General features: G+C 41.9%; 11 protein-coding genes across 11 annotated transcripts; 6 read left to right on the top strand and 5 right to left on the bottom strand.

Moving 5' to 3' along the window:
* Positions 1-31,630: 31,630 nt before the first annotated feature.
* ACET3X_004708 (uncharacterized protein) lies at positions 31,631-33,963 on the bottom strand. The gene is made up of 3 exons (XM_069451062.1): positions 33,728-33,963; positions 32,824-33,668; positions 31,631-32,772 (listed from the first exon to the last, which is right to left on the bottom strand). Exons 1-3 carry the CDS (start codon positions 33,870-33,872, stop codon positions 32,335-32,337), a joined length of 1,428 nt encoding a protein of 475 aa, XP_069306752.1. The 5' UTR covers positions 33,873-33,963; the 3' UTR covers positions 31,631-32,334.
* A 997-nt stretch (positions 33,964-34,960) lies between these two features.
* On the top strand, positions 34,961-36,900 carry ACET3X_004707 (uncharacterized protein; the record flags this gene model as incomplete). Its single annotated transcript, XM_069451051.1, has 3 exons — positions 34,961-35,612; positions 35,670-36,317; positions 36,869-36,900. 3 exons carry the CDS (start codon positions 34,961-34,963, stop codon positions 36,898-36,900), a joined length of 1,332 nt encoding a protein of 443 aa, XP_069306751.1.
* A 2,127-nt stretch (positions 36,901-39,027) lies between these two features.
* ACET3X_004706 (uncharacterized protein) lies at positions 39,028-39,754 on the top strand (the record flags this gene model as incomplete). The annotated part of the gene is made up of 2 exons (XM_069451040.1): positions 39,028-39,647; positions 39,700-39,754. 2 exons carry the CDS (start codon positions 39,028-39,030, stop codon positions 39,752-39,754), a joined length of 675 nt encoding a protein of 224 aa, XP_069306750.1.
* A 234-nt stretch (positions 39,755-39,988) lies between these two features.
* On the top strand, positions 39,989-40,714 carry ACET3X_004705 (uncharacterized protein; the record flags this gene model as incomplete). Its single annotated transcript, XM_069451029.1, has 1 exon — positions 39,989-40,714. One exon carries the CDS (start codon positions 39,989-39,991, stop codon positions 40,712-40,714), a length of 726 nt encoding a protein of 241 aa, XP_069306749.1.
* A 2,202-nt stretch (positions 40,715-42,916) lies between these two features.
* ACET3X_004704 (uncharacterized protein) lies at positions 42,917-48,257 on the bottom strand (the record flags this gene model as incomplete). The annotated part of the gene is made up of 6 exons (XM_069451017.1): positions 42,917-42,923; positions 42,977-43,022; positions 43,540-47,314; positions 47,381-47,769; positions 47,822-48,092; positions 48,150-48,257. The coding sequence occupies 6 exons, from the start codon at positions 48,255-48,257 to the stop codon at positions 42,917-42,919; spliced, it is 4,596 nt and encodes a 1,531-aa protein (XP_069306748.1).
* A 4,234-nt stretch (positions 48,258-52,491) lies between these two features.
* On the top strand, positions 52,492-54,016 carry ACET3X_004703 (uncharacterized protein). Its single transcript, XM_069451006.1, has 3 exons — positions 52,492-52,790; positions 52,941-53,583; positions 53,722-54,016. Exons 1-3 carry the CDS (start codon positions 52,634-52,636, stop codon positions 53,885-53,887), a joined length of 966 nt encoding a protein of 321 aa, XP_069306747.1. The 5' UTR covers positions 52,492-52,633; the 3' UTR covers positions 53,888-54,016.
* A 179-nt stretch (positions 54,017-54,195) lies between these two features.
* On the top strand, positions 54,196-55,335 carry ACET3X_004702 (uncharacterized protein; the record flags this gene model as incomplete). The annotated part of the gene is made up of 2 exons (XM_069450995.1): positions 54,196-54,220; positions 54,287-55,335. The coding sequence occupies 2 exons, from the start codon at positions 54,196-54,198 to the stop codon at positions 55,333-55,335; spliced, it is 1,074 nt and encodes a 357-aa protein (XP_069306746.1).
* A 138-nt stretch (positions 55,336-55,473) lies between these two features.
* On the bottom strand, positions 55,474-57,661 carry ACET3X_004701 (uncharacterized protein). The gene is made up of 2 exons (XM_069450984.1): positions 55,682-57,661; positions 55,474-55,623 (listed from the first exon to the last, which is right to left on the bottom strand). Exons 1-2 carry the CDS (start codon positions 57,102-57,104, stop codon positions 55,502-55,504), a joined length of 1,545 nt encoding a protein of 514 aa, XP_069306745.1. The 5' UTR covers positions 57,105-57,661; the 3' UTR covers positions 55,474-55,501.
* A 302-nt stretch (positions 57,662-57,963) lies between these two features.
* ACET3X_004700 (uncharacterized protein) lies at positions 57,964-58,482 on the bottom strand (the record flags this gene model as incomplete). The annotated part of the gene is made up of 1 exon (XM_069450973.1): positions 57,964-58,482. One exon carries the CDS (start codon positions 58,480-58,482, stop codon positions 57,964-57,966), a length of 519 nt encoding a protein of 172 aa, XP_069306744.1.
* A 492-nt stretch (positions 58,483-58,974) lies between these two features.
* Positions 58,975-60,297, bottom strand: ACET3X_004699 (uncharacterized protein; the record flags this gene model as incomplete). Its single annotated transcript, XM_069450962.1, has 3 exons — positions 58,975-59,313; positions 59,372-59,846; positions 59,906-60,297. 3 exons carry the CDS (start codon positions 60,295-60,297, stop codon positions 58,975-58,977), a joined length of 1,206 nt encoding a protein of 401 aa, XP_069306743.1.
* Positions 60,298-62,122: 1,825 nt separating this feature from the next.
* On the top strand, positions 62,123-63,675 carry ACET3X_004698 (uncharacterized protein; the record flags this gene model as incomplete). Its single annotated transcript, XM_069450951.1, has 2 exons — positions 62,123-62,545; positions 62,596-63,675. 2 exons carry the CDS (start codon positions 62,123-62,125, stop codon positions 63,673-63,675), a joined length of 1,503 nt encoding a protein of 500 aa, XP_069306742.1.
* Positions 63,676-70,972: the final 7,297 nt, after the last annotated feature.

Raw genomic sequence — 70,972 nt, 5'->3', positions numbered from 1 at the left:
ATTAAGAATAACCCTAAGTTCTTTTTCTTAACTAGATTCTACTTATACACTATACGTACGCTTTATACCTAGTAAGATATTAATTAGTAACTACCTTACTAATCCTAGATTTTTAAGGAGGCTTACCCTTTTCCTACCTAGTTAATATTAATAAGTACTTAGTTTAGGTTTTTACTTTAGTACTTATTAGTATAGTACCCCTTCTTCTAGCACTTAAAGTATATAATTAAGCTATTATTTTTTAGCTTCTTTAGTAGGTTACGCTATAGGGTTAGAGAAAGAGCCTCTTTACACTTTCCCTTATAAGCGCTTTAGGCCTATTATTTATACGTAGGGGCCGCTCTGCGTAAGTTTCTCTTAAGTATAGATACTAGTATAATAAAGTCCTCTCTAGTAGCTAGAACTTAGTAATAGTTAGTAATAGCTTACTATAACTTAAGCTATAGTTTTATAAATAAGTATTATACTCTTTACTCCTTAATATAAATAGGGAGTTAGTCTTTTAAAACTTTTAGGTAAGTAGTAAAAGAGTAAACTATTTAGTCTTTTTACTATATAGTATTATTATACGCTATAGCTACGTTAAGGCTATAGTTAATAGGATTAAAAAGTAAGTTAAGTAAGTACTACTTAAAGTATTCTTAGGTAGGATCCTCCCCTTATACTTTAAATATACACTTATAGTATATATACTAAAGCTCCCTAGGTTCTCTTCCTCTATACTATATAGATAATAAAACTTTATTATAGTTAATAGAAATCTCTTATAGTAGTAGTTAAAAAGCTATCTTATAAGAATAGATAAATTTATAATATTCTTTAATTATTTTTCTTTAGTACTCTATAGGGTCCTTAGGTTTTAAAGTATATTTTAGGTGCGTAGCGCCTATAGGTTTAGGTGCGCGTTAGGTGCGCGTAATAGGATCCTTAGTACTAAGGGTAATATAGCTTACTTCTTCTTAGGGTATATCTTATCCTATTTCCTCTAGCTATATAACTTCGTCTTCTAGCTCGCGTAGCTATTAGAGGGTAAGTAGTTTATCCTATTATTTCTTAATAGCTATAATACGCTCCTCTAGCGTTATAAGTACGTTTTCTACTAGTAGCGTATATTTACTACGTAGTATTTATATTAGGCTTAAAAGGCTAGAACTTTAGCTCCCTACCTTAGCTTAGGTAGTAGATCGCGTTAAGGGAGCTATCCCTAGACTATTTACCCTATAGGAGAGAAGAATTATTATATAAGGGGTAGTTATAGGTAATAGTATTTACTTTATACTATAAGAGAATAGTAGGGGATAGCTTTATATTCTAATAGTATACTAGGGGAAGTAATAATAATAATTCTTACTAGTCTTCTTACGCGTAAAGCGTAGGTTAAGAGTAAGTTCCTCCTCTATAGAGATAATAAGAGAAGTAATTATATTAGGACCTTAGTGCCCTTCTAGCTAAGCTGTGTCCTATACGTTATATCCTTACTACTATTTACTTATAGTAGTAGTAGCTAGTAGTTATCTTATACTTAGCTTAGTAGTAAGTTTATATTAATAAAGTAAAGATAGTTAATATAGAAGATAAGATAGTAGTTTAGTAAAGTATTTAACTTAACTAAATAGCTATTAACTACTTTAATTACTATATACTTAGTATTTTTCTAGTTAAGCTTATTTAACTTATAGCTAGTACTATATTACTTATTAAGCCTAAGCTAAACCTTATTACTAACCTTATAGTTCTTAGCCTCTTTATAGTATTTATTTACTTATTTTTTTTATTTAACTTAGGCTTTAGCTATACTAGTTTAAACTAAATTAAATACGTCCTTAAACTTAGCTATAATAATCTTAGCCTTTTTATATTCTAAATACTCTTTAGTATTATACTTCTTTTAGTTAGCACCTTAAGGAGTCTTAAGCTATAGTAGATTAATATAATAGTTATATTATAAGAAGAATAAAAATACTTTTATTAATATTATATCTCTTTTATTAATTACTATCTAAGCTATAAGGTAGAAAGGCGCCTAATTATCTTATACTTAGCTAATAAATACTTAGATATATACTTCTTATATATTATTTTTCTACTCTATTAACCTATTAGTCTATAGATAAAAGGCTATTAATAGTTATTATTTAATTTTTAAAATCTTATAAAGACATTCCTATAGTAAGCTTATAAACTAGCTACTTTAGTTAGATATAATTATATCTAATAGCTAGTAGTATATAACTACTTATCTAATAAATACTTAGACTACTATTTTTATTTTTATATTAAGTAGTAAGATAAAGATAAAACCTTTTCTTAGTTAATTAGTTACTACTATAAGGTACTTTATACCTTTACTAATTAGTAGTCCTTTAATAAAGTCTATTAAGATCTCTTTCTAGAGGTAATCTAAGATAGGTAGTAGTTTTAATAATCCTTAGGCTCTTTCTCTCTAAGGCTTTATTCTTCTATATATATTATAGTTCTATATATAATACCTAATACTATCTATTATACCTAGCTAGAAGAAGTCTTACGTAAGTATCTAATAGGTAATCTCCTTACCTAAGTAGCTAGCTAAAAGAGAATTATATATCTTACTAATAATTTAAGTATATAAGTTCTTACTATTAAGTACCTATTTTCTACTTTAGTATAATAATATTCTTTAGTTATTTACTAAATACTCTAAGATTAAGTACTTTACGCCTAAACTAGGGGGGAACCTTTATTCCTAACCTAGTACTACTTATATAGCCTTTTTATACTACTAATTATCCTTTAGAGCTTCTACTTATAACTTTTTAAGTTTATTAGTCTAGGCTAACTCCTCTCTTTATATTATTAGGTTTTCTAACCTAACTTAGTCTATACTACTCTTAGTAGTAGTAGTATCTTATCTTTCTAATTACCTTTTAGTTAGGTTAGGGTAGACTTCTATCTATCCTATATATATCTTTACTAATATTACTTAAGTAGCTAGTAGATTATCCTATTCCTTACTAACTTCTTTATAGTACTAAGATATTAGTTTTAAGACTTATATTATATACTTCTAAAGATACTTATCTAATTTTATTTAAATAATAAACGTACTAGTAAAAGACGTAAGTATAATACTATTAAAAGACACTATAATAAATCGCGGTAAAGGTATATTTCCTAAACACCTAGTTTTACTATATATAGCTATATATATTTAATAATAGATAGGTTAAAGCTAAAGCCCTAAACTTTAGGTAGTTCTAGAAAGTCGCGGCGACGTTAGGGAGAAGAGGAGTTTTTAAACTATAGTCTATAGCTTGCATCTAGGCTCGTAACTATAGTACTTAAGAATAAAGAAATATTTAAGTAACTTAAATTTTCTTCTCTTAACTCCTATACTTTAATATATCTAATATATTTAGTAACTCTAGTAACTCTAGTATCTCTAATATAAAGATACTTATCTAATATATCTTTAGGTAAGTTTTATTCTTTTTATAAAAGTATATTAGCTCTTATATTTTATTTCTTTAGCTAATATAGAATCTCTATATTAAATTAGCTTAGTAGTATTACCTAGTATACTTAGTACTTACTTAATATCTTAGGCTTTATAAAGTACTTAAGGTTCTTATAGTTAGTAATTACCTTAAAGCTCTTTACTAAATATAGTTTAGTATCCTATTCTTTAAAGTAATAGATAATAGGTAATAGTTCTTTATTATAGATCTTATATTTATATTTATAAGTATTATCCTTTTATTATTATATTAATATAATACTCCTCTTACTATATAACTAGATTAGTTATATTTAAGAACTATATTATATTTAGAGTTAAAAGTTACTAGGTTTAGCTTAGTAGTAAAGACTTCCTTTAGTTTATTAAAGGCTAACTACTCTTTAGTCCCTTAAGTAAAGCTTATATTACTAGTTAAGTAAGTTAAAAAAAGTAGCTACTTTAGTAAAGTCTCTAATAAACCTTTAGTAGAAGTTTATAAACCTAAGGAATAATTATACTCCTTTTACTATCTTAGGTACCTCCTAATCCTTAATTACCTTAACCTTATCTAGGTCTATTTAAATACCTTTCCTTACTTTAATAATAAAACTAAGGTACTTTATAGTCTTTACTTTAAATTTATACTTCTTAATATCTATATATAAACCTATATCTTAGAGTTTACTAAGGACTTTTTAGATATAATCCTAATATTATTTTAAACTACTATCTATATAGATTAGTACGTTATTAAGGTATACTAAATAAAACTTATCTAAGTACTCTCTTAGGGTTTAGTTAATATACTATTAAAAGGTACTTAGAGAGTTAGCTATACTAAGTAAAGTTACTAACTACTTAAAGAGTCTAAAGTATATTTAGAATACTATCTTCTATTTATTACCTTTAGCTACCCTAATCTTATAGAAGGCTATAATTATATTTAGTTTAATAAACTACTTTACTTTACTTAGGTTATTAAGAGTTTCTTATATTAGTAATAATAAGTATTAATCCTTCTTAGTAATTACGTTTAGTACTTAGTAATCTATATATAAGTATAATCCTCCTCTAGGCTTCTTAGTAAAAAGAACTAGTAATAAAGCTAGTAAGCTACTTATATAGATAAACCTCTTCTCTAGTAGTAAGGTAAGCTCCCTTTAGAGTACTAAAAGTTCCCCCTTTAATATACTATATAATAGACTCTAAAGTAACTAGAGTTACTAACTATCTTTTAACTTTAGGTTAATCTTATAGTCTACTCTTAGTCCTTAGTATAGGGGAAGCTTCTCTATTTCTTTAGAGTTAAAGAGATTATAGTAGGTCTAATAGTACTTTAGTAGTATTAACCTTATATCTACTATCTTCTTTAGTACTAAAGCTTTATTAATATCTATAATTAAGGTAGTAAATACTTAGATTCTCTTTTTTAGGTCTTTTAATCTCTTTATAAGATTTATAAATATAGTAGTACTAACTTAGCTAGCTACTCTCTTATTTATAATACTTTTATTATACTTTACCTAAAGGCCTATTAAGTAGATAAATAAGCTCTTCTTTACTAAAGCTATTATAATATCTTAGTAGTCTATCTACCCCTTCCTTAGGACGACGTCCTTATCTATATAGTTAATAATATATATATAGGTAACCTCTTAGTAGCTATATATATTAAACTTAAATTAAGATACCTCCTTAATTCTAGATAACTTTCTATTAATCCTTTTAATTATCTAAGGAGTAACTATAAAGCGCTTAAGAAAGCTTTAGTAAGTAAACTTCTTACTAATTAATACGTAATATAAATACTTACTATTAATTAATATAGTAGTGTTATAGACTATATTTATAATTAAGTATATAGTAAGGGGTTATATTTTTATATATTAATATTAAAACTAGTTCTATTTACTATATATCTACTAATCTATCTTTAGAGGCTCTAAACTAAGACTTTAGTTTAAAGCTACTCTTTTCCTAAGTCCTCTATATTACTACTATCTAGTATCTTTATATAATAGCTATAAGCGTATAAAGGCTTATACTAAATTACTTTATTTACCTTAGTAGTCTTAGGCTTATTTCCTTTCTTATAGTTCCTTATAAAGTACTTAGCCTTACTATAGCTATAGTACTTTCCTTAATTACTATTTAGTCTCTTATTCTTTATACTTACTTTATTAGCTTTTATAGGTTCTTAGTCTATATCCTCTAGTAGTAAAGGCGTTCTTATACTATTTTATTATTAAGAGTTATAACTATACTATTAACTAAACTCCTTTTAGCTATATATTACTATATTTACCTAGTAGAGGCTATTTAATACTTAGGTTACTTCGCGTATAAACTACTTAAATAAGAGATTCTTATTTACTAGGACTAAGGCCTTCTATATCTTAATATTAAGTCCTTTTAAGAATATACTTTTCTTCTAAGTATTATTAATTTATACCCCTAATTAAAGTTCTAACCTATTAAACTCTATATAGTAGTCTTAGATTAAGTATCTTCTTTACTATAAGTTTAATAGCTAGTCTAAGGCTTTTACCTTTAGGTGTAAGTTATTATATTATTAGTTAAGGAAGTACTATAGGTCTTCTATTAAACTATACTCTTAGTATTACTCTACCTAAGGGAGGATAATATCTAAGGCTTATTTAGAGTAATAACTTACTATATAAGTAATCTTTATTCTATTTAGTATATCCTAGTAGTTATTATATAGCTTAGCTCTTATCTTATATCTAAAGGAAGAGTATTTAGTCTAGTCTCTATTAAATAGCTCTAGGTAAGAGTACTTTATCTTTATATATACTTCTAGGAGTATAGGTAAAAGGGTTAAGTCTAAATAGCTTTTAGGTATATAGATAGGCTTTAATAGTTAGCGCTCTTATTATTCTAGTACTTCTAACTAAGAGGTTATAAGTACTATTATCTACGTAAGCTAGGTTAGAGCTACTAGTATTACTATTATTATATTCTAAGAAACCTTTAGTAAGCCCTTAAGTAACTCCTTAGCCTCCTTAGTATATCTAGTAATCTTATTAATTATTAGAGCTATTATTATATCCTTCTAACTATTACTTCTTAGTATCTAGATAATATCTTCTTATATCTCTTTATTAGATACTCTTATAAGGTATTTAGCTAACGCGTATACTAATAGCTTATTAATATTAAGGTTAGGTATATTATCTATCTTCTAATTCTCTATTAGAAAGCTTATTTCCTTATATATCTATACTTACGTCTATTATAGGGCTTCTTAATTAGTATTTACTTATTAATTATTCTTATACTAATAGCTAGTTTCTTATAAACTACTAGGTAGTAGCCTACTCCTCTATAGTAAGGACTAGTAGGGCTTTAGTAGCCTATTACTATATAAGGCTTCTATAGCTTATTCTCTATAATAAAGCCCTTCTAAATAACCTTTAGTAGTTATTAAGTAGTTATAGCTTTTAGTAACTTAGTTACCTTACGCTTATAATTCTTATACTAGTTAGTATTTTAACTTAGTATTATAGCTTATACCTTATTTAATAGAGGACTAATAGGACTTATATAGTAGGCGCTTATATAACTATCTTCCTAATAACTCTAAGTAGTCTTTAGATAGTTCTAGTACTATAGCTAACTAGACCTACCTCTTTAGCCTTTAAAGAGCTTAATAGGCTTTTTCCTACTACTATTATATAAAGTAAGCTTGCGAGCGAAGCAATATATATATAGTTTAAAAATTAAAACTATAAATAGGGGTCCTTTATTTTATCTAGTATATATTTCCCCTTTTAGTGTCCTAATATTCTACTAAAAATTAATCTTTTTTTAGCTTATATACTAGGTTAATACTAACTAATACCTACTTACCCCCTTTCTAGCCTAGTTACTATATTACCTTCTTACTCTAAACTATAACTATTTATATACCTATTTTACTTATTATACCTCTTATAATACTACTACCTAAGTACTATAAGTATAGTAAAGTACTAAGCGCTATAATAGATACGTTTTAGTTTAGGAAATAGAAGTAAAACTATACTACTTACCTTCTACCTATATATATATACTAATATAATAATATATATATAACTTTAAAGCGTTAAAGCCTTATAATATATACCTTAGCCTCTACCTCTATTCTACCCCTACCCTTAATAGTAAATCTAGAAATTATATTACCTACGCCTATCTACTTAAACCCTCTATTATTAATACTTTATACCTAAACACCTCTACCTATACCTCCTCTACTTTTATTTACTATAACTATATCTATATCTTATCTTAATTTAATACTATAGCTTAATAGTATATTTAGAAATATAATATCTTTACTATTAGTTAACTCTATAGTAACTAGTATAGGTAGTATAAGATATACGCCTATACTATCTACGCCTATAAGGTTTATACTTAGTAATATAAGCTTATCTTATAGTACTACTTCTATCTTTATATCTTAGCTAGATTTAGAAATATAAGAGTATAATAATAAGAGTAGTATTAGTAAAGGTATTAGCTAAGGTATTAGTCTTACTAAATTTAAATTAGTAGAACGCCTTATATATAATATACCTTAAATACTACTACCTATAAACCTAGAAGACCTAGTATTCCTAGAAACTAATACTCTAATAGACTCTAAGAAGGTCTTAGTTACTAAGTTTTATTATAAAATTATAAAGATTTATCTTAAGATATATAATACTTATAACTATATATAGTTTAGGATAGATATTTTTAACTATAAATATTTAGCTTATTTAGAAGATTATATAAAGTACTCTAGTATAAATAGGCTTATACTACTTTTTAGTTAACTTAATAATATTAATCCTAGGCCTATACTACCTAAGTTACCTACTCTAACTTATATTAAGGAGATACTTCTTATATATATCTATATCTTTATAAAGGTCTACTAGTATTATAGTCTTTAATATAAGTACTATAGCTATATATATAACTTTATAGTTAATACTATAAAGGTCTTTAATTAATTACTTCTTCTTCTATCTTATCTTAATATTATTATTCTAAAACCTCTACCTTTAGTAGAGGATAATCCTAACGTAGTTAATTAGTAATTCTAGAAGGACTATAAAGTCTAAAGAGTAGTTATTATATAGTAGATATACTTTCTAAAGGATAACTACCCTAGTTACTCTAATATTATTATTAATAAGTCTACGCTTAATACTCTCCCTATTAATAATTATATTAGTAACTAGCTTATAACTATTATCTAAGATCCTACTACCTAAGTTAACTAGACTACGTAATCTTCTTCTACGTCGCTAATAAGTAACTAATATAATATAATAGAAAGGTATATATATAAATATAATTCTAGTCCTATAAGTAGCTATAGGGCCTTTATATAAGATAAGGTTAATAAGGATAGGGATCTTCTACCTAAGGTTATAGTAATTCCTAATATTATAGCTAATATTAGTAAGTTTAAAGTGCTATAAGAGTAAATATAGTCTAATACTTAGGATATATTTTTATTTATAGGATCTATCTAATATACGCTAATATTAGAGTTTAATACTAAGGAAAAGTATCTATCTCTTACCTTCCTATCCTTATACCTAACTAGGTAAGTAGACTTTATATAGCCTTAACTATAGGAGATTAGCTATACCTTATATATTAAGCTTATAATCTACTATTAGGATAGAAGGTTTACTTACTACTTATATTTCTAGTATACTATATTTAATACTTTAATATACTACTAGTTAAGGGATAAGATAGGCTTTTTTATAAAGTAGTAAGCTAGTAATAACTAAATATTATTAAAGGATATCTAGGCGGCCTTTAATAGTAATAATAGAGGCTAGCGCCTTATAGACTTTATTATCTACTAGTTAATAATAGTTTATAGGACTAGAGCCTTCTAGAATACTAAAGGAAATAAATTAGAAGTAATAGTAAGTAACTAATACTAACTAATACTAACCTAATACTATTACTAATATATACTAATAGTATATAGGTCTACTAATTAAAGGCTCTATATCTCTTTATTATACTCTCTACTATAGACTACTACTAGAAAAACCTATTACGCTTTATACCCTAATATAAGGAGTAGAAGATAGTAATATCTATAAGGTAAGCCTATCTAGCGTCGGACTATATATAAGATAATCCTTATATTATTACTTATTACTTCTATTAGTAGTTTAAGTTATTTAAGAAGTATATTATTATTCTTAAGTTTAAGGTTACTAACTCTTAGGATTACTATAAGTAGTAGGCCTATAGTAGTACTTATAGTTATAGCCTCTACTATTATAATAGTATTCCTAACCTAGATAAAGAACTTAGTCTTAATAGTTCTACGTTTAGTATTACTTATTATATAAGGTTCTAAGGGTACTATATTTTAGCTATATACCTAGACCCTAATCTATAGTCTTTACTTAATAAAGGGTTAGTCCTTACACTACTATTTAAGGAAATAAAGTAGATATTTAGAGAGTTATTATCTATCCTTACCTACTACTATAAGTACTTTTACCTTATATTATACTATCTCTATAAAGATAAAACTACTAGTATAGAGGTTTACTACTTTAATATACCTTAGTTTATCTACTTAAAACCTACCTTTAAATAACTACTAACTAAATTATTTTTATACTTCTATACTATATATAATTATCCTTACCTTAATACCTATATATAACTATTACTCTTAGCTTAGTAAGCTAATACTAATATCTAAGTTTATATAAGTATAGCTAAGGTTATATAGTATATAAGTATTTATACTATAAAAGGTAAAGTCTAGTCTTAATCCTTTAAAGATATTACCCTCTAAGTCTTACCTTATATTAAGCTAAATTATTCTCTACTTTCTTTTATATTACGTATTATAAATAAGTTAATTAGTAAGTAGGATTATAGCGCTTAGGAGGTTATATATATACTATTTAGTTTACTATTAGTATATTACTCTTATACTATTATTAATATTAACTATTTGTTACAAGGTAACAAGGAATTGCTTCCCTTTCATGCAGGTCGTATGAAGGAAGACCATCGGGCGGACACGATGGACGAAAGTGGATCTAGGGCGGGGCCCAGATCACGTGAAAGGAATGGCATCCCGCCAAGACCTGGCCTCTGGGAGGCCAGTGAGGATTGGGAGGTCACGGCCCTCCTAGGCCTCCCTCTTGGAAGGGAGGGTAAGGAGGACAGGACCTATGGCAATGGGTATAAGAATGTGTTGGATCTCATTATTACACTCGTTGTGGTTAACTCAAATAGTTCATCTCTTACACAGATTGTCAACTAGTTATTCTATCGTTTATAGAATTGGTATTGTTTATCCTTTGGTTACAACGATAACTCTTTTCCACCTGATCATTCCATACGATACCTCACGGACTACCGCTTTAGTCTACCTCGCCTTAGTACGGACCGAGCCTAGAGAAGTATAGCCTAACCCCGTGTAACACTTTGACCACCTTGGATATCAGTGGACGTTTAACCAACAGGACAGCCCGATTAAGATTCAACAATGGCTCATCAGGGAAACGCGCAGAACAACAGGGCTCAGGGTCAGGGACCCTCGACGCCAGCACGCCCTACCCCAGAAAATGATGAGATGCTGGAAGCATCCGATGACGAGGGAGAGAACCCTAACGTCACCGAGCTCAGGAATCTTAGGCAACACACAACCACGCAGGCTCAGCAGATTGCTGAGATGCAGGCAATGATCAATCAGCTTGCAGGGCAACTGATGATGACCCCTAACGAACGACCCGTTGCTACAAAGAAACCCAAGATAGCGTCACCAGAGAAATACGGTGGAGAACGAGAAAAGCTACGAGTATTTCTCACCAACATCGACCTGTACTGCGAGTACAACGAGGTACCCAACGACCAGGAAAAGATCCTCATGGCCAGTACATACATGAAGGATAAGGCTTCCAATTGGATGCAACCCTATGTGGACGATTATCTGCTGGATGCAGAACACATGGGCACCAAAGAAGGAACCCGTACCTTATTCGCAAGTTGGACAGAGTTTAAGCAAGAGATGGGACGCATCTTCGGAGAAGTAGACGCTCAGAACCAGGCAGAGAAGAAGATCACTCGCCTGAGGCAGACCTCGTCAGTATCGGCATACACGGCGGAATTTAAGCAACTACAAGCACGGATCGATTGGGATGATGCGGCACTTCGAACGGTATTCGAAGCAGGCCTCAAAGAGAATGTCAAGGACGGCCTTGTACACCACGATAAGCCCGGGACGCTACACGCTCTGATCGAGCTAGCCACGCGTATCGACAACAGGTTGTGGGAACGAAACGATCAGAAGAAATACTTCCGACCCAACCTGCCCAACATGAAGAAACAGCGTGGTAGATTCGACAGGGATGGCGACGCCATCATGACCGGCAAGGTACAAGAAAAGGCCAAAGACAAGAAAACCCGAGGAGGTAAAAGACACGACGGTCTCTCCAAGGAAGAACGCCAGCGGCGTTACGACAACAAAGCATGTCTCCGATGCGGGAAGACAGGACACTTCGCTAGGGATTGCGAAGAAGAACAAGTCAAACAGGCAGCTGTCAAGATCCGGATGATCAGACAAGGCACGCCTTACCCGGCCGGGATAGAGCCGGATGACAACCTAAGCGACTTAGACCTATACGAAGAGGCACGCTTGGAGGATAAGGAAGGCTACGAAATCGTCCCAAGAGTTAAACCGGACAACGAAGTTCTCACCATGGGCCAGCCAAAGAAGACTGACTGGAAGGTCAAAGGCACCATCGTGATGGAACGATTAGCCAACAACCAGTGTTGGGTATGTGGTAACAAGACACACTACGCCGACGAATGCACGGTTCGCGAACGAATCATGATTACCGGCCCGAATGCCGAAGAAATTGGGTATCAGGCGATACACCAACAACCCTACTTCGATGATCCAATGGTTGAGGTCGAGGACCAAGAAGCCCACGAAGTAGAAGATACCAAGGATCACAAGGATTTGTGTTGGTATGACTGTAAGATAAATTGCGAGTTCCATAAGCAAGATAAGGAGGATTGCAGGACAGACCAGGACCGGTGCTGCCACCTGAACCTCTGGGCAGACGAATGTCTAGCAGACATCTGCCATCTACACGAACCAGAGAAAGTGGAGATCCACTACAGACTTCTATGGACGCAATGCAGGAACGGGTGTGACTTCCATCGCAAGCAGCTCAAGGAAGCACACAAGGTGGATGACTATTACCATCGCACCCTATCATCAAACATCTGCGAGGTAGCAGATTGTGAGATTCACGAGGCCAAGAAGGCTCAACCAAGGAAGAGGATCACCAGGGAGGAGATACCTCACCAGAACATTCATTGGAGCTTCTGTTACGACGACAGGTGCTTGACGCACTACAGCTCAAAGAATGACACAGGCTACTTTCCTAAGTACAGGAAAGGTAAGCAGTCAAAAAACTAGGATGCCGCCAGGGACAGGGTCACGCTGGTGAAGGCAGTCCTAAAACGACCCTTAGGAAGGTGCAGGATACCGATGGTCGGGTGAAGCAGCTGCTCACGACCGTATCTGTACAGGGACGAAACATCGAGGCGCTCGTAGATAGCGGGGCCGCACGAACGATGATCTCACCCAGAGTGGTGGAGAAACACGAACTACCCTACCGGGTTAAGAAGAACCCAGTATCGGTACTGTTAGCCGACGAGAAACCCATGGAATATGGAAACGGCATGATACGGATGGAAACCGAATCAACAAAGCTACGGATAGCTGGCATAGAGTGCCAAATGAATATCGACATAATGGAACTAGGAGGACTAGACATGTTGATTGGTTATGACTGGCTAGATGCCCATAACCCCGCCATCGACTGGCGAATGAAGACGATACTCAGAAGAGAACCTGTGCACAAGGTTGCTAGAGTACGCCAAAGAGTGAGCCCGAAGGACCAGAGCTCAACCCAGGACGGGAGGTTCGGCAAGATCTCGCCTCATAAGATCATGAGAATCTATGAGAAGGACCCTCAAAGAGTAGGAGTCATATGGATAAGACGAGTCGCGACCACGAAGGAAGGACCCTTACCACTAGAGATACCAAGAGAGTATCAGACCGACGAGTTTAGAGAACTCTTCGAGGAAAACGAAGCCACGGACTTGGCAGACCATCAGGATTGGGATCACGAGATCATCCTAGATGAAGGGGCAAAGTTAAGCCCAGGACCTATGTATCCCATATCGCCCGAGCACGATGCTGAGCTAAGGGAGTACATCCAGAAGAATCTGAAGAAGGGATTTATCCGACCGGGATCAGGCCCAATGGCCTCACCCATCTTGTTCGTAAAGAAGCCTAACGGGAAGTGGCGACTATGTGTCGACTTCCGAAGGTTGAACAGCGTTACTCGGAAGAACCGATATCCCTTACCACTAATAACCGAGCTCATGGATCGACTCCAGGGAGCCAAGTGGTTTACGAAGTTCGACGTTCGGGAAGGATTTCACCGAATCAGGATCAAGGAAGGACACGAATGGATGACAGCGTTCAAAACGAAATATGGACTGTTCGAGTACACAGTAATGCCTTTTGGGTTAACGAATGCCCCGGCAACGTTTCAGTCAGTCATCAACAACGCTCTTCACGAGTACCTTGGAATCTTCGTCACAGCGTACATCGACGATGTGCTGGTATACTCTAGCGGGACGCTAGAAGAACATGTGGAACATGTCAAGAAAGTGCTCAGGAAGCTTAAGGAATACAAGCTGTACCTGCAGCCGGGGAAGTGCGAATTTCACACGAAGGAAACGGAATACCTAGGCTTCATAATATCCACAGAGGGGGTGAAGATGAACCCAAAGAAGACAGCGGCTGTACAGGAATGGCCAACGCCCAAAACAGTCAAGGACGTGCAATCCTTCCTAGGATTTGCCAACTACTACCGGAAGTTCATCAAGGATTACTCAAAGATCACAACACCTCTCTCCGAGATCACGAAGAAGGAAGTTGGTTTCAAATGGAACGAGGAACATCAGGAGGCTTTTGATCGAATCAAGCAGATATTCCTCGAGGCACCAGTACTAGAGATGTACGACCCAAAGCGAGAGACGCGAGTCGAGACCGACGCGTCAGATTATGCACTCGGAGCTGTATTGTCGCAGCAGTGCCCAGACAAAAAGTGGAGACCAGTGTTCTACCACTCAAGAAAGTTCTCTGGAGCAGAACTAAACTACGACGTTCACGATAAGGAGCTACTAGGAGTAGTCGATGCCTTTGAACAGTGGGAAGTCTATTTGCTAGGACTACCACACCAGATCGAGGTTTTTACCGATCACCAGAACTTGGCAGGTTTCATGACAACGAAGAAACTCAACCGACGACAAGTCCGATGGGCTGAGATGCTAGCTCAGTTCGACTTCAAGATAACTCACCGCGCTGGAACGCTCAACGGAGCTGCGGATGCTTTAAGCAGGAGATCCGACTTACGCGAGGAAAATCATAAGGAACCACATGACGCCATGTTCAAGAAGATGCCTGATGGCACACTACGTTACAACCAGCCGGAACTAGCTAAGATAGCTAAGGTGGCCGAGCGGGTAGAAACACTTCAGCAGCAGTGGCAGCAGAGAGCGGCCAGCTGGCAGTTCGAGCCTGACGAGAACGGCTCCGACGAACTGTTACAAGACGAGCGAGAGTACCGAGATATGATTCGAAGCGATCGAACATATGTACCCCCACACATGAGATCGAGTCTCATCAAGGAACTGCATGAGTCCCCAGAGTATGGACATGCATCGCTAGAAGAAATGGTCAGGCGACTATCAAAGGTGTTTGCGATACCACGCTTGCGAGCGAAGGTGCAGGACGTCCTAGGCAACTGTTTGGCTTGTCATCAGAACAAACCCAAGAGACATAAGCCCTATGGCCTGTTACAACCCTTACCGCCACCAACGAGACCATGGAGCAGCGTAACAATGGACTTCATAGTGAAGCTCCCGAAGTCGTTAGAACCAGGATCCGGAAGATTATGCGACACAGTCCTAGTCATCGTGTGTCGTCACACGAAAGGAGCAAAGTTTGTGCCCACGGAAGAAACCATTACGGCAGAAGAATGCGCGTATGAGGTCAGCAAGGCACTTATGTCAGAACATGGGATACCTGAAGAATTCATCACCGATCGTGATAAACTGTTCACTTCCAAGTATTGGAACACATTCCTGGCAAAGCTGGGTGTGAAGAAGAAACTATCGACTAGCTTCCACCCCGAAACAGATGGCCAGACGGAACGAACGAACCAGACACTGGAACAGTATCTGAGGATGTACGCCAACAAGCTGCAAGACAATTGGGTTGAACTCTTGCCGACAGCACAATTGGCCTACAATAGTACTAGGTCTGCGACGACTAAGTACTCACCACACTACGCGAATTACGGATATGAGCCGGTTGCTCATCGAGATCCAAAAGATATAGAGAGTATCGCAGTAGGTGCAGACGACAAAGCCCGCTTGATGCGAGGACTGCACGAAGAATTGAGCAAGAACATAGCTCATAGGAACCTCACGACAGCCAAGGCGGCTAATAAGCAAAGGATTGAGGGACCAACCTTTAAGAAGGGGGACAAAGTTTTCCTGTCACGTCAGAACTTGAAAACTAAGCGACCAAGCAAGAAACTGGACAACCTCCGAATAGGACCATTCGAGGTTCTAGAGGAAATGGGTAACGTAAACTACAAACTCCAACTCCCACCAGGCATGCGCATCCACCCTGTCTTTCACAAGAAACTCCTGGAAAGAGCACCTCCAGATGCCGAGCTAGCTACCGACATAGAGCTCGAAGACGATGAGTACGAGGTCGAAGAAATCAGGGACCTGCGGAAAATCGGTCGTCAGTGGAAATACTTGGTCAAGTGGCTAGGATGGCCAGAGAGCCAGAACACTTGGGAACCAAAAGAAAATTTGACGAACTGCAAGTCACAGGTACGTGAGTACCATCGGAAACACCCAGAGAAGGGAGGACCGGGTCCTCAAGGGAAGAAAAGAATTCAGAAAAAGGATCGAAAGAAGCGTCATCCTGCAACCAGCCCAAGTCAGTCGACAGTCCGGGTAGCGATGGTTCAGTTGGTTGAAAGTCCGTACCAGGGGCAGAGTTCCCCTCGGCTTGCTCTTTCGCGCGATCCTGAAGACTCAAAATGGCGTGATCTCGATCAGCGAATGCTCGCTCTCGCGCCTCAGTCTCTGCCACTTCCAGCCGAAGTTGAGCGACCTCGGCCTCAGCTCGAAGAAGCGCCAAGCGCTTCTCGCGCTTTTCAGCCTCAACCTTCTCCCACTCTTCCTCAGTCACAAATAAGCTACACTCAGCTTTCACCGAAATACAGCCCGCACACTGCCCAGAGGCAGTGTCCACGAAACAACGAAGATTCTTCTCCTCACACCGCTTGCAACGAAAGGTCATCTCGTTCCCTTGTTGGCGGATACGGTCAGCACGAGCCTGGCGCTGTTGAGTCGAGTTCTGGGTACGGACGCGTCGAGAAGTCTGAACCTTGGGCATGGTCAGGGAAAGTGAGGAAAAGAGGAAAGAGAGGATACGACACCACCGGAGTAGCTATACCTCCACCACCGCCGCCGGACTAGGCGCGGGAAAACGATAATCCAGGGTATCGAGACGATACGCCTAAGAGGGGGGGTAATGTTACAAGGTAACAAGGAATTGCTTCCCTTTCATGCAGGTCGCATGAAGGAAGACCATCGGGCGGACACGATGGACGAAAGTGGATCTAGGGCGGGGCCCAGATCACGTGAAAGGAATGGCATCCCGCCAAGACCTGGCCTCTGGGAGGCCAGTGAGGATTGGGAGGTCACGGCCCTCCTAGGCCTCCCTCTTGGAAGGGAGGGTAAGGAGGACAGGACCTATGGCAATGGGTATAAGAATGTGTTGGATCTCATTATTACACTCGTTGTGGTTAACTCAAATAGTTCATCTCTTACACAGATTGTCAACTAGTTATTCTATTGTTATAGAATTGGTAGCGTTATTCTTTGGTTACAACGATAACTCTTTTCCACCTGATCATTCCATATCCTACCTCACGGACTACCGCTTTAGTCTACCTCGCCTTAGTACGGACCGAGCCTAGAGAAGTATAGCCTAACCCCGTGTAACAAGCTATTTAACACCTATAACGCGATTATATATTATAAGGCGTATAGTATTAAAGAAGGTATTTCTCTTTAGTAGTAAGCTTTAGGATAGAGTGTTAAAGTAGAAGTTAAGAAATAGAAATTTAAAGAGCTAGTAGTTACTTAAATATTTCTATAGCCTTAAGTACTATAGTTATAAGCCTAGAGGTAAGCTATAAACTATAGTTATTAACTAAAAAACTCCTTTTCTACTTTAACTCTTCTTCTCCCTAACGTTGCTATAACTATCTAGAACTACTTAAAGTTTAGGGCTTTAGTTTTAACCTATCTATTATTAAACTATATATAGCTATATATAGTAAAAATAGGTATTTAGGAAATATACCTTTACTATAATTTATTATAGTATCTTTTAATAGTATTATACTTACGTCTTTTACTAGTATATTTATTATTTAAATAGTTAACTATACGTATTAGCTAGTATTAGTTAATATTAGTCTATATCTTATACTTACTTAAGGTTTAGTATTACTTATCCTTTACTTAATATAACTAACCCTAAGGGTACTTAAGGTTATCCTACTATTACTTATAAAGCTTTTTACTTTATTATCTTAATAATAAGTATATATATTCCTAACTACTACTTCTTACCTATTAATCTTAGTACTTTACTTAATTTACCTACTCTAAGTTCCTTAATAGTATAACTACTTAGTATTACTTTAGATACTCTACTTACTACTACTCTTACTAGTAGCGCTAATAGTAGTAGTTAAGATTTAACTTATATAGCTATTAATAGTTATATTTATAAGAGTACTAGTAAGACTTTATATATATAGCCTAGAGTTAAGATTTAATATAACTATAAAGTAGAATAGGTTCTAGTCTTCTATAGTAATATAATAGGACTTAAGAAAATTACTTAATAAGGTTAGTCTAATACTACCTAATACTAACTAATACCTTACTTTACTAATAGTATTATATAGCCTATATAGTAGAGGAGATCTAGTACTACTAGTAATATTAGGGTTAAGTACTACTAAAGCTTATTATCCTATACTATATTAAAGAGTTTATAGCTATAGAGCTTAAAGCTCTATTCTATTACTACCTAAATCTACTTAGTAAGATAAGTATATCTACCTTTACTATTATTTATAAAGCTACTAAAGAAATATACTTTTAGCTCTAAGTTAGTATATATATAGTTATAGTATTAGTTTAGTATTAGACTAACCTTCTTAGCTATAAAGGTTATAGTTAATTATTAAAGTACTATTATTACTACTCTTAAGGATATAGCTAATACCTTTAAAGTAGCTAAGTTACTAAGCGCCTACCTAAAGCTCTTAGAAAACTATATCCTCTAATATACTTAGGTTATTATAGGGCGTTATAGGTCTTTAGGTTTATAATATATAGTTCTTATAGGTATCTATACTATCTACTTTTAGTCTTATAGTCTAGCTCTTAGTTAGTAATAAGAATAAAAAAGATATTTTACAGCTTTAAATAATCTAGCTTACTTTATATTACTGTTTTATTTTTTATAATATAGAAGGTTTATATACGTTCTTATAAAGGGTCTTATAAGTAGTAGGACTTATACCTTAGTACTACTAAGGTATTATATAGGGCTTTTCTCTAGATAGTATCTTACTTATAGACTAGAGTCTACTAGCTACCTAATATATATTTAGTACTAGTGTTACGTAAGGCTAGTTACGCGTTAACTAAGCGTCCTATAAAGCTATAGTCTTAGGCTAGTAATCTTATAATAGCTTATACCTAGTTATTATCTAAAAACCTTTTAGGTAATAGAGTAATACTAATCTTATATAAAGGGTTAACCTACTTACACGTAATAGAAGAGGTGGTTAAGGAGCTTTATGTGCGTCGCATTAATAGAGTCTTAGAGTAAGGCTCTACTAATTAGGATTAAATATAAAATATAAGGGGCTACGCTTAGGGAGCTATTATATAGGTATACTATTATTATATTTAATAGGGAAAGAAGCTAAGGAAAGCTATAGTCTAAAGGCTATTTAGGAGGTAGTAGCTTAGAGTATTATTTAACTAGCGCGCTAGTATAGAATCTAGGTAAACTACTTACTACTTAGATTCTATAAGTAGTACACTCTACGTACGTAACTAAGATCCTATTAAGGAATAAGCTAATTAAGCTTTAGCCTATTATAATACCTATTACTATTATATACTTAAATCTTATTATATTATATCCTAAGCCTTTTATATTATTAAATTAATTATTTACTACTTATACTTATCTTAGCTCCTTAATAATATTTATAATATATAGTAACTAGTCCTTAAAGTCCTTATTATAAATCTCCTCTAAGTACCTATACTACTTATTAGTTATTATAGTACTAGTAACTTATATATTATATATATACTAGATTTATATATCTTAAAAAAGAGTAAATAACTTATTAGCTTTATTTATACCTTTACTAGCTAGTATAATAGTAGTACTTATAAAGAGGACCTTCGTAATAAATACTAAGTCCCTAAGTATATAGTTAAATTCTTTTTTAGTAAACTTATATAATAGGCTAAGAGATTAAATATAAGTCTAAAACTTATACTTAAGGTTACTTTTAAAGAGGTTAATCTTAATAATAATTTATACTTACTTTACTACTTAATAGTAACTACTATAGTTACTAAGAAGGTTACTAAGCCTTCTAAAACTAGGCGCTTTATACTTATAATAATATTATATATAATAACTTTTATATTAAAGATACTAGAGTTACTAGAGTTACTAGATATATAAGATATACTAGATATATTAATATATAGGAGTTAAGAGAAGAAAATTTAAGTTACTTAAATATTTCTTTATTCTGAAGTACTATAGTTATAAGCCTAGATATAAGCTATAGACTATAGTTTAAAAACTCCTCTTCTCCCTAATATTACTATAACTTTCTAGAACTACCTAAAGTTTAGGGCTTTAGCTTTAACCTATCTATTATTAAATATATATAGCTATATATAGTAAAACTAAGTATTTAGGAAATACACCTTTACTATAATTTATTATAGTATCTTTTAATAGTATTATACTTACGTCTTTTACTAGTATATTTATTATTTAAATAAATAATATATTTTATTATCTACACTAGTCTCTCTTTAATAATATATCTAATATCCTTATACGTAATAGGCCTAAAACTTTAAATCTAGATCTCTTACCCTTTATAGGCTATATAATTATAACTAAAATAGCTTCTTAGATTACTCTTACTAAAATTATATTCCTTATATACAACTTAGCTATTTACTACTCTAAGTTTCCTAATTATGCGGCACTAGAAAATTTACGTATTAGTAGGGTAGAAAGCGGTATTGTCACTATTAAGGACGTAGTTGAGTAACTCTATATCTATTTCTAAATAAACTTATTAATAATTAAGCTAGCTTAATTACTATTAAGCTAGTATATTAAGCTAGCTATTTAATTAAGCTAAGCTAGCGTAGAGGTATAAATTAATTAAGCTAGGCTAGCTTATAGTAACTTAATTAATTAGCTAAATTAGCTTAATTATAATATATAAGATATTTAAATAATAAATATACTAGTAAAAGATATAAGTATAATACTATTAAAAGATACTATAATAAATTATAGTAAAGGTATATTTCCTAAATACTTATTTTTACTATATATAGCTATATATAGTTTAATAATAGATAGGTTAAAACTAAAGCCCTAAACTTTAGGTAGTTCTAGATAGTTATAGTAGTATTAGGGAGAAGAGGAGTTAAAGTAGAAAAGGAGTTTTTTAGTTAATAACTATAGTTTATAGCTTACTTCTAAGCTTATAACTATAGTACTTAAGGCTATAAAAATATATAAGTTACTAATAGCTCTTTAAATTTCTATTTCTTAACTTCTAATTTAATACTCTATCCTAAAGCTTACTACTAAAGAGAAATACCTTCTTTAATACTATACGCCTTATAATATATAACTACGTTAAGGGTGTTAAGTAGCTATTCTTAGAGTTATAGATTATACTTAATATTAATATAGATATAAAGTACTAGTATACTAAGGATTAAATTAGCTTAATCTATAATAATCTTAAGCCTTATAGTATCTTAAGCCCCTTCTTAGACGCCTACCTCTCCTTTCTAAACTTATTAGATAATACTACTAAGGATTAATATAAAATTCTCTTTTATATAGATAGCTTATTTACTATAACTCTTATCTACCTAGGTAGCGTTACTTTACTAGCTAGTACTAGGATAAATATAGAAGTAAGGTTATCTATTACTATAAAGTAGAATATTTATATTAAGAAGCTAAGTAATATAATAGTAGCTAGGGGTATACTTATAATAGAGTAAGAGGCGTATATTAAGATAGTTATAAGTAAGGACTATAATAGATAGCTATAGTAGGTCCTTAGCTAGCTTATCCTTATCTTATAATTATACTAAGTAGGTATAGCTAATAATTAATTTAATAATAATAATAATAATAATATAAGAGGCTTAGGATATAGCTATTATAAGGTAATAAGGAATTACCTTCCTTTTATATAGGTTATATAAAGGAAGACTATTAGGCGGACACGTTAGACGAAAGTAGATCTAGGGTGGGGCCTAGATTACGTAAAAGGAATAGTATCCTACTAAGACCTAGCCTCTAGGAGGCTAGTAAGGATTAGGAGGTTACGGCCCTCCTAGGCCTCCTTCTTAGAAGGGAGGGTAAGGAGGATAGGACCTATAGTAATAGGTATAAGAATATATTAGATCTTATTATTACACTTATTATAGTTAACTTAAATAGTTTATCTCTTATATAGATTGTTAACTAGTTATTCTATTATTTATAGAATTAGTATCGTTATACTCTTAGTTAATAATAATAACTCTTTTCTACCTAATTATTCTATACGCTACCTTACAGACTATTACCTAAACCTATCTTACCTTAGAAAGGATTAAGCTTAGAGAAGTATAGTAAACCCCTATATAACACTTTAACTACCTTAGATATTAGTAGACGTTTTAACTAACAGTATTACCTAATTAAGATTTAGTAATAGTATCCTATAGAACTACTTAGAATAATATAGCCTAGGGTCTAGGACCCTTAACGCAGGTGCTATATAATAATAAGATACTTAATATATCTAACTCTAAGATAGAGGATAGCCTAAGTGTTAGAGAACTTAGGAATCTTAGGCAGCTAGCCTATATCTAGGCTTAGTAGATAGCTAGAATATAAGATATAATTAATTAGCTTATAAGTTAGCTAATAGCTACACCTAATAAAAGATTACCTACTATTAAGAAACCTAAGATAGCGGCGCCTAAGAAATATAATAGAGGATAAGAGGAGTTACGTATATTCCTTACTTAAGTTAATCTCTATTATAAATTTAATAAAGTACTAAGTAACTAGGATAAGATCCTTATAGTAAGTATATATATAAAGGGATAAGCCTTAAACTAGATATAACCCTATATAGATAACTATCTACTAGACGTAGAATACTAAGGAACTAGAGAGGAAACTAAAGCTATATTTACTAGTTAGAGTAAATTTAAGTAAGAGATAGGATATATCTTTAGAGAAGTAGACGCTAAGAACTAGGTAGAGAAGAAAATTACTCTCCTAAGGTAAACTAAGTCTATATCTATATATATAGCGGAATTTAAGTAACTATAGGTATAGATTAATTAGGACGACGTAGTACTTTAAATAGTGTTTAAAGTAGGCCTAAAAGAAAATATTAAGGATAGCCTTATACACTATAATAAGCCTAGAACACTATAAGCTCTAATTAAGCTAGCTATACGTATAGATAACTACTTATAGGAATAGTCTTAGTAGAAAGGATAATTTTAGCTAATAATAGCTAACACTAGGAAGTAGCGTAATAGGTATAATAAGGATAGCGACGCTATTATAACTAGTAAGGTATAAGAGAAACCTAAGGATAAGAAGAATAAAAGTTAGAGATAAGATACTCTCTCTAAGGAAGAACGCTAGAAGCGTTATAATAATAAAGCATGTCTCTAATATAGTAAGATAGGACACTTTACCTAAGACTATAAGGAAGAATAGGTTAAGTAGGTAGCTATTAAGATCTAAATAATTAGATAGGGTACGCCTTACCTAACTCTAGTAGAATTAGATAATAACCTAAGTAACTTAGACCTCTACAACGAGGCGCGCTAGGTAACCTAGGAGAAATTTATAATAATTTAGTAGCCTAAGGCTTTAGCTAAAGATAAATTAAAGAATAATAACTAGAAAATTAAGGGCTAAGACGTGTTAAACTGACTAGCTAACAACTAATACTAGATTTGTAGTAGTAACATATACTACGCTAATAACTGCGACATTTAGGGACGAGTTATTATCACTAGTAAGAATGCTAAGGACATTAGTTACTAAGCGGTATACTAACAACCCTACTTTGAAGACCTGTTAGCTGAGGTTAGGGACTAAGAAGCTTCTGAAGTAGAGGATACTAAGGATTATAAGGATTTATGTTAGTATAACTGTAAGATTAATTATAAGTTCTATAAATAGGATAAGAAGGAATATAAGATAGACTAGGAATAGTACTATTACCTAAACCTCTAGGTAGATAAATATCTAGTAGATAACTACTACTTATATAAACTAGAGAAAGTAGAGATCTACTATAGACTCCTCTAGACGTAATATAGGAATAGATATATATTCTATTAAGAATAACTTAATAAGGTATAATAGGTAGATAATTACTACTATACTATATTATTATTAAATATCTATAAGGTTATAGATTATCTAATATATAAGGCTAAGAAGGCCTAACTAAGAGAAAGGATTACTAAGGAGGAGATCCTATATTAGAATATCTATTAGAGCTTCTATTATAATAATAAGTGTTTAATATACTATAGCTTAAAAAATAATACTAGCTACTTTCCTAAGTATAGGAAAGGTAAGTAGTTAAAAAACTAAGATACTACTAGGGATAGGGTTACACTAGTAAAGGTAGTCCTAAAATAACCCTTAGGAAGGTATAAGATACTAATAGTTAGGTAAAGTAGTTACTTATAACTATATCTATATAGGGATAGAATATTAAGGCGCTTATAGATAGTAGGGCTATATAAATAATAATCTTACCCTAAGTAGTAGAGAAGTATAGAGTTCCCTACTAGATTAAGAAGAATCTAGTACTAGTAGTACTAGCTAATAAAAAGCCTATAGAATATAGAGATAGTATAATATAGATAGAAACTAAATTAATAAAGCTATAGATAGCTAGTATAGAGTGCTAAATAAACATTAATATTATAGATCTAGGTAGACTAGATATATTAATAGGTTATAATTAGCTAGATACCTATAACCCCGCTATTAACTAGTAAAAATAAATAATACTTAGAAGAGAACCTATATATAAGGTTACTAGAGTACGTGGAAGAGTAAGCCTAAAGGACTAGAGCTTAACCTAAGATAGGAGGTTTAGTAAGATCTTACCTTATAAGATTAGGAGAATCTATAAGAAGGACCCTTAGAGAGTAGGAGTTATCTAGATAAGACGAGTTATAACTATAAAGGAAGGACCCTTACTATTAGAGATACTAAAAGAGTATTAAACTAATAAGTTTAGAGAACTCTTTAAGGAAAACGAAGCTATAGACTTAGTAGACTATTAGGATTAGGATTATAAGATTATCCTTAATAAAGGGGTAAAGCTAAGCCTAGGACCTATATACCCTATATCGCCTAAGTATAATACTAAGCTAAGGGATTACATCTAGAAGAATCTAAAGAAGGGATTTATCTAACTAGGATTAGGCCTAATAGCCTTACCTATCTTATTTATAAAGAAGCCTAATAGGAAGTAGTAACTGTGTATTAACTTTTATAGGTTAAATAGCGTTACTTAGAAGAACTTATATCCCTTACTACTAATAACTAAGCTTATAGATTAACTCTAGGGAGCTAAGTAGTTTATAAAGTTTGACGTTTAGGAAGGATTTTACTAAATTAGGATTAAGGAAGGACATAAATAGATAATAGCGTTTAAGACGAAATATAGACTATTTAAGTATATAGTAATGCCTTTTAGGTTAATAAATACCCTAGTAATATTTTAATTAGTTATTAATAATGCGCTCTATAAATACCTTAGGATCTTTATTATAGTATATATTAATAATATACTAGTTTACACTAGCAGGATACTAAAAGAATATATAGAGTATATTAAGAAAGTGCTAAGGAAGCTTAAGGAATATAAGCTATACCTATAGCTAAGGAAGTACAAATTCTATATAAAGGAGATAGAATACCTAGGCTTTATAATATCTATAGAGGGAGTAAAGATAAACCTAAAGAAAATAGCAGCTATATAGGAGTAGCTAACGCCTAAAATAGTTAAGGATATATAATCCTTCCTAGGATTTACTAACTACTACTAGAAGTTTATTAAGGATTACTTAAAGATTATAATACCCCTCTCTAAGATTACGAAGAAGGAAATTAGTTTTAAATAGAATAAGGAATATTAGGAAGCTTTTAATTAAATTAAGTAGATATTCCTTAAGGCACCTATACTAGAGATATATAACTTAAAATAAGAGACGTAAGTTAAGACTAACGCGTTAGATTATATACTTAGAGCTATATTATTATAATAGTACCTAGATAAGAAGTAAAGACTAGTATTCTACTACTTAAGGAAGTTCTCTAAAGTAGAACTTAACTATAATATTTATAATAAGGAGCTACTAAGAGTAGTTAATTCCTTTAAATTATAGGAAGTCTATTTACTAGGACTACTATACTAGATTAAGGTTTTTACTAATTACTAGAACTTAGTAAGTTTTATAATAATAAAGAAACTTAACTAATAATAAGTTTAATAGGCTAAGATACTAGCTTAGTTTAACTTTAAGATAACTTACTATATAGGAACGCTTAATAGAGCTGCGGATACTCTAAGTAAGAGATCTAACTTACGTAAAGATAGTTATAAAGAACTATATAACGCTATATTTAAGAAGATACCTAATAGTACCCTATATTATAACTAGCTAGAACTAGCTAAGATAGCTAAGGTAGCTAAGTAGGTAGAAATACTTTAGTAGTAATAGTAGTAGAGAGTAGCTAGCTAGTAGTTTAAGCTAGATAAGAATAGCTCTAATAAACTATTATAAGATAAGTAAGAGTACTAAGATATAATTTAAAGTAATTAAATATATATACCTTTATATATAAGAGTAAATCTTATTAAAGAACTATATAAGTCCCTAGAATATAGATATATATTACTAGAAGAGATAGTTAGACGTTTAGTAAAGGTGTTTATAATACTACGCTTATAAGTAAAGGTGTAGGACGTCCTAGGTAACTATTTAGCTTATTACTAAAATAAGCCTAAGAGATATAAGCCCTATAGCCTATTATAACCCTTACTACTACTAATAAGACTATAGAGTAGCGTAATAATAGACTTTATAGTAAAGCTCCTAAAATCGTTAGAACTAAGATCTAGAAGATTATATAATATAATCTTAGTTATTATATGCTAATATATAAAAGGAGTAAAGTTTATACCTACTAAAGAAACTATTATAGTAGAAGAATGCGCGTATAAGGTTAGTAAGGCACTAATATTAGAATATAGGATACCTAAAGAGTTTATTACTAACTATAATAAACTATTTACTTCTAAGTATTAGAATATATTCCTAGTAAAGTTAGGTGTAAAGAAGAAGCTATTAACTAGCTTCTACCCTAAAACAGATAGACAGACAGAACGAATAAACTAGACACTAGAATAGTACCTAAGGATGTACGCTAATAAGCTATAAGATAACTAGGTTAAACTCTTACTAATAGCATAATTAGCCTATAATAGCACTAGGTCTATAACGACTAAGTACTTACTACACTATATAAACTATAGATATAAGCTAGTCGCTTATTAAGATCTAAAAGATATAGAGAGTATTATAGTAGGTGTAGATAACAAAGCCCGCTTAATATAAGAACTGTATAAAGAATTAAGTAAGAATATAGCTTACAGGAACCTTATAACAGCTAAGGTAGCTAATAAGTAAAGGATTAAGGGACTAACCTTTAAGAAGGGGGATAAAGTTTTCCTATTATAATAGAACTTAAAAACTAAGTAACTAAGTAAGAAACTAGACAACCTCTAAGTAGGACTATTTAAGGTTCTAGAGGAAATAGGTAATATAAACTATAAACTCTAACTCCTACTAGGTATACGTATCCACCCTATCTTTTATAAGAAACTCCTAGAAAGAGCACCTCTAGATACTAAGCTAGCTACTAATATAGAGCTTAAAGACGACAAGTATAAGGTTAAAGAGATTAGGGACCTATAGAAAATTAGTTATTAGTAGAAATACTTAGTTAAGTAGCTAGGATAGCTAGAGAGCTAGAATACTTAGGAACTAAAGGAAAATTTAATAAACTATAAGTTATAGGTATATAAGTACTATTAGAAACACCTAGAGAAGAGAGGACTAGATCCTTATAGGAAGAAAGGAATTTAGAAAAAGGATTAAAAGAAGCGTTACCCTATAACTAGCCTAAGTTAGTTAATAGTCTAGGTAGCGATAGTTTAGTTAGCTAAAAGTCTATACTAGGGGTAGAGTTCCCCTTAGCTTACTCTTTCACGTGATCCTAAAGACTTAAAATAGTGTAATCTTAATTAGTAAATACTCGCTCTTACGCCTTAGTCTCTACTACTTCTAGCTAAAGTTAAGCGACCTTAGCCTTAGCTTAAAGAAGCGCTAAGCGCTTCTTACACTTTTTAGCCTTAACCTTCTCCTACTCTTCCTTAGTTATAAATAAGCTATACTTAGCTTTTACTAAAATACAGCCTATACACTACCTAGAGGTAGTATCTATAAAATAATAAAGATTCTTCTCCTTACACTACTTATAATAAAAGGTTATCTTATTCCCTTATTAGTGGATATAGTTAGTATAAGCCTAGCGCTATTAAGTTAAGTTCTAGGTATAGACGCGTTAAGAAGTCTAAACCTTAGGTATAGTTAGGGAAAGTAAGGAAAGGAGGAAAGAGAGGATATAATACTACTAGAGTAGCTATACCTCTACTACCGCCGCTAGACTAGGTGTAGGAAAATAATAATCTAGGGTATTAAGATAATACGCCTAAGAGGGGGGGTAATATTATAAGGTAATAAGGAATTACTTCCCTTTTATGTAGGTTATATAAAGGAAGACTATTAGGCGGACACGATAGATAAAAGTAGATCTAGGGTAGGGCCTAGATTATGTAAAAGGATTAGTATCCTGCTAAGACCTAGCCTCTAGGAGGCTAGTAAGGATTAGGAGGCTATAGCCCTCCTAGGCCTCCCCCTTAGAAGGGAGGCTAAGGAGGATAGGACCTAAGGTAATAGGTATAAGAATATATTACACTTATTATAGTTAACTTAAATAGTTTATCTCTTATATAGATTATTAACTAGTTATTCTATTATTTATAGAATTAGTATCGTTATACTCTTAGTTAATAATAATAACTCTTTTCTACCTAATTATTCTATACACTACCTTACGGACTATCGCTTAAACCTATCTCGCCTTAGAAAGGACTAAGCTTAGAGAAGTATAGTAAACCCCTATATAATAATAGCATAATAGGACCTATTAGGTACGTAGTAGCTATAGAGGAGTTTAGGCGATAGTACTACTAATATATAGGCTTTATAGCTACTTAAAGGGAATTATAATTAAAATATTAATTATAATTATAATTATAACTATAACTATAACTATAACTATAACTATAATTATAATAGTAGTAGTGCTTATACTCTTAAAATATAATTACTATAATATAATAGAGCTTAATCTCTAGGTAGTATTAGTAGTAATTATAATAGTAGGGACGTTAAGGTAGTATAGCTACTCTATTAGGTTAGTTAAGGTTAATAAGAACCTAGGATATAAGTATATATATAGCGTAATATAGGGGATAGATAGAGAGGTATTATAGGTAAAAAGAGACTTCTAAATACACTAGGATAGTTTAGGCTTAGTTTTAAAATTTCTTAGTAATATAATATAAGATAATACTATAGGCCCTATCCCTAAGGCCTAGGGGGGATAATATATAAGATATAGCTTACCTAGAAGGGTACTAAAGTCCTAATATAATTACTTCTTTTATTATCTTTATAGATAAGGAACTTACTCTTAATCTATACTTTACGCGTAGGAGGACTCGTAAGAATTATTATTATTACTTTCCTTAGTATACTATTAGAATATAAAGCTATCCCCTACTATTCTCTTATAGTATAAAGTAAATACTATTACTTATAACTACCCCTTATATTAATAGAATTAATAGCTATATAATAGCTAAGGGGTACCTCTTAGATAAATAGGATTATATAGTAATAATATTACGTAGTAATAATATTATGTAGTAATAATATTATGTAGTAATAAGACTACGTAGTAATAAGACTACGTAGTAATACCCTATACTATCCCTTTTTTAGCTATTTTAAGGGGTACCCCTTTGTTTTTAAGCTAAATAAGCTAAATAAGCTAAGCTTATAGATTTTAATTATTAAGCTAATTAAGCTAAGCTAAGGTAGAGGTACCTACTAATTAAGCTAAGCTGGGGTACCCAGCTTGCTTAGCTTGATTGTTGACAAGTCTACTTCCAAACACACAAGGAAGACATACTTATGGCTAAAGGAGACGACGTGGAGATGACTACCGATACCAGGGTGTTTTTCGAAGGGTTCTTCGGTAAAATAGAGCCCATCTCTCCATCGCTTCCAGTCATGTTGTGGGTCGAGGGAGAGGAAGGGCTTAGTTACGAGGATCATTTGGCGGAAAGTGGCGAAGGCCCGGCTCCCAGGCCATTAGAGGAAGGACGGGAACGAAAGATGTTTTGGCAGAACGACTTCGTATTGCTCCAGAGTTCTCCCGCTACGTTTACCTACTCACATCGCTATTACCCACCAATCTCACAGTCGCTTTACCAATGAGATTGTCAACCACAACTAACAAAATCTTCAAACTCATGATGAAGCAAGCTATACATCGAAACACGTTCTGACCAGCCATGAGTGCTGTAACAAAGTCAACACTAGCCCAGAAGCACGTTCAATATTTCGCTTCTTCATTCTAACGAATAAATCCTTGCGTGGCATGACGGAATTCTTTGACCAAATTGAGGGTAGACGTGAGACTCTAAGCAAATGGATCAAGGCTCCTGATCACAAAACCGAGAAGTTCGTCAACGGAGATGACACGAGCATAAGCTGACTGACTGATCCTATCTCACTCGGAAACATGAACATGGGTAGAACGGCATTTCCGCTGGCTAATCGTGTCGCCGACTCTGTTGAACACACGGGGGTTGCCTTAGTTGAAGCAATATCGGTCACACTTCGTGGACGGGACATGAGGCAGTCAAGGCATACAAGCTTATACAGATTGGGGCTGTTTTAGAGCCAAGTCTAAGCCCAAGCAACACGACGAAGAATATATGCAAGCTAGACAAGCTAGGAATACAGGAATACGAGGTAGTAAGTGGACTAGTTCCTCCAAGACGGCTGTGAAGTCGCGCCGGCTACTAGAATGCAGAAAAAGAACAAGGTGGATGTCTTTCTTTAGCAGAATGCTGCAGAAATCTCCTAGAATGTACCTACTATAGTCATTTTCTCGTACCGTCTTTGTGTCCGAGTATGCAAGCACGTGTATACATGTGTTGATTGCTGGTTACGAAAGTGTGAGCAGGTTACCATCGAACCTTAGCACTAAGCAGAATACGTTGTGCAGATCATTCTCAAATCGGCCCTACGCAGGGTAACAACTAGTACGCCAAGTCGAAAATTGGCTGTAGTCCTCAAGTACCAATGCTCGCGGTAACCACCTTCAGCTAAGTCTAGACACTTTTTTTGGGGACGGGCAACAAAGAAACTAAGGACATTAGGAGAGTCAAGACGAAGTATGTCCGTATAGGAGAACAGAGTACTATATAAGAGGCACAAGAGTCCTCAGTTACATCCCCATCCAACACAAACATCACATCTCTCTCAGGCTTCTCCATCTTACAAACCACCTTCATCCAACAATGCAGATCCCCCAAGTCATCCTCCTCGCCATCTTTGCGGCTACGACTGCAGCACAAACTGGCGAGATTACCTTCATCTCGTACGACGCTTTGAAGGCCAACACGATTCCCTGTTCCAGGAAAGGAAGCAGTATTCAGTATTGTTACACGCCTGGTAGGGTTCCGGCAAACGTATATACTCGGGGATGCTCTGTCCTTACCCGATGCGCCCATTAGGGCTAGAGATTCTTGAATCTACTACCAAAGCCAGTGAGTTGGACATGTATTTTTCAGACAAGATGCAAGACTGACTGCCATCCAAGGTTTCGCGGGCTTCCTCTTTTGTCAAATGTTAACCCTGGAAAACTTGGATATTGTGGTGCAGGAGTGATAGGAGTAGAAACTGTAGGGGTGTGAATGAGCAGGTAGAGAGGATAGAGTCGGGCAAGGCGAGGAGTATAACGGGACGATAGACTGCAAGGTATTTAGACAACCACGAGCACTACTAGCGCTCTTCACACATGGAACGCGATTCCGTCTCCACAAAAACTTACATCGGGCAGCTCACGCCTTGCGCTTCGCTTTCTTCCCTGCCTGTCCCTCAACATCATCTTGGCCACCCTGCAACAAAGCCAGCGCCTCCTTTAGCAACTTCTTCTCACCGACTCTAACCTCAACAGCCATACGCCGTCTCTTTTCCAAGTTCCCACCCTCCAACAACTTCTCATCCTCCTCTATCGACGTCGGATATTGCGCCAGCTTCGCGGTCAAAGCTTTCGTGACGACGGTGTTGAATACCTCTCCCCGCTTCCGTTTCTCAGCAACGAGCTCGGGATGGTCCTGTTTAAGGAGTTTGAGCACAGCCTGGAATTGCTCCTCGAGCTCCTGCGATATCTCGCGGAGTTGAGGCGTGTACGTAAGTTGTCCGTGAGAATCCGGTTCGCCAGAGTCGCGCTCGACGATGAAGTATTCTTCTAGCTCGTCATTCTCTTCGAGCTTGGCCTACGGTCGCGGTCAGTGTGTATCGTTCGGAGATGCGTACGGGCTGCTTACCTCGATGTTCGCGACGATCTCTTCTGGGACAACAAGTTCCTGGATGAGAGCGTCGCGGACAAGACTCCATGGTAGCTCTACGACGTCGTATCGGTGGTGTTCGGACGTCACGTATCCATAGCGACGTAGCAGCTCAGATGTCGGCAAAGGACCGTAGTAGTTGAGTACCTCGGAGCCAGCTGGTAGTGATTGGCGGAGCGACGTGACTTCAAGATTGTCACCGTGGTTCACGTGCGCATTGAACTCGGCGTTGGCGTTGAGTATATCCGCCATGGGTACCATACCGAGCGGCGTCGTGCCTTCTCGGTCTTCGACCCAACCATCTTCTTCTTCGTCCTCCTCATCGTGCTCGTTGGCAAGGTCAAACGCATACGACATGATGGTGCTGCCCATGCGATGCGCGAGAGCAAGTAGTTCTTCGTCGCTCAACCGTGGGGCTCCGTCGGGATAGAAGACGTCCGCGTTCTGCTGGACGACGGGTACACATTGTGATCGCAGCATGTCGTCACTCTGTTGTTTGCCAATCTTCTCTGTCGACAGACACGTTCCTTTGAGCTCTTCCAGCTCGGCCTCGGACCAGAAGATGGGCGTGTCGAACGTGGTCGGCAGGATATCGATATACGGCTTCCAGCGCGATGCATCGCCCTGCAGATACTCGTACATCATGACCAAAATGAGCGATGTCCACGGATCCAGCGCATCCGCCTCATCATCCGCGTCGCCATCGGTCAACGTATCAAAGACCTTGGGCAGCTTACGCGGCAAATCAGATGTGTTTTGGCTGATGATCAGATCTCTGGGTATAGTGAATAGCGTGGTCTCCTCTGGCACGTCCTTCCTCGCAACTGCCGACAGTCAGCCTCACAGTCTAGAACGCAAAACGTACGATTCCTCAGGGCCTCACCTATCCCTCGACCCGCGTCCTTGGCCCGCAGGTCTTGGATCTCGAGCAGATCATCTTGGAAGACGCCGCCGCCGTCCTTGAACCATGTCAAGAATCTGTCCGTCGCGCGGTCGTAGTCCTCTTTTCCATCTACCGAAGACACCATTCTCTTGTTTGAGGATTAATTTCACGTCAGCTCAACAAATTTGTGGCCGAATTTGGGCTGGTGGCAGACAGAGGACCCTGATGGAGATGCGGATGTGGTATGGGGCGAGCTCGGAGCGGCGCGTCAGGGCTGTGCAGAAATCGACGCGACTAGGATGGCGGCGGCGATCACGACCTCGGCGCCGGGGCACGTGCAGCCTTGTTTCCACTCCATGTCATCAAGTTTGTGATGCACGTACTCAGCGCCAAGGTTTACCCTGCGGATGGGCCGCTCACGAACGGGTGCAGTACCCGTGGAACGATAAAAGGGTCACGAAAGCGGTTGAGATGGTCGCATATCCAGGAAAGGCATGTCGCCGACGTTATGTTGGGCGTCAACAGAATGAAGATGCGGAGTATACTATAGCTGACGCTGTTATCGCAATGATCACACTAAACGCCCCTGTGCTGTCAGCTTGAGGGTTCAGAGCTGAATATCGTCTACGCTGTTCACGCATGTATCGCATCAATGTTGGGGCTCCGTGAGAGCTGTGCAGCGGGGGTAAGATTGCAGTTAGTCCAAATGTGGTTAGTAGGCAGCCGGAGGATGAGAAATTCCGCTTCCGCAGGCTGCCGCGCCCACCGTCAGCACCCTTGAACGCGACTTCACGCCAACCCACCCACATCACTGCCCACCTCCCCGTCCATCTCAACACTCGCTACCTGACATCGCCAAATCAACCCGCTGTCTCGCGTCAGCTGCTCTCATCCGTCCTGTCTTTGCCCACCTGCCGCCTAGTCTCAGTGCACCGTCCTTCCAAGGACCTTTGACGTGCGCACGGCGTCGTCGGCTTACTGCCCACGCGCCGGCGATTTACGCGTCAGAGGGGTGTATCTCAAGCAGACGAGGGTTGCGTGAACACAGCGGGGACAGCAGTTCACGTGCTTACATTGCACCTGTCTTCTAGACCCGCCATCATCTTACCGTCAATCTACAGCAGAGTCAGGGCTGCTCTTCGCCTCCAGCGCGTCCAAAGCCCGGGTGGGAGGGTTTCCCTTGCTGTCGCATTGCTGCAAGGGGGATATTTCCTGTGAGTGAGCTCTCGCACAATGGTCCGCTATCTTGTCTCCAAGAAAGGTGTTCCTGTGCTGGCGAGCGCACGAGTGGACGGTGCGGCACAGTCGTGCTGTGTTTTAGGTGCAAAGTACTGCGATGCGCCGTTGCAGATCAGCTTCTATCTCCAATACACTACTTTTATTGATGGCTTTGACGATGCGCAGACGTTTACTTTGACCTATGATGCTGATGATTTGACACATGGCGCAACGTCGCTCGAGACTGCCACCACGCTTCCCCCGCAGCACCAGCTGGCTTCAATTGCGCGCGCCGGGAACCCGCAGATAAGGGTGTTGACTCTCGCACTCGCGAAACCCTGCAGGATCCGGTGTCCCCCTTCGTATGGTTCTGGTGCCCTGGCGGCGAAAAGTGGCTTCGAGGCGCCTTTCCACCAGCTGCTCAAGCTCGCCGAAGCGACAGAGATTGAGATCCTGCTCGACTACAACTGGGTGCACACGGATAACCGTGAACCGCTCGAGCGCTTTTTGAGAGAGCCGAGCCTGTTCGCTGGCGTTCCAGATGGCAATGACAGATGTAGACATGTAGATTGGACAGATTTTAGTGCCGCTGAAGAACGGGATGTCGCTCCGCCTGCGTACACGAAGGCGGTAGACACCGACGCATCGCGAAAGCGGTCCAGACATGGTAAGTCGTCCCGTGCCCCAACCGGCTGTTCGATCAACATTGACACGCTGCACGCAGCCACTACGCCCTCGCTGTCCCCATCTCCGGCTTCGAAGCGCCACCAGTACGACCCCGGCTCGCCGACTGAAATCGCGACAGCCACACCTAGCCCTCGCCCCCCTCACATATCCGCTGGCTCACCCAAGGAAAAGACAGCTGCACCATCCAGCTATCCACAAACCTCCTTGGAGGCTGCCGCCGCGCTTGCCTTCCAAGAGGCAATCAACAGGGCGGTCGAGGCCCAGCTCCCCGCACTCGTCGAGGGCATGTTACCCGGCATCCTCAAAACCATCTTGCCCGATATCCTCCACAACTGTCTCGCACCCCGAAGCTCGCCATCCTTTTCGCCTCCGCCAGCAACAACTCCGACCTCACACCCCGCCGCTTCTTCCCTCGGCACCCTCATTACCGACCGTCTAACCGAGCTAGCCAAGCAGCACCTCACGACCATTTTTGACGACGCAAACGAACAAGCGTGTATCCTGCGCAACCAAGCTGACGGCGACTTTGAAGACGTGGTTGCCGATCACAAGATCAGTGTCGATACTATCAAGGAGGATTGTATCCGTGAGCTGGGCGAGGTGGTTGACGAGAAACTGGATAGGTTTAGGGAGCAGACGGATGAGGTTGTCGAGACGGCGGTGGAGGAGATGGAGAATAGGAGTAGTGAGCTGTGTGAGGAAGTGTATGATGGGTTGGAGACGTTTTTGGATGGGGCCACGGCTACGCTTAGGCGGGTTAGGAGAGGCAGGGGAAGGGTGAGGGGTGAGGGGATACGGGGTGGGGTGGAGAGGAGGGGGCTGGGGTGAGTGTGGATGCGAGATGTGTTTTGGCAAAGGTGCGCCGAGCTTCTCTTGCATTGCGTCGTGGTGATAGCCGCTCTGGGTACTATCTATCTTGCTAAACAATTACAATGTAGAGGTGCCTATTCATCACGGCCTACGACGTACAAACCGAACGCATCTCCTCCGCCTCGTCTCATCGGTGCTCTTCATCGATCTTCTCCAGTCCTCTCCACGGCGACCACGCTTCACCTGATACCTGAGCTATCGACCGATGTACTTTCGTCTCACGACGCGGCTCAAGTAAACACCCAATGGTCCGCGTCATACAAGTCTACATTGGTATTCTGTCAATAATCTTCCGTGAAGTAACCGAAGGTCTTATCAACACCACTTCACCATTGAACCACATTTGACAATACTTTCTGTGCGCAGGTGACATGTTCTCCGAGGCAAACAAGTCTTAGAATATCGCATTCACTAGTGTGGTTCACGCTCATGAGGACTGGTCGCTAGTATTGACATGGGAGAAAACGGACAGCGAGTCAAACTGACGATCAAGGTTCTGCAACATTCGTTGTCTATATATGCCCCCGGCTATCCCAACCATACCCAGGAATCGCTCGAGCACCAGATAATGGGCGAGACGATCCTTGTGATGCACACTCTCTCTGTGTTCCACCGTTTATTGCGTTGTCTAGTTACTATTTCGCTGTACAGCATCATATTGCGTCGGTTGCGAGCCCCGTAAACGTGGATAGTCCTCGCTTCTGCCGTACGCCTTGTCGGTCTGGCATTCCTGGCAGGTCTCTCGGATCGCAGAGCCCTTGTGCGTCTTGAAGTGTGAGATGAATCGGCTTGATGACTGTGCCTTTGGCTACCCCGCCTCTCGACCTCTGGCTGTGGCTCCAAAGATTCACTGACGGAGTGATGATGAAGTTACCGCTTGAACCTCGAAAGGTACACGATAGGGAGCTCGTGCTCTTTGGGGCGGGATAGATCTGCCTTCGTTGCGGTGTTGATGTGTTTCTGCATCGCTTTCCTAGTCGCTTTCCCATTCGGATTCTTCGTCAATTTCCTCGTCAATTTCTTCGTCGCTCTCCTCGTCGGTTTCCCAGTCGCTCTCCCAGTCGCTCGCCTCGTCGGTTCCTCCGCTGCTTACCGACTCGCTATCATCATCGAGTGTATCCTCATCCAAAGCGCGGTCAAGGATAGCAAGCATATCCTCGGATGGTCCAGCAAGTCGGTTTGCCCATTCTTGTTGTTGTCTGGTTGCGTTTTGTTGCCCGACTGCTTGGGATGCTCGAGCTACCTGAGTATGTCTAGCTCCTGTCGTTATCATGATTGTCGGTTGTCGTCTAACTGGTTCCCGTGCTCTGGGCTCGTCTCTACGCCTACCGCCTTGTCTCTCTACATGCGACGGAATTTCAAGGGATATACCCGCCATGTTCTCGCGTTCATTGTCTTCGATAGACCGAAACCAGCGCGCTCGACATAGTGGGCACTTGTTGCTCCATGCCTCTTGACCAAGGACCAGCTCTCTTAGGCAAAGAGTGCAGAAGATATGGTGGCAGTCGCCAAAGTGAACTTGTATAGCAAGGCCCCGAGAGTCTGGCCCATCTTCAGCTGTGGGGTCGCGGTATTGAGTCGAGCATATGGGACAGGCCTGGCTGTCGTGTGGGATTGATGAGACGGATACGATGGAACAGAATCGGTCTAGAAAAGACGTAGCGTTCGCCGCTGGCCTTGGAGGTTGGCGATGTTGTTGCATGGGGTCTGTGTTTAGCTTCCAGGACTTGAGTTTTGGTGTGGATATCAAAGAAAATTAAGTCTTCGTGGAACGTGGGAGAGGGGTGGGGGGAGATGAATTGGATAGATATACGTGAAGTGCGATACAATGAACATCTGCACAATGATTTACTCTGGTATGCCCGATACATCCAAAACAATGCTCAATGTCACATCAAAATGAGAGGCTTAGAGAATCCTTTATAGAAACAAGACGAGAATGTGTTCGTGGGTAACAAAACAATCAGCGCAGCAGTACTGGCAGACGTGAAAGTGGGTATCACGTGACTCGCTGAAGCGCATCCCATGTTGAGAGGCTGTGCACACTGCATAGGACCCTGATAAACAAATTGACGAATCCAATGCTAGCGAGCTTATAGCAAGCGTCACGATACGACAGCGTAGGGTCTGGGATCCAATCACTGTCAACCAACATACGGATAGCTAGGTAGCGAGACTTGGCACAGCCGCACCTGCGTGTATACATTGTGCGACATCGCTCAGCCTTCACCCAGCCTCATCATTCACGCAGGCCATCGCATTCGTCCCTTTCTATCACTTATCGTATTTCATTCCGAGACGATCGTGGTTCTCAGTTCACGAGCTAGCCCAACTTGGTCTGGGCGGTGTATGGTCACTTCGCGGACTGACCGGGCTGCACGGAATCGTACTGTGCGTCATCGCCTACCAATCTCCAATTACCTCGACACCATTGAAAACTCGTGGTAACAGTTCCTTGACGAACGACCCCATACGCCGGTGCATTTCAACCGACTGTTTGCTCCATCGTCCCACAGCCGCTTGTCATGGCTACGCCACCCCCAACCATGCATCCTGTTCCATCCTCGACAGATGAACCCCCAAAGCCCACCATGCCAGAGACGCCGGCGGACTCCAGTCCAGCTTCAAAACCGCCATGTCCCTGCCCTACTTGCACCCTCGCCGCTGAGAGTGGGCTCGACATCTGGGTCACGCCAGGCGGTGGATCGAGCAACAGCCCCCAGAAGGCGCATTACGTACCGCCTCGACCCGATGCAGACACTTTCGCAGACCAGCAAGCCTTCTTGGACTCCTTAGCGTCAATATCCATCGATAGTGTCGGCGAAGACAGCAAGAAGTGTCCCACCTGCTGGAAACCCTACGGCGAGGAAGCAGACCCTGGTTACGACAACTCAGAGCAGCCCGTCCGTCTCAAGTGCAGGCATGTCTTCGGCGATAAGTGCTTGCGCGATACTTTTGGCCTTCCTACGACTTCAACTGTCACTCTTGAACCTCTCGCTTTCGGTCCAGGATCTAGAGGCCGCCAGTTGGGTCAGCGATTGCACGCTTATTGGCAGAAGTCAAAGGACCGAGAGCAAGATGAATATGCTTCCGCCTTTACCCAGATGGCCAATGTTAGACCAGAATCAACGACAGAACGATTTGGGTAAGATGATCGTCAAGATTGCACGCGGGATCATTGGCTAACTCTCTCACAGTATGTACTCTCACTTCCTTGCCTGCCTTTCTCTGGGCAGGAAAATCAACCGATAAGCTCTGGCAGTCTACCACCACAGAAAAAGAGAGAAAGCTTCAAGTCAAAATCTTGCGTGTCGTCCTCGGCTTCGCCTCTGTGCTAACAGCCTTGTAGGTCCGCACTGGGGCTCTGTCATCCAGGAGCTACGTCGACGAGTAGATGAAGCTCCGCGAATTCACGACATTATACTTCTAGAAAACGGGATTATACTGGATCGCAGACGGTTGGATGACCGACGGCTTGAATCATCCATGGATGCTTATGCGCTATTCCAAGGCATAGGGGAGTTCACCGGCCAGACCCTTCCGGTTGCAGATCCCAATGTGTCCACGACCCCCAACACAGAGATCTCGCCGAAGGAACATGACGTCTTCTCAGACGTACACAAGAGCCGTGAGGAAAGGCTGCGCGAGTTGCTCAAGGCTGAGCGCGCAATGCAAGAGCGCAACAAGCGACAAATGAATCGTTCGCTAGGTATCGAGCTGAGCCGGATCTATTCGGAGTATCTGAAACAACGCGCCGCAACGGAAGAGCCGGAAGAAACAGAGACAACATTGCAGCAGTACTTCGTCAACGCTCGCATCAGGGTACACAAGAAGAATTCGAAACAGTCATCCTTCAGAATCGAGTCTTTGGATCGATACGTCGCCCATATCCTGCAGGGACTAGAAGACGACGATAGCGACGCGGGGGACGAGGAAAGCAACACCCAGAACGACGTTCTTCTCAGAAGTCTGTTCCCGATTATCACCCGAAAGATGTGTGAGGCCTGTTGCACTGAAGACTCGACCGTGCCCTCGTCGGTACCTGTTCCTACCTCGCTGTGGTGGAAGGACTCGCGCAAAATCCCTGATGATTGTCCCATTTGCCACAAGGTCTTGTTTCACAAAGGGAATTCTTCTTCGCTGTTGCGGTTCGCGGACTGCGAGATCTCAGGTCCGGAAGATCCTGCTGGTACGATTGGAGACAAGAAGTGATCTAGGCAACGCTTGGGTGGCTATAGGGTAGCTCACCAGACGCGTTTGGTATTTGATCGGTCGCTTCTCAGACGATTCAAATTATGGTCAGCTCATATCAGTAACAGAATGCTTGAAATAAGGTGATTCATAGCGATGCGCTAAGTCTGGTCGCGGGGGCGTGGATCATTGCTAGTAATACATTTCCAGATCTTCTGTCGACACACATGTTCTGTTTCATCTTGCTGGTGCACTTCAGCGTCTACCATAAATGGCCTTTGTTCCGCTGAATCTCTTTGATATTGATGTTCCTCCACATCAACGGTCCGATAGCCCCAATAACCCACACAGCAGTACTTGCTGCCAGAAGTCGAATCATCGCATCATCATAGGCATGCTGGATAGCAAGTCGTGTTGCAGATCCTACAGGATAGGATAGCTGGCTCTTTATGTCGCCGAAGATCTTCCTTAGGTTCGGTAGGTCTTCAGCAGGTAGGTACTGCCCGAGCCGATCCGGCACGACGTCCGACCATATTGATGCTGCAATGGTCAAACCAATAGCACCACCTATGTTTCCGAATACACTAACGAGAGCGAGCATCGCGGCGACATGTTCGTGTGAGCCAGCAGCGAGAACAGCAATCTCGTCCGTGACAACGAGTACGCCTTGCGATATCGAGATGAGCAGGACGCATATAACAACATAGCCGATACTACCAGGAGTGCGAGAGTGTACCATAAGTACCTGGCCCACCACACTGAGTGGGACACCGACGACGAGTGAAATGGTTTTGAAGTGGCCGGTTCGATGAATCATGTATCCGGTCAAGACGGCGACTAGTACACTCACAACCGTGTACAGCTGCGCGATGTAGCTCGCTTCCTCCACGCCGAGGCCCTGAACCACTTGCAGATAAGAGCCAAAGTAGCTGTTCCACACAGCATAGCTCCCGAAGAGACAAGCGCATAGTAAGCATGCGCCGAAGACGGTCCGGTCCAAGAGTAGCCTGTATGGAAGGAGTCGGATGGGTGCGAAAGACTTCTCCCAAACAATGAGTGCTGATAGGACCACAACGCTGAGGAAACACGTGCCAACTACAAGCGGCGAAGACCAACCTTTTTCCGTAAGGGTGTACAGGTTGAACGGAAGGAGAAGAAGCGCGATACCTGTAGAGGCGAGCACTAAGCCAACAGCATCAAACTCCCGGCTGTAGTAAGTCACTGACTGTATAGCATTCCTCCTACTACTCTCTACCTTCCCGGGGATAAGTCCCAGTCTCTTCGCCTTCCGATAGTTCGCGGCAAGCAGACCTAGTAGCGGCAGCGTAGCGAGAGGCACAAGCGCACTGAACGTACCAAATGCCCACCGCCATCCCATCCCACGAAGACACATTTGAGCTAAAGGTCCGGCTATCCAACCAGTGATCAAACTTGTCGAATTCATGAGCGCCTGCATAAGCGCTCTATTCTCCAACTTCGTCGTGTCGGCAACAAAGACAGACATGATATACTGTACGCCGTTGCTCCCCACGGTATGCAAGATCATAGCCGTAGCATACGTCCCCACGCTCTGACACACCGTCATCATAACCATCCCACTTGTTCCAAGGACAAGGCAGAATAGCAAGCCGTGAGGTCGCCCAAAAATGTCGATGATCTTTGCGATGGAGAGATTGATAACACCGCCGAGCACGTTGCTAAAAATGCTTACAGTGGGTGTGAAAGCGTGCATGGAAAATGCCGATGTGACGTATGGAACCAGGGCTAGCGTGATGCTGGCGAGTAGAGTTTCGACGAAGTAGATGAGCCAAACTATGATATAGGCGGCTGTGAGGGAAGCATTTGACCATGCTTGTGTTGTCGCTTCTATCGCCTGGATGCCGGGTCGCGATTCGTCTGCCGGACGCGTACGGTCCGTCAACAAGGTGGTTGAAAAATGAGTGGGGAATATTTTAGTGCTTTGACTGAGGTCCCCTGCATCGACGGGTGAAGAAGGAGTTGATGGAAGTAAAGGCTCTTCGATGGATGAGCAGGAGGGCCGCATGGCAGGAGATAGTGACGAAAAAGAGCCGAAAGGGTTATAAGAATAGTAGTGTGCGCTATCTCTTTGCGTTATATCACTTACAGCGCATCATAACGGGGGATCGTATACACTCCGAGAAGAGAAGAGATCTTTAGGCAATAGCATAAGTAGCGGCTGAAGATTGAAGGGCCGGAGCGACATTAGTTCCTGCTAGGCAAGTAAGCTTCTCGTACAGTTAGCAAAGCAGGAAAGCCACGAACAGCTGCGCTAAGCCTTGTCGGAAGTTTAACGAGTGCAATCGAGGGCCTAAGAAGTTACAAGCTTGGTCTCGGGTCAGAGAGCACTTTTGCGAGAATTATGGCGCGAAACCCTGCACCTTGCTAGTGCACAAGTATGGGGTGACAAGATGCAGGACTAACGAGCACATGCTTGACGACTCGTAGTGCGCGTTGCATGACTAACGGATGTGTCCCTTGGTGTTATCGCTTTGGGGGTTCCTCTCCGCTGCCGCTTTGATATCGCGTCGATCAAGTGGTCGCACGACTGCATGCGATCAAAGCATCGAAGAGAAGGATACGGAAATACGCCTTCAATCCTATCGAACTCCGGCTAACGCCCTCTCCAGGGACCTTCGCCATACACCCTCAATAAACTGCTACATCAACCAACTCCGCATACTTCGTAAACTCATCATCCTTCGCTAGCATCTCCCTCTCCTCCGGAAACGTCCCCATGACCAACTCCACGCCCCCATCATTCTTCAGCGGAAAGACCACCAGAAATCTAAACCTGCCATTTCCCCGCTCCAGCTGCGGCCTCATACTCTCTGGCATTCCCTCATTACCGAAGTAAGTACTGCCAAAATTGATTTCGTTCATCTGGAAGAGAATCATGTTTGAGATCATGGCATGCATATGGTCCAGGCCCATGTTCGCGGTTGAGAAGCGCGAGTGATCCGGAAGGGATTGGAGTAGTGTGAATGCGTCGTGGATCAGTGCTGGCGTCATGCGTGTAGCGGAGGCGCGGAGGACTTGTGCTATGCGTGCAATACTGGTCGTTGGGGCGCAGAGCTCATCTAGTGGCATACTTGTCCGGTTCAAGGTGAGTAGACTACCCATGTACGATGTAGGGAGCAGAGAGGAGAAGTACGGGCGCCCGTCTGTTGGCAACTCGAGGATAGAATAGTCGTCAGGAGTGAAGTCTTGGCCACTGGCTTTGGCTACGGCGTAACGCACACGTAGGGCTGAGCGCCAAAAGAATGCTTGGATGATGTCGCTGATGGATGCGACAGCTCTGCTCGATCCAAGGTCACGCATTACGTCTGCTTTGAGTAACTCGACTTTTTCGGGTGCAATAAGGAATAACGTCGTATTCATCTTCCGCTCCGCACAAGGCAGTGGCCATACTGAGTGCAGCGGGTAACTTGGTAGCCGGCCTGAAGGACCTGCTTGTCTTGAAGGTTGCTTTGCAACGACATCATCTGATGGGATAAAGGGCAGCATGCCCCAGACATCCGAATCAACCTCTTCTGCTGGATGTACGTATCCTTCTAGCTCATGCAAAATTTCAGGAAGGCTGTGATTGAAGCTCTCTGCATCATACCATGAACAATCTGCCGAAGAGTCTCCTTGCAGATACCTGCAATTTTCGGCCCATGCTTTGATTGCGATGATAGCACCTACACCATCCAGACAGCAGTGGTTAAGATCGACAGCAAGAATGCAACCACCTCTGACGAAATTGGCCTGCGCAACCAGTATATCCGCAGGCAGCTGCGGAAAAGTGTCTTGTCGCAGTACCAGCTCGTCTTTGAAGGCCGATGGCACGAATCCGTCGTTTCGCAGATTCTCGAATGCCGGAAGCACATCAGAGAGGTCCTTGTAGACTAAGCGATCGCGAGCTGGTTGACCAAATGGCGGTACAGCCACGCAGAGATCGCCTTCGGTGTACCCAATGTCGTCTTGAGAGCATCTCATCATCTTGCCACCTAATGCTGGTATGAGCTGGAACGTTCGATTGAGCCCTGCTTGCATGTTCGCAAATGTGTCTTCGAATGTAACGTCTTTTCGAAGGGGGAAGTAAAACACAAGCCCCATGTAATGGTTCGGGTTGACGTAATCGAAGGGATTCAGTCGGAAAGACTGCCAAGCTCTTCGCTGCGCCATCATTCGATGCATGTCTGCTTCTCGGTCGTTGGCCGTAGGCTTCATGCTACTGGAATTCCTTGCTTGAGCGACCATTGGCTCAAGAGCAGCAGTAAACTTAGCCAAAGTGGGATTGGCGTACAGATGGCGTGGTGCGAGTGTGTCCAGTCCTGTGATCGCTGCTCGGATAGCATTGATCGCCGCGGATACTCCCAAAGAATCGAGACCGAGTGCAAAAAGATTATTATCTGGAGAAGCAGATCGGATTGCTGGGAGCGAAGAAGCAAGAATCTCCCGCACTGACCGCTGCATTGTCGACGCGGAGCTAATATCGACAATGAAGCAAGTCTCGTTGCTGCGAGCGTTGTAGAATCGCTCGATGTAGTCTTCGTAAAGCAATATGGTAGCGCGTCGCTTGACTGTGCCTTTGTCTGTCCGGATGAACGGCCTGTCTGGCTGGGCAAAGAAGACATAGTCACGCGACAGATGTACAGTTTGTCGGGATGATGTAATGCTTGCCTCAATCTTAGTCCATATACTCTCTACCATGTCGTCGGTCTTGGCCAAGGGATTCTTCAACTCGATGAGAAGACTAGCCTGCAACTTGTTGCTGCCTACGACAAGACATCCATCGATCGCGGGATGAGTACCGACGAGTGCTTCGAACTCCAAAGGCAAGATCTTGTAACCACTGGAGAGAACAATGAGGTCGTCGTTACGACCTGTGAAAGCCCAGAGGTTAGGTTTCGTTGGATGCCGCTTATAGAGATCCTTGAAGTTGATAGAGTCCTTGTCCGGAAATGTGTAAAAGATGCCTTGGAACAGGGACGCATGTTCGTTCCGGTGCACCCAGTGCTCGTAGATGCCTGGCTCGACCTCCTTGAACTCGAAGCCGGAGTAGGGATGAAACGAGAACCAGAACCAGTCCTCCCTTTCCACGACGAGATTTCCGATGAATAGACCTTCCGTCGTTCCGGTTAGGTTCAGCACTCTGATGACATCGTTGACTTTGCCAGCACTGGTGGGACTGACTGGCCCGCCAGATGCACAGATGAACTTTGAAGACTGAAACTTGGCCAGAACATTAGGTGTCTCTCCCAACTCATCGACAAGCGATGGTACCATGCTCCAGATTTCGATCTTGGCGTGGTCGGCAAGAGTTTCTAAAAGCGACATGTTAGGGATGACGTTTTCTGGTCCTAATACGCAGGTCAACCCGAAGAGCGCTGGCATAAGTATGTCCATGATAATTCCGGCACCATGGCACATGGGGAAAGAAGAGTATATCCGGTCTCCTTCTTTCCAGTCCGATGTCCAAGGCAGTAGTCCATCGTCGCCATCTACAGGCGGAAGCAGGCGAATAGCATCCATCGTTCCGATCAATCCGTGAGACCATGGGATTGGTTTTGGTACGCCTGTCGAACCCGAGGTGTGAAGATAACAAAACGGATCCGTAGCAGCTGCAGCAAAAGTTTTGATGTAAGGGTAGTATTCTGCATCTTCCGCAGCCAGCAGGTCTTCGAGTAATGGCAGCTCGAGCAACTTCATCGGGCGCTTCTTCAGGATGACCTTCACAAGAGGCGCCGCTTCCACCTCGCTTGCCTTGGCCCAGATATCGCATTCTGTTGCTTCTAGCACAGCAAGAGCACCCTCCGTGCTATTTTTGGGCGAGAGATAAAGTGCGGCGTAGCCGACCTTCACGCAAGCATAAGTGATGAGGATATGCCGAAGGTCGTGAGGGCCGATGTAGCCCACCGGTCGCACCGATGTCGATTCGCCGACCTGATGACGGAGCCACCATGCTGTCTTGTCTACTGCTTTGGCAAAGGCATGTGCTGATATGTCTCGAAGTTCCAGGCCTGCATTTGAGGGCTTAGCGATCGAGAAAACGACCCGATCGGGCTGAGTTCTAGCGAGCTGGTCCATGATCTGAGGTATTAGACGGTGACCAAAAGCTGGCTCACTTCCGACGTCATCGATATGCAGCGTCTCTGGGGGTCCGAGACCGGGAGAAGAGCGCGGCGGAGAGTGCGATGAACGTGGTGGGGATGTCCCGAAGGATGTCGGTGGCGTTGACATACCGCTCACCACCGAGACTGCGCTCGGCGACGAATAGCCACTTCGTGTGCCGTTGAAGGGGAGTCGAGCTTGCAGATAGCTGGCATTTTCCTCATTGATCCATGGCATGTCGGTTCCTTGCAGCTCCTTTTCTTTGAAGTAACTTGGCCGTCCGTTTTCATACATGAGTTCGAGCCGTGGATCCTTCTGAAATTCGCCTGCAGGTGCGCTGACCCAGTCCCCATCAGCCAACAAGGCAACGCTGCAATGCCATGGCGTCGTGTAACCTGTTCTTGTGTCGAGCAGGCTAATCGATATCTTGTGATCACCAATGGACTCGTGAATCGACAATCTGAGATGATTTGGGTACGCTTCTTTGACAGCTCCAGCATACGCCTATTCTTGAAGTCAGTTTCTAGCGAACAACCTCAGTTGAGTGGAATGAACAATCAGGGAACTTACGTATCCTCTAAACAGCATCTGCTTGGCAAGGTACTTGACATCTCTCTTGTACTGGTTGCTGCCGCGATTTTCTCCTAGCGCAAAGATGTACTTCAAATCGGACTCAAGAAACTTGCGATAGCCGAGATAAGTCAGCCTAGTGTCTGCGTTTTCTCTGATCTCCTTGTCGATCTCGATATCAGGCCTCCCGTACTTGTTGAAAAGCAATCGTCTGAAGTTGGTGCAGTTGGCGACGTAGGTTATCTCTCGCAGCTTGTCTGGCAGCTCTGGAAAGTCGAGGATGTCTTTCAGTCGAGAAAATTCGATGTATGTAAACTTCTTCTCTATCGCCATTTGACGCAAGGCCTCGCCATAGACCCATGTTTCGCGATCTGATATCGAAAGGAGATCTTCGTTGACATGTCAGTCTACGATACGACTATCGACGGTGAGTATACGTACCATTGTATGTAATGCCATCTGAGATGATAGTAACTCTCGCTCCGGGCTTGTAGACATCTTTTATCCTTGCGCACATGTGGTTCAGCCGCTGGAGCGCTAGCTCCTCCGCCTTATCTGGAAGAGACCCGAGCACTTTGTAAACCTTGTTGGCTGACTTGAAAGGAAAGGCCGGCAAGCATGCATCGACACGCTCGCCTGCTTCGACGAATCGGTCGATTACGGAAAGAAACTTTGCCGTTCCTGCAGCTAAGCGGTCCTTCGAATCGTCGAACTTGTTGAGAGCATGTTCATATATGATGTCGAGGATCTTGTGTGAGGTATCTCTCACCATAGAAGGAGTACTGACAATCGTCGCCTCTTCGCATGGTAGCGTTATTCCGAGTCCAGCAGGGCTACTCCTGGTCACGTTGTCAAGACGCATCGTCATGTCAACCATGGTTAGTGAGCCATGAGATGAAGTTTGATGTCAGAAGGTGAGTGAAGGTTCGCCTGAGTCTAGAAGTCGGTCCTATAAAGCTGCTAGAATAAAGTCGGCTCAAGGACGGCTAGTCCAGCAGGTGAGAGAGCCGAACGCCACATGTGTTATCGCGTCAGGCAAACGCTGACTGCACTCATGAAGTGACCATATGACTGGGGGCGGCATTTGGGCAGAGACCGAGCGCCGGCACTGCAGGGGTGGCTGAGGTAATATGAGGTTGTTCGCGACAAGACGACTACATGCAGTTGCCCCAGCCGATGCAACATACGGTCAGCATATCAATCGAGTCATGGCAGAGGTAACACATTTCGCCGCTGGACGACAATCTTGCTCTTGACTAGATTGGAGTCTGCGAGGTCAGCTGGAATCCGAAGCTTTGTAGTCAGCATCGAGTGTGTCTTGGCCGAGGAATCGCGCTTCAGACTAATCTGTCTGGCGGGCGTCGCGATGCATGCGATGACCCATGTGCGAGCGGGGACTAGAATGTGAGATGAATGAGGTTGAAGTGTGATGGGATGCTGGCACAGGCTGAGTCGGAACTAGCACGCGCCAAGGACCACGTGACGGCTGGCACCCGCGCCATTGCGAAACTAACGCGTCGTGTTCCACAACCAAGACCTCTCCCCAGCGTGCTTCCGCAGCCACATGTCCGGCTGTATATCCGATTATGCTCATCCATTGGCCACGGCCAACAATAGATCCTGCAGTCTTGCGTGCTCCGTTGCGAGTGGCGATCTGCTCAATGTCGCACCCACATTCGTGTGCGCGCGAATAGCCACGTTGAGAATGAATCGAGCAACAACGCCGCGCTCTTCGCCATTGACCAACCTCAGTCGATGTATCGCATTAAAAGGCTTTTGCTTGGTCAACGTCGCAGTCCCATGGTCCTCCTGCCGGACCCTAGCCGGCCAGAATCGACAAGGGTGAATAGCTGCTCACCGCTGGAAGCCTGATTGATCGATGATGAGTACACCGAGCAGCATTGTGATGCCTATGCAGCGTTGCAATATACCGATCTCCAGTGGTAGCATCATGTGAGGGCCACGGAATGCGGTAAGCATTATAGCAGGTGTGAGCGAGAAAGCTAACTGAGGTTTCCAGCGGCTCCAAGATTGTATCATCTCGTGCTGATAACATTCTACCTACGTGCCAACGGTTAGGCCATCGTTCCCTACGCTTGTTCGTTGTCGCCGCGACACCCTCGATGCCGGAGTCAACTATACAATAACTCGTCTCCACCGGAGCTCTGGCGTTAGGTGCGGGTAGGATCTCTATAGCGGGGTGGCTATCTCTTGTTCACGGAGTTTGTGTCCGAACAAGGTTAAGAGCGAAGACGTCGTACGGTTACGACGCCCTAAGCCGCAAGTTGCGTCGCTAGACTTACTCGTAAGAGCAGCTATCAAGGAAAACGTGCTCATGGAAAACATGCTCATGGAAAACATGCTCATGGAAAACGTGCTCATTCGCAAACATGCTCATGGAAGGACGCGCTCATTCAAGCAGGTGCTCACTGCGCACAGTTCGGTGGTTGACACGACAGGGCGCCTGATGTGGCGGAAGAAATCGTCTTCCAAAGAATGCGCGGAAACGTATTGCATATGGTGATAGCCTGGTGCATGGGACGTTGACATCGCATGGGTAGGATGCCTGCAGCAGCGGGAAGTTTGCCCTGTGGGGTGGAGCGGGCCGGCAGGTAGCGACTTCGACCTCACCCCGGTTCGTGGAATCTCCCCACGTCTCACGCTTACTGTCAGCACAATGCTTCAATAATCGTCGCAAACGTCTGTCGCCTCGAAACAAGCAAAATTATGCCTGAATCCGTCCCGCTAGCAAACCCTCACCGGGCGTCATGTCCAATTCTTCGACCTACCCGCACCCGTACCCGCACCCGCAGGCCGCCCAGGTAGACCCACGCATCACAATCGCTAGACCACCCATCGGCCACGGTCTGGTACCCATCATGGATTCAGTCGTTCTACTAGAAGAGTTGAACGTCTCCTTTCTCCGCAGCCTGGATGTTAGTGGAAGCCTAGAAGCAATTCTCAGCGCAAACCCGCATCTCGCGCACACCCATAATGTCATCCGTAACCTTAGTGGTCACAGCAACACCCTTTCTATCTTCGCATCAAAGGCTGCTTCTCATGAGCTACCGATTCCATCTTACGCCCAAGGAGGCAGCATGGTCTCAGGCGATCGCTTCAGCGGCCCCGAACAGCTGATCGACCTCGTTCATGACACACCGTGCATCATCGCCTCAATCGAATACCGGCTTGCATCCGAGACGCCCGCACCAGACGCCTGCACAAGGAGGGGCCGAAGCCTACTACGACGCACTCGTATGACTCACCACGAATGCGCAAGCTTAGTTAGGCATCGATCCTGCAGCTATAGTACTCATCTGCGGCTTCTCCGGGGGTGCCCCCCTCGCTGCTGCTGCCTGCCTGCCTGCCTCTTGGCTCGCAATGGAAACATCTCTACCGTGGCCATCAGAGCGCAGATGTTACTCTCACCCATGCTAAATGACCGATGCAAGCGCGTCTCAAATGCACGATTTGAATACGGCGTAGCCTAGATCGGTATCACTAACAGCGCGGCCTGGAACCACGCACTTGCAGGCAAATCCAGCACTGATAGAGTCACCACGTTCCAAGCGCCATCCCGAGCTACAGATCTGGCAAACATGTCTCAAGCCTACATCGACGCGGCTGAATGCGACGTCTTCTGTGATCTGCCTCTTACACATGCAATGAACTGGTGGCGGTGCGGAAGCTCGTGGGAGTTGCATGGTTGGCAGGGCGGCACGCATAGGTCTGATACTATTGAGGATCATGAGATTGCTATTGTTGGAGCTACGATTGCGGAGAAAAGGCTTCATGTAACTTTCGATCTACTCTGAAACCGTGACTTTGCTCAACGCCGCGGGCAGCACTCCCACTAGAAAGCTTATGTTAGTAAGTAGAACCTGAATGCGTCTGTAATCCGTAGAGTTGCTACAAGAAGGCTGAGACATACACTAGCATAGGCTAAGCAAACCCCTGGACGCGAGTTTGTGTTCGCCCGTTCCCATTGTGGTCCTCTGATTTGACCAGCGCCGCATACCATCTCTGGTATTATACATCCCGTATCCGGGCCTGATTCTTGGCGAAAGCTGCGACAACCCCAGGTTTGCGGCGTAGGCGAGGCGATGATGGGAGATGCGAGTATAGTACAAGCAGCCGCTATGCTGATAATCTTGAAGGAAACCATTTTTAGAGCTTGGATTGTAGGAGAGAGTGGTGTTGTTTGATGCTATCAACTTTTGTTAACGTCCTTTATATATATCTGCTGTGCTCACATTATACTAGCCTACTTTAGGCAGAGGGATCTTGTTGTTGGTGTAATTACGGTGCTTATGTGAGATCCTTCCAAGATTGCCAACCACGGTCAATCGCAATGCCAAAACCCACCGGTAGACCTCACCTCTGTCAAACAATATTGCAACTCTCCCCTGAGAAACAAGCGCCTTCTCCAATTCCTACGCTGAATCCTTCTACAATGCCATCCACAAATTTCGCTATTATAAATCTGATTGGGATCGCAGCGTCAACTCCACGGCATTCTGACTAAAGCACTGTGGGTCCGATACGGCACTGACCTTTATAAGGATCATCAGCAGCCTCGGGTTAATAAAGAAGATGGTGGGAAGTAGCCAGGGTTCGAGATCTCAAATGCCGCGTCGCAGTCATGTCATGCATGCCCCTGAATGCAGCGATGGACATATACGTCTTCCCGCTCAGACCCACGTTCTCTACATCATTCTTGATCGTGTCTGTTGTATTGCGCGTAGACGCAAGTCCGCGAATAGTACCCGTGTCTTCATCGTTATCGGTGGGGCAAGCGTAATGTTCGCGATGAACCTGTACGTTACTGCATCAGTAAAATCGCCCATCGAGCTCCCAGAAAAACAAATCTCCTGCGCGTGTGATTCAAGCCGGAAGGTCGTTTCATGTCAACAGCATTGAAAATAGCACATATCGCTATGTTGATGTTCTGGGTCCGAAGACGTAGCACAAGTACAAGAGTTGGTGGTGATGTTGCCTACCCCTCCATCTCAATGTGGAAAGCGACGCATGGCAGATCGCGCTTGACCTGGTAGACTCTAGCGCGGATATCCCTGCTTCCGCATTCTCGGAACGTCATCGCCCATCACCAAATTTCTGGGTCCCGCCGCCCGCCAGCGCGTGTGATCAATACCGAAGAAACACTACAACAACCTGACGCAACACTCGGAATACTGTGACCGCTTTCAACCGGAATCCCATCCAGCGCATTCTGAGTACCGATTCCGAGCAAGCATGGCGACGCACGAGCAGTACATACTGCACGTAACGGCAGGCGCAACATACGACACTTCGAAACACCAAGATGTACTTGTGAACAGCGAAAAACCAGTCGAAATATCCTCCGATCACATTGACGCGAAGATACATATGCGCATCAAAGACTATCGGGGTACGTTCCGCGTCCTAGCCCACCCCGCACCCACGGATGATGGAGGTTTTGCCTGCCTCCGTCATCTTCCTATCCGGCTCCCTTCTGAGCCGCTCCACAGCCGCCTGCCCCTCTGCCCCTCCCGTCGCCGCTAACATATCACCTCTCTAGGCCTACCAGAAGGCTCCCCGAAAACATCGCCATACTTCTCGACCCCCCAACACCCATACGACCGCTACTCAATCTCCTTCTCCTTCACGCCGAAGCAAGACATTGCAGGCGACAAGCTCGTGTTTGGCAACGACTTTGACCACCCGATTCGCGACCGCTTGCCCCCGCTGTTCGACAAGGCGTTTGGGATAGTCAAGTGGTGGATCGATCCGGGTCTCGATGGCGACGTGTACGCCGATGAGCCGTATCTCTACGGCGCGCTGCTATCTTCCATAAATGTGCTGAGAATCGGAAACAAGGACGATGCAGACAAGCCTAGCGGAGAGGAACTAGAGGGCCACGTGCAAACGGAAGGAGACGTCGAAGTGCCGGGGTCAGACGGAGAAGCCATCATCTACGAGGAAGGCGCGGATGGCGACGGAGTCCAAGTCAGGAAAGAGAAGCACGTACCGGATAAGTCTGCAGCGAGGCAAAAGTTCTTCCTGACTGAGCAGAACCGAAAAGACTTTGTGTTTGAGGCGGGCAGGGAATACAAGTGCGATTTTTACAATCCATATCTTGACTTTAACGAGTTTGCGCTCAAGATTGGGTATGGGCTGCCGAATATCAGCATGATTGGGCATTGGGATGGGCAACCGTTGCGGTACGTTATGACTTTTCTTGTTCCTCATCCTCTTGTTCTGTTGAGCATTCCACCGCTACTTACGCGCATATGTTTCTTTGGACCGTGGGATATGGGGCTGACTTGATCGATTGTACTAATCAGATCGCACACACTTAGATATGTGCTCAAGAACCGGGAAACGAACCAGGAGCTTTTTGTTGTGGTGATCGAGCTGCTGCCGACTGAGCAGGCGAAGAAGGACGGTGTTGCGGATCCCAAGGAGAAGTTTGAGGAAGTTCATAGAGGTGAGCAGAGTGAAGAGAAGAATGAGGATCTGGACTAGGACATGGTTGGTTATTGGGCAAGGAACGGAGTTGGGCATCGTGGTTTGCGACACTTGATGGAAAGGTGTGCGGCACCACTACGGGCGTTTCTAGGACGGGGTTGGGATTGAAGACACAATAGATTAACGAGTGTAACGTAGACGCAGTCATGTGACATTTCCCATCACTTTTGACTGTCTTGGTCGCCGTGGGGGCGGACTGTTGGCGCTCCGCGGCACAGGAAGCTCGGACCTCCGAACTTCGGCGACAGCTGCAGCAACACCAAAAATGCCACGCGAGGCAATCAGTTCCGCATCACAGCTCCAACATGGCCGCACGCACTCTGAGGATCGGTAAGAGTGCCAATTGCATGGCGACCATGCGAGAACCACATGGCAATGCCGACTAACGCCTCGCAGGCCTCATTCCCGGCGACGGCATCGGCCGCGAAGTCATCCCCGCGGGCCGCCGCATCCTCGAGGCCCTGCCGTCGTCGTTTGGCCTCAAGTTCTCCTTCTCGCACCACGAGGCGGGCTGGGAGACGTTCCAGAAGACGGGCGCGGCGCTGCCCGACCAGACGGTCGAGGCGCTCAAGTCGGACTGCGATGGCGCCCTCTTCGGCGCTGTCAGCTCGCCCACGGTGCAGACCAAAGGCTACTCGAGCCCCATTGTCGCGCTGCGCAAGCGCATGGGTCTGTACGCCAACGTGCGCCCCGTCAAGAGCGTGCGCGGCGCCGCGCGGAACGTCGACCTGGTCATTGTGCGCGAGAACACGGAGGATCTCTACGTCAAGGAGGAAAAGACATACACGGCGCCCGACGGCTCCAAGATTGCAGAGGCCATCAAGCGCATCTCCGAGACGGCATCCTTCAACATCAGCGCCATGGCCGGCGACATTGCCCTCCGCCGCCAGCGCGTGCGTGACGCGGGTGCGAGCTCCATCCACAGCGCCCCGCTCGTCACCATCACACACAAGTCCAACGTGCTCTCGCAGACCGACGGCCTCTTCCGCGAGACGGCCCGCCGCGCACTCCAAGACGCCAAGTACGGCCTCGTCGGCGTCGAGGAGCAGATTGTCGACTCGATGGTATACAAGCTCTTCCGCCAGCCCCAGGACTACGACGTCATCGTCGCGCCCAACCTCTACGGCGACATTCTGTCCGACGGCGCCGCGGCGCTTGTGGGCTCCCTCGGCCTGGTCCCTTCTGCGAATGTGGGCAAGGACTTTGTCATTGGTGAGCCATGCCATGGCTCTGCGCCGGATATCGAGGGCCAGGGCATCGCGAACCCGATTGCGACAATCCGGTCCACGGCGTTGATGTTGGAGTTTATTGGCGAGGAGGAGGCGGCGGCGGCGGTGTACAAGGCCGTGGATGCTAACCTCGAGGAGGCGAAGCTGCTGAGCCCGGATATGGGTGGCAAGGCCAAGACGGAGGAGATTATCGAGGATATCTGCAAGAGGCTGTAGCGTGTGATTATCCGGAATACCGTGAAACTAGTTCAAGACGATTGTCACCAACGTCCATGTTCATAAATACTGATTAGATGCGATATGCGATTGGATGAATACACGTATACTCTAAACAACTCCACCAACTCCACCATGCTAGTCCTGAAACTGCGTCTATCGTTGATCATACCCTGGTCAGAGCCTCGACATCGACTCGTTGGTAGAAGGAAACATGCCCAAAGGTCTCCCAATACTGCGCTAATCGATCATGCGAGATGAGAATGAGTTGACTCGTCATATAATTGTCTAGATTATATTAGCAATCGTGTACCAGAACTACCACGGTGAATACATGACAACGTACCGTTCCTGAAGCCCGTAGCCGCGATATGCCCAACGCTCCTCACGATCCTTGCGCCCTTGAAGATTTCCTCTTTGGCAACGCGGATCAAGCCGTTGGGTCCAATATCAGGCGCGATGAACGTATATTCTCCGCGTGGTATGTTAGGATCGCCCGTCAACTTGACAGCCTCGATGCGGCCGCGGTACACGCCCAAGTCTTTTTCCTCTTCTCCCGTAGTAGCACTAACGCTGTGCTCCGGTCCACCACTCTGCCCAACATGAAACGCTTCCTGCAACGTCGCAACGCTATCCTCCAGATCATCCGCACTCTCCATCTCCGCATCGCTGCCCTGCCCATCCTCCGACGCCGCATCCGTAGGCGCTGTCGTCCAACTCCCCTCACTCGACACACTGCCCTCCCGCTCCCTCGCCCGCATCGCCCACACCGCGCGTTCAGGCAGCGGCTTCGCATCTGCGTCGTCCGGCTGCATAATGACCAGGAACTCGCAGCCATGGCCCGCGTAATCCCCACACCAGATGCCCTGCCACGGCTTCTGTTTCGTCGGCGTATAGCACGCTTCCGGCAGCGTCGCCCACGTCGTCACGTCCTCGCCTATCCGCATACCGAGACCCAGTGCGCGCGTGGAAAACTCCATCCACCGGCGGATGCGAAATGTGGATGTGGAGAGCTGGGATAAGAGACCGGGTTTCTGGCTTGGTTGCCGGAAACCGGAGGGGGAGGTGTCGTTGCGGGTGCGGTGGGAGCTGGGGAGTGTGAGCGGTGGCCAGACGGGCGTTGCGTCGCCGGTGATGGCTTGTGGCCATGGCCGCGTGAGCATGAGTTGCGAAAAGAGACTTGCGGCTTGTTGTTGGCGGTCGCGGTACAGGCCCATTCTGATTTCTTTTTGTAGACGGTATCCAACGGGGCCGATGGCGTCTTCGTATGCGTCTTTGTTGAGACGCACAATCGGCGCGTTGAGATCGAGCCGGATCTTTGGGTCGAACGTGTGGATTATGGCTTCGGGATGCTGGTCCCATGATAGCGCGGATGGGACGCGGCGCTCGGCGACAAGCGCGTAGGCTTCGATGGCGTCGAGACGGTGGTCGTACCGTGCGACGATGAGTTTGCCTGTGTGCGCCGTGTCTGCGAACCAGATCTTACGGCGTGCGATGAACCAGTATGGGTGGTGTTGCTGGAAGAGGGCGCGCCAGGTTAGGTGCGTGGGCTTGGTGATGCGCGGGACTTCTGTCTCGACAAAGGCTTGCCAGAGGATGTCTTGGAGCGTGTGCTGACGCAGGGCTTTGCTGACCATGCCCACGGTGAGAAGGTCGGAGAGACTGAGGTAGCGGAGTACATCGTGGAGTAATTCCGCGGGCAGATTGAGCAGCGGCGGGATGGCTGGCTGCGGTATTGAGCTACGAGTTTCGAGAGATGGCGTATCCATATCGTTGTTTTCGTAAATACTGAACTTGTTGTGGATGTTTACAGCCCCCGTTCAGGGTATGATCGTCTCTTCAAGTATGCAGTCTGGGTGGCAAAAGGCTTGTCCCGCGTCCCTTCTGGCACATGCACTTCTGAACGCAAGCCGCTACGACCAGTGAAGATATGTAAATCCACCAGACGCTGAGACGCTAGCTCTTGTGTCGCGCCTCGACGGTGTCTGCTGTCAACGCACCTCTTTTTCTCGGCAACGTCCCGTCGTGACACCTTCCCAGCTTCGCCTAGTCGCAATAAGTCTGGGGTAGATTGGCGTAATTAAGCAACGAATACGAGGGCCATGCGCGATGCAGTGCTAAGTCGCGTATCTTGGGCCCGTTGAGTACCTGCTGTTTTGGATTGTTGGTCGTCTTGCGTGATGATGGCGAATCGATGTTGCGATATCGGATGATGTGCTGCAGGGGTGAGGAGACGTTTTTGAACGCAGGTGCACGTAGGTCAGGTATGGCGGCGAGAAGCAGATGGCGGTGCAAAGGGCGACTAGAAATGCGAAGAAGACTGTGGGCGATATGGATGGGATGTGTATATAGAGTTGTGGCGTTACGTGTTATGCAAGGCTGTCACGGTGTCGTGGTACGTCACCAGTCCGTGCGCCGCCGCGGGTGGCTTTGTGGAGTGCCTGGAACCTAACGCCTCTCACTCCACGTCTCATGAACCTTCGATGAATGTCACTCACGCTGATAGCATCGCACGTCGCATGAGCGCACATCGCATGAGCAAATTCATTTCCTACACAGCTCCACATGGTCCGGTAACGACAACAACGTCTACAAAATCATGCAATGCGCTCAAACTTTGAGGGGCATTTACGACTGCATCAGCTTGCGGAATCCCTTCATCGCCTTGGATTCCGTCTTCTTTGGCTTCTCAACGCCCTTCGACTTCGCAGCTAACGCCACCTTCTTGCCATCAAAAGCCGTCTGCCGCTTCTTCTCTCTCTGCCTCTTCATCATGTCCGTCTCTTGAAGCTTCCTCCTCGTCTCTTTCAACCTATCCGCCTTCCGAAGCAGCATTGCCTCCATCGTCTCATTCTTTTTCAGCTCCTCTGTTAAGAACCGGTGGTGGGCTCTCACTTCGGCGAGCTGTTGTTTGATGGCTTTGGTGGGCTCGGTGTAGGTTTCTCGCGCAGGTGCGACGGTCCGCTTGGCTTTCGAGGCATCGCTTGCGGCGCGGCGAGCTCTGACTTCTTCGATGAGGCGTTCATCGGCGGCTTCGCGTGCGCCGGCGCCGGCGCCGTACATACCCACTCCGCGGTAGGTCGTGGGGGCATCGTAGGTCAGAACGGCGTGCGTCATGTCGACCGGACGGTCTAGCCTGTATAACATGTTGGTCAGTTGGTGGTCTGTTGTGTTCTGGTCGTTGGTATGACGGAGGGAGAAGAAGCTGAGTAGCGGTCTCGAGTGTAGAGGTTGCTTCAAGGAAAGAAACTGGCAAGGCGGTCGTTTCGTCGTCGCTGATAATAGCATTGCGATGGAGGTGAAAGTGAACGGAAAGCTCGGTGCACGCTTCATTCATCGCAGAAACACAATAGCGGTTGGTTCACCGGGATCGAGGTGGCAGTGGTAGGTGAAAGGGAACAGGTACGCTAACAAGACCTCTTACACAGGCCTAACATCCATGCAGCTCTGGTCACATGGAACTATAATGCTGCCGTGCTTGAGCGTGGAACATGTTCCACAATGAGTTTTATACAAGAAGCGCTACAACTGTCTCAGCGTGGAGCCCGGTGCATCCGCCTTTCCATACTGATTATGGTTGCGAAAAATCCAAATGAGATCCGATCCACAGCTAGGTCTGCGCCACAGCGTACCGTTCCTCTAAGGATCCCATTGCGTAAAGACAACAGCACCGGTAAGCGTCACAACACCCAACTTTCCACCATCCTCTTCCAACACAATCTTACCCGACTCGACATCGCGTTTCCAGATGACCACCGAGTTGTTGTTCTGGTGGCCAACCGCAATCTTGTCACCTTCAGTGTTGATCATGAATTGGCGGGGCGACCAGCCTCCAGACGGCGCCTGCTGCACCGGTGTCAACGTGCCATTGGCGTTGATCGCGAAGGTGGAAAGAGTATCGCTAGACCTGGTTCTGAAGAGAGCAGATCCAGTGAAAGAAACGTCGCGGTTCGATACAATCACAAAGCGACCATCGGGCTGTACGCGAGACAACATTAGCATGCCAACTCACAAGTATGCGAAAAGAAGAACTCACCGAGACAGCAAGCTCACTCGTCGGCGCTGTCGTAACCGGAAGGTAATCACTGATCGACACAACATCGCTCACGTGCGTCCATTCCAACCCATTGTCTGTGTACTCGACCTGATACGTATAGATCCTCTGGTCCAGCTCGCCGTTCACAAACAAGTACAAGATACCCGACTCCGGCGCAGTCCAGAAGACGGCTTTCCTCGGTCCACATCCACGCGGTGTGACCAAGGGAGCCAGTTCAACTAGCGGCGCAATGGTTTGTTCGTTGTAACGGAACACCCTGATCATGTCCTGACCCAGATCAGTCATGAGTAAGAACTTGCGGGTGGGGTCTAGGATAACGCCGTGCAGGTAACTCCGATCTTGCCTTGCAGTCACGGGTCCAACGGCAGACGTGTTAGGAAAGATAATCTGACTTGGCTCGGCGAGACTACCAGTGTCATCAGGAAGACGGTATAAGCCGATGGCGCTCCTGTTACTATTCAAACTTGTTAGTCGAGTCCACGGACAGATGAGCAAGAAGACCGAAGTACTTACTAAGAGGTGGAAATATAGCCTCTAACCCCAGTATTCTCGTCATTGAAATACTCCGCAGCAACGCCCGAAAATGGCGCGCTAACCCGCGCGATTCTGGTCAGCGACCCATCGGCCGCGATGCGCAAGCTGTTCAGCGAGCCCTGGGTACCAGGGGCCCGACCACGGTCCAGACAGTACAAGATGCGATTCTGGTAATCGAGATTCAGACTCGCCGCGTTAGGTCCGCATTCCGCTGTCCTAGACGTAACGGTCAGGCTCGACGTGTTGCCATCTTCTGTGAACAGAAGCGTGCTAACGTTGCCGTCGGAATGCGCTGCGAAGAGCTGGATGGCGCTGCTAGGGTTGAGCAGGAGCAAAGTGGGAAGCACAGAGTGCCAAAAGAGTGAACGCATTGTGCAAGTTTATTCGTATATGCCCGACGGATCGATGAAGCGAGGGAATGGGAAAGGATACCTTCAAGAAGTTCTGTCATAGGACACAGTATCTATGGTATATACCGTTTGCGACGGCGTTGTCTCGATGATCTACCTTCAACAGTAAGCACTAGCCAAGACTTGATTGATCAGGAACTACACTGCCCTGGTACGTGCGGAGGGTCCGGAAATTGCATACCAAGCTTGCCAAGGGAGATCTAGAGTGTTTGATCAAGCAACTAAGACGTTCCGCTCTCCTAGCATCGCTGTGGGGATCCTGCGACTTGGAATCATGCCATAGGAGCGGCAATTGGAGTGATCAAAAAGCATGCCCAATGTGGAGCATGGGGAAACCGTTGGTAAAGCCGAAGCAGATCAGATGACCAAGAGTGTAGAGCAGGAAGAGCTAAAATCTGATTCTTCAGGTTTGCGCAGGGGTGGTGTCGTCTTGCACCTGCGCCTGCGGTGAGTGCTGGACTTTTCGCATTGGTCCAAAATATCTATTAGATAATCCAGTATAACGGCTTTTGTAGGACTCCCACGACGTTCAGTTGATTAGTGATCGTTCGGGCCGATTCCGCGTGTTCGCCGGGAACACGTGCGATGCACAGGTGCGGTGACCCACGGAGCCTCCGAGGTGCTGTTGTTCTCCTGCCTTTCTCCCGCACAGCTTCAAAGCACGCAACTAACATGACCTGGACTATGGATATTCCCTATGACGACTGAACGTCCCAACAGTAACAATCCGCGATTCAGATACGCCATTCGGAAAGAAATTTTTTGTTTTCTAAGCAGGATGTACGTCGGTAATGAAAACATCATGCGTCCTGCCCCGCCAAGCTTCCTGCTGCCTTCACAAAATGACTATCCGCGCGACGTTTGATCGCACAAGACGACGGCAGGCGGGTTATGCATGTTTCCCTTACCGTTTCAAGACCGTGCGGAGGTCCCGTCTGTTCATTGGTGTGTCGCAACAATGAGTCGAGCTCGGAGGCAATTCCGACGCGTCGGCAGATGGGTTTCTGCTCGAAGCGTGTGTCCAGTACGCTACGAAGTATTCTATGATCATTCGATGACAACGTCTAGACGCGACAACAACGCTTACGCTTACTCTGCCTCATCAATGTCCGACAAGCTTACTGCCATCGAACAGGTGAGATGTGAGGGATGCACGACGCCATCTAATATGCCGGCACAATACACCACAGAGTAAGCCATATATTCAAGTATCGAAACTTCGTTTGCTGGACACTGTCTGAGTGATCACGATATCTAAAGAGTTAGAGCAACACGTTGCTAGCAGATGCAGTCGGATACAGCCTAGGCAAGAGGGTACTGTAATCTGCTAGAGCCCACGAGATACGCCGGGTATCTTACCGCGTTAGGAATGTCGCTAGACGAAGGATGAACGATTCTCTGAACATCAGATAAGGGATCCAGCTATAACAATCGCAGCGTTCAACCCAGCATAATGCGATGGATAGGGCATACGCTGTACGGTGTAGCACGCGTTCTGGAAGGTGTGGGGGGAGGGCCAAGGCTTGGCCACGTCGCATCAGGCAGGACCGAGAATGGAGCTGACAGTCACCGAGATGCGCCGAAAAATGCGACCATGCCTTACGTTGCTCTCCCCATTGAGAAGGGCCGTAGCGGACATTGCGCCATTGTTGGTAGGCGAAGATCTGATTGTACTCCTGAGTATAGAAAGCGAGCAGTTCCCGTGGACAGGAAAAAACATTCACTTTCATTCAACAGCTATAACTGAACCTCAGAATTTCCACGCGGATAGACCAGATCTATCAACATGGCGCCTTCTCAGTTGTACAAGCATGGTCTGCTCAGTCTGCTGTCCCTTGCACCATCCGTTGTGCGTGGCCAGAGCAGCAACGCAGCCAGCATTCAGGCCTGTCTCACAAGCGCTGGCGTAGAATCGACAGTTTCAACCGATGCAACCTGGACCAACGACACTGCGTCCTTTCAATCTCGTATCCCACGACAGCCTGTCTCTATCGCTTTCCCCGAGACCAAGGATGATGTCGCATCAGCTCTGAGCTGTGCTCGGAACGCGTCAGTGAAGGTGTCTGTCCTTGGTCGTGCACATTCCTTCCAAGGCTTCGGATTTGGCAACCCCGGCAATCTTGTCATTGATATGGGCGCGTTTACCGAGCTGAGTTTCGATGATTCGACCGACCAGTTGACCTTTGGAGGTGGTTCCAACGTGGGACCTGTAAGCGGCCCTTGACAATGCATGAGAAGAGACAGTACTGACGTATATAGACTGCCAAGTACGCTCACGACAACCATAGGCGCCACTTCCCGCACGTGAGAGGCTCTCATGTCGGCTTGGTTGGAAGTTCCTTCGGCGGTGGCTTCGGTACCACTAGCAGACTTCTCGGCATCCCTGCCGACAATCTCGTTTCCGTCGAGTACATGCTGTACAACGGCACCGTTGTCAACGCCGGGCCTGGTTCCGATCTCCTTTGGGCAGCTCAGGGCGCTGGCGCGAACTTTGGAGTTGCTCTTTCTGCAACGACCAAGACATTTGAGCTTCCTTACAACGGAGCCGTGAGCTACACGCTTGCTATCGGTGACGTCGACACTGCTGCCGGTTCTGCTGCGCTTCTGGCGATTCAAAAGTGGGTTCTTGATGGTCAGGCGCCCGAAACCCTCTCCCTGCGCTTTAGCTTGTCCACCTTCGTGTCTGCCGGGTTCTTCTACGGACCAGAATCAGAGTTTGATTCCGCTTTGGCGCCACTTCTCGAGTCTCTTGACGCAGTCAGCCCGGCTATCAACCTCAACCTCACAAAGACCATCGTCCCAACCTTCTGGGACGCAGAGGTAGCAGCGGCTGGTGCTGGCATGAACTCGCCGACCGGAGGCACGCTTGGTGGCCGCGCTTCGCTCGTTCAGTCGTGGACCACAACCAGCCAAAACCCGTTCACCTCGACGCAAGCAAAGGCATTGCTGGATGCATATGATTCACTCAACCGAACCGACATCAGCCCCTCTGGCTTCATCGACCTGTGGGGCGGAGTCAGCAGCGAGATCGCCGACAGTGAGCATTCCTTCGCGCACGGCGATAACCTCTGGCTGGTCCGTGTCGATGGCGTAGGACGCAACAATGTCTGGCCAAGTGATGGCGTTGCATACATGCAGAACTCTTTCAACCAGTTCGAGGATGTTTTGAAGACCTCAGCACCTCTCCGCAGTTTCCCCAACTACGTGGACTCGGAACTCAGCGTGGAGGAGTTGAGCTCTAGGCTGTATGGTGCCAACTACGAAAGGCTTCGCGAGATCAAGGGTGCTGTTGATCCTGAAGGTCTCTTCTCTGGTTTCGGCCTCGCGATTATACCGTAGTAGAAACTACGTGTAGAGAGGAGTATGCGAGTAGAGTGGATGGCTTGTATTTGTAGCAGAGACAGATAGATAGAGAAGTTAGAGGAGGGTAAGCGTACTCCTTTGTATATATTCACAAAAAAGAACAACACGTTTGGAGCAAGATATGCGTTTTACTCTCTCCCCTATTTATACTGTATATTCTGCTTTATATGTTATTACAATACTCTCGTAACGTCCGTCTAGCAGTCTTACTAGAGGTTTCTAGTTTTCCTAAGTTAAATGGCGGCCCCAGATATTCTCATTTGCTGGGGTAATCGACTAGGCTGCATTCATTAGTGATGCGGTAGATATATCTTTAAGCGTAGGTCCTGCTATACTCTTATATTGCCTGCGTCTCTCAACGACGTATCAACCAACATGAAAAGACTAGGCTACCACTCTTCCAGCTCTGCACGCCTTTCCACGTCCGCGATCTTCCAACGGGTCTGTATTCATTCATACAAGATACCACTATACATCAGCTTCAATCGTAAGAATTTTGCCCGGCTAGGCTAACCCACGTTATAAGCATCATTCGAGCAGACGCAGATGCTCGGCTTCTAACATGCCATAGAGGCACTACACGTCTATCCTGTATATTTATAGATTAAGTTCAGCCTCACACGACCGATCGCACACATAGAGTTCACTCACCCCTAGTCGCACTGCGCGCTACTGCAAACGACATCTAGGCTCGAACATGTCAAGATAGATTTGCAATCTGTCGCATTACTGCATTTCGCACCTGCAGCGCCGGTGGTCGGAGCTGTGCAAGCATCGTTGACACACGTATCTGGTGGCTGGCACGGCGATGAAGCACACTACACGTCCATCGGATGCCTTATTTCACTTGCTCAACTTTGTTGTTGGCGATGGTGGTTTGCGTGCGCTGTGGCGTCTAGGTCTCCTCGTCGCATTTGACTTGGCAGAGCGGGCCCCGGGGCACAGAGGGCATCGTCAATTTTGTTGCGCAAAAGAGGATGTGGGGTCGCTACCTCTTTATCGCATGGCGGCCATCGGAAGAAGCATTAGGGCGTGCATACACGTCATTTAACTAAGGTCGCGCCTAGAGATAGCATGCTAAAGTGCTAGGGTGAATTAATTACAAATTAATTTAGAATTAAATTAGAATTGATTTACTCTTTATATAGAAATAACTTCTTAAGAAAAGAAGATATAGAAAAACTTTATATTATAAAGTTATAGATTTAGCTTATATCTTAAGATTTATAATATAAAGTTTTTCTATATCTTCTTTTCTTAAGAAGTTATTTCTATATAAAGAGTAAATCAATTCTAATTTAATTCTAAATTAATTTGTAATTAATTCACCCTAGCACCTTAGTATACTATCTCTAGGCGCGACCTTAGTTAGATAACGTATATACACTAAAGGGTTCTAGAGCGGCGTAGTAACGTTAGGTGGGGCGCCTTTAAGCTCGCAGCAATTATAGTCTTAGGTAGTAGCTCTAGACCTCTAGACCCTCACCTATAGTGTAGATATTAGATTAGTAGCTATTAGCTTTTATAGTTCCTATACGTAAGAATAAGAATAAGGCGAAAGGATCTCTAGTAAAGTATATAAGGCTCTAAATATAAGATAGTAAGATAGATAGCTTCTATACCTACCTATAGCGGTTTATCTAAGTACCTATTTTTATTAGCTAGATTAGCCTATAGTAACTATACACTAGATAGTTATAGTTACTAGTTAAGTACCCCTACTACTATAATAATAAAACTTTAATATATTATAACTTAACTAATATAGACCTAATTTAAGAAGTAATTATAGAAATTAAATTATATAATCTAGGAGAATAATTCTTCTACTAATAAATTAATAAAAAGTATAACGTACTATATCTAACGCTAATAAGATAACATAAATACTAAAGTAATAAGTATAGCCTATATAACTAATCCTTCTACCTATAATACGAAGCTAAGCTTATATAATACATTAAGACGCTTACTAAGTAACGTTTACTACCTATAAGGATAATAATATAGAGGCGTAATATAAAGAAAAAGTAATTTTAAAAGTTACTCTTTTTAATACTTTATATCTCTAGAACTTAAGTAGCTAAGAAGAAGATTTTTAGAGTATTAGAAAGAGAAGAACTAGCTCTATTATTATAAGGTAATAAAAGGATTCTCTCCTTAACGTGAGGTTTAGGGTTAAAGGCTAACTAGTAACTCTATTAGAAGGTAATAATTATTATAGGGCTATAATTACGTAATTAGTATCTTACTAAGACTAGTCTTCTTAAGATACTAAGTCTTTATTAGATACTTATTATAAGGTAATATAAAGGATCTCTCCTTAACGTAGGTTATATATTAAGAGACTATTAGGTAACTATATTAGAAGGTAAGGATTAATGTAGGGCACTAATTAGGTAATTTAGCCTCCTACTAAGAACTAGCCTCCTCTTAAGAAAAGGAAGCTAATAGTATAAGGGAAGCTATATCCTCCTAAACCTCCCTTAGGAGTAAGTAATAGAGGGAAGCTAAAGAGGATAAGACCTAAGGTAATAAGTATAAGAATATATTAGATCTTATTATTATACTTATTATAGTTAACTTAAATAGTTTATCTCTTATATAGATTATTAACTAGTTATTCTATTATTTATAGAATTAGTAGTAATTATCTCTTAGTTATAATAATAACTCTTTTCTACTTAATTATTCTATATCTTACCTTATAGACTATTACCTAAGCCTAACTTACCTTAGTATAGACTAAGTTTAGAGAAGTATAGTAAAACCCTATATAATACTTTAACTACCTTAGATATAAGTAGATATTTAAACTAATAGATCTACCTAATTAAGATTTAATATAGTATCTCTAAGAGTAGTATAAAATAATAGGGCTTAGGGTCTAGGACTCTTAATACTAGTAGCTATACTAGTTAATAATAAGATACTTAATATATCTAACTTAGACTTAGAGGAGAACCCTAGTAATAAAGAGCTATAAAATCTTAGGTAATAGGCCCTTATTTAGGCTTAGTAGATAGCTAAGATATAGAATATAATTAATTAGCTTATAAACTAGCTAATAGCTATACTTAATAAAAAACCTATTACTACTAGAAAACCTAAGATAGTAGCTCCTAAGAAATATAGTAGAGACTAAGAGAAACTTTAGATATTTCTTACTTATACTAACTTATACTATAAGTATAATAAGGTAGTTAATAATTAAGAAAAGATCCTTATAATAAGTATATATATAAAGGATAAGGTAGCTAACTAAATATAACCTTATATTAATAACTATCTACTAGATATAGAATATAGAGGTACTAAAGTAAAAACCTAAACCTTATTTATAGGCTAAATAGAGTTTAAGGAGGAAATAAGATATATCTTTAAAGAAGTAGATACTTAGAACTAAGTAGAGAAGAAGATTACTTACCTAAGGTAGACTACGTTAGTATTAGTATATATAGTAGAATTTAAGTAACTATAAGTATAGATTAATTAGGATAATATAGTACTTTAAATAGTATTTAAAGTAGGCCTTAAAGAAAATATTAAGGATAGCCTTATATACTATAATAAGCTTAGAATACTATACGCTCTAATTAAGCTAGCTATATATATAGATAATAGGCTTTAGGAATAAAATAACTAGAAGAAATACTTTTAAACTAACCTACTAAATATAAAGAGGTAATATAGAAGGTATAATAGAGATAGTAATACTATTATAACTAGTAAGGTATAAGAAAAAGCTAAAGATAAAAAGACTTAAAGATAGAGATAAGATAGTCTCTCTAAGGAAGAATACTAGAAGTGTTATAATAATAAAGTATATCTCTAATATAGTAAAGTAAGATACTTTACCTAAGACTATAAGGAAGATTAGGTTAAATAGGTAGCTATTAAGATTAAGATAATTAGATAAGGTATACTATACCTAACTTAGATAGAGCTAGATAATAACTTAAGTAACCTAGACCTTTATAAAGAAGTAAGGTTAGCTAATAAAGAAGCTTTTATAATTATCTTATAAATTAAGATAAGTAATAAGGTATTAGCTATAGATAAGCTAAAGGTAAAGGACTAGAAAGTTAAGGGTAAAGACGTCCTAGAACGTCTAACTAATTAGTAGTATTAGATTTATAAAGATACTATATACTATACTAATAGCTATAGGATTTAAAGGTAAATTATAATTACTAGTAAGAATACTAAAGTAATAAGGTACTAGGTAGTAACCTAATAACCTTACTTTAAAGACTTAGAAGTTAAGGGTAAGGCTTAAGAAATATCTAAAGAAGAAGAAGATACTAAAGAATATAAGAAAATATATTAGTATAACTATAAAATTAATTACTAATTCTATAGGGAAGATAAAGAGAAGTATAAGATAGACTAAGATTAGTACTATTACCTAAGTCTCTAAGTAAATAAGTATCTAGTAGATAACTACTATATCTATAAACTAAAGAAAGTAGAAATGTATAAATAAATCCTTTAGACGTAATATAAGAATAGGTATTACTTCTATTATAAGTAGCTAAAGGAAGTATATAAGGTAGATAACTATTACTATTATACTCTATTATTAAATATCTATAAGATTATAGATTATAAGATTTTTAAAGCTAAGAAGGGTTAACTAAGGAAGAGAATTACTAAGGAGGAGATTCCTTATTAGAATATTTATTAGAGCTTCTATTATAATAAAAGGTACTTAATATACTATAGCTTAAAGAATAATATAAGCTACTTTCCTAAGTATAAGAAAAGTAAATAGTTAAAAAACTAAGATATTATTAGTTATAAGATTATACTAATAAAGGTATACCTAAAAGGACCCTTAGGAAGGTATGGGATACTAATAGTTAAGTAAAGTAGCTACTTATAACTATATCTATACTTAGTTAAGATATCTAAGCGCTTATAGATAGTAGGGCTATAAGAATAATAATCTTACCTAGAGTAGTAGAGAAGTATAGGATACCTTACTAGATTAAGAAAAAACTAGTACTAGTAGTACTAGCTAATAAAAAACCTATAGAATATAGAAGTAGTATAATAAGGTTAGAGATAAAACTAATAAAGCTATAGATAGTAGGTATTAAGTACCTTATAAATATTAATATTATAGATCTAAGAGGACTAGATATATTAATAGGTTATAACTAGCTAGATACCTATAACCCTACTATTAATTAGCAAATATAGATAATACTTAGAAGAGAACTTATATATAAGGTTACTAGAGTATATAGAAGAGTAAGCTTAAAGGACTAGAGCTTAACCTAGGATAGGAGGTTTAGTAAGATCTTACCTTATAAGATTATAAGAATCTATAAGAAGGACCCTTAAAGAGTAGGAGTTATATAGATAAGATAAGTTATAACTATAAAGGAAGGACCCTTACTACTAGAGATACTAAGAGAGTATTAGACTAATAAGTTTAGAGAACTCTTTAAGGAAAATAAAGCTATAGATTTAGTAGACTATTAGGATTAGGATTATAAGATTATCTTAGATAAAGGGGTAAAGTTAAGCCTAAGACTAATGTATCCTATATCGCCTAAGTATAATGCTAAGCTAAGGGATTATATCTAGAAGAATCTAAAGAAGGGATTTATCTAACTAGGATTAGGCCTAATAGCCTTACCTATCTTATTTATAAAGAAGCCTAATAGGAAGTAGTAACTATATATTAACTTCTATAAGTTAAATAGTGTTACTTAGAAGAACTAATATCTCTTACTACTAATTATAGAGCTTATAGATTAACGCTAGGGAGCTAAGTAGTTTATAAAGTTTGATATTTAGGAAGGATTTTACTAAATTAGGATTAAGGAAGGACACGAATAGATAATAGCTTTTAAGATAAAATATAGACTATTTAAATATATAGTAATACCTTTTAGGTTAATAAATACCCTAGTAATGTTTTAGTTAGTTATTAATAACGCGCTCTATAAGTACCTTAGAATCTTTATTATAGTATATATTAATAATATACTAGTATATACTAGCGGGACGCTAGAAGAATATATAGAGTATATTAAGAAAGTGCTAAGGAAGCTTAAGGAATATAAGCTATACCTATAGCTAGGGAAGTACGAATTCTATATAAAGGAAATAGAATACCTAGGCTTTATAATATCTATAGAGGGAGTAAAGATAAACCTAAAGAAGATAGTAGCTATATAGGAGTAGCTAACGCCTAAAATAGTTAAGGATATATAATCCTTTCTAGGGTTTACTAACTACTACTAGAAGTTTATTAAGGATTACTTAAAGATTACTATACCCCTCTCTAAGATTATAAAGAAGGAAACTAGTTTTAAATAGGACGAGGAATATTAGGAGGCTTTTGATTAAATTAAGTAGATATTCCTTAAGGTACCTATACTAGAGATATATAACCTAAAATAAGAGACGTAAGTTAAGACTAATACGTTAGATTATATACTTAGAGCTATATTATTATAGTAGTACCTAGATAAGAAGTAGAGACTAGTATTCTACTACTTAAGGAAGTTCTCTAGAGTAGAACTTAACTATAATATTTATAATAAGGAGCTACTAGGAGTAGTTAATTCCTTTAAATAGTAGGAGGTCTATTTATTAGGACTACTATATTAGATTAAGGTTTTTACTAATTACTAGAACTTAGTAATATTTATAACTATAAAAAAACTTAACTAATAATAAGTCTAATAGGCTAAGATACTAGCCTAGTTTAACTTTAAGATAACACACTATACTAGAATACTTAATAAAGCTATAGATACTCTAAGTAGGAGATCTAATTTACGTAAAGATAGTTATAAAGAACTATATAATACTATATTTAAGAAGATACCTAATAGTACTTTATATTATAACTAGCTAGAACTAACTAAGATAGCTAAGGTAGCTAAGTAAGTAGAAATACTTTAGCAGTAATAGTAGTAGAGAGTAGCTAGCTAGTAGTTTAAGCCTAATAAAAATAGCTCTAATAAACTATTATAAAATAAGTAAGAGTACTAAGATATAATTTAAGGTAATTAAATATATATATCTTTATACCTAAGATTAAATCTTATTAAGGAACTATATAAGTCCTTAGAATTTAGATATATATTACTAGAAGAGATAGTTAGACGTTTAGTAAAGGTATTTATAATACTACGCTTATAAGTAAAGGTATAGGACGTCCTAGGTAACTATTTAGCTTATTACTAGAATAAGCCTAAGAGATATAAGCCCTATAGTTTATTATAACCCTTACTACTACTAATAAGACTAT

Source organism: Alternaria dauci, chromosome 4 (genome assembly GCF_042100115.1).
Source record: "Alternaria dauci strain A2016 chromosome 4, whole genome shotgun sequence".
NCBI classification, from domain to species: Eukaryota; Fungi; Ascomycota; class Dothideomycetes; order Pleosporales; family Pleosporaceae; genus Alternaria; species Alternaria dauci.
This window is presented reverse-complemented; position numbering and strand designations above follow the sequence as displayed.

What these genes read in the sequence shown, in the direction of transcription:
- ACET3X_004708 (XM_069451062.1), bottom strand. Translation starts at nt 33,872, where the DNA reads ATGGTGTCTTCGGTAGATGGAAAAGAGGACTACGACCGCGCGACGGAC. An exon ending in GGACGCGGGTCGAGGGATAG is followed by an intron (nt 33,669 to 33,727) that starts GTGAGGCCCTGA and finishes GACTGTCGGCAG; the next exon opens with TTGCGAGGAAGGACGTGCCA. An exon ending in AGATCGTCGCGAACATCGAG is followed by an intron (nt 32,773 to 32,823) that starts GTAAGCAGCCCG and finishes CCGCGACCGTAG; the next exon opens with GCCAAGCTCGAAGAGAATGA.
- ACET3X_004703 (XM_069451006.1), top strand. Translation starts at nt 52,634, where the DNA reads ATGGCGACGCACGAGCAGTACATACTGCACGTAACGGCAGGCGCAACA. An exon ending in GCGCATCAAAGACTATCGGG is followed by an intron (nt 52,791 to 52,940) that starts GTACGTTCCGCG and finishes TCACCTCTCTAG; the next exon opens with GCCTACCAGAAGGCTCCCCG. An exon ending in TGGGATGGGCAACCGTTGCG is followed by an intron (nt 53,584 to 53,721) that starts GTACGTTATGAC and finishes GCACACACTTAG; the next exon opens with ATATGTGCTCAAGAACCGGG.
- ACET3X_004701 (XM_069450984.1), bottom strand. Translation starts at nt 57,104, where the DNA reads ATGGATACGCCATCTCTCGAAACTCGTAGCTCAATACCGCAGCCAGCC. An exon ending in GGCTACGGGCTTCAGGAACG is followed by an intron (nt 55,624 to 55,681) that starts GTACGTTGTCAT and finishes AATATAATCTAG; the next exon opens with ACAATTATATGACGAGTCAA.